The sequence below is a fragment of the Ornithodoros turicata genome, unplaced genomic scaffold, assembly GCF_037126465.1.
Source record: "Ornithodoros turicata isolate Travis unplaced genomic scaffold, ASM3712646v1 ctg00000783.1, whole genome shotgun sequence".
In the NCBI taxonomy this organism is placed as follows: domain Eukaryota; kingdom Metazoa; phylum Arthropoda; class Arachnida; order Ixodida; family Argasidae; genus Ornithodoros; species Ornithodoros turicata.
Window position 1 is genome coordinate 355,311 of NW_026999401.1, and position 72,089 is coordinate 427,399.

At 46.6% G+C, this 72,089-nt stretch overlaps 2 protein-coding genes and 1 long non-coding RNA gene across 3 annotated transcripts in view; 1 reads left to right on the plus strand and 2 right to left on the minus strand.

Moving 5' to 3' along the window:
• The first annotated feature begins 1,522 nt into the window (after positions 1–1,522).
• On the plus strand, positions 1,523–16,422 carry LOC135374870 (antimicrobial peptide microplusin-like). The gene is made up of 5 exons (XM_064607793.1): positions 1,523–1,907; positions 11,636–11,697; positions 12,435–12,524; positions 12,650–12,676; positions 16,336–16,422. The coding sequence occupies exons 1-5, from the start codon at positions 1,832–1,834 to the stop codon at positions 16,417–16,419; spliced, it is 339 nt and encodes a 112-aa protein (XP_064463863.1). The 5' UTR covers positions 1,523–1,831; the 3' UTR covers positions 16,420–16,422.
• Positions 16,423–32,900: 16,478 nt separating this feature from the next.
• On the minus strand, positions 32,901–38,326 carry LOC135374862 (uncharacterized). The gene is made up of 3 exons (XR_010417129.1): positions 38,155–38,326; positions 35,692–35,734; positions 32,901–33,043 (listed from the first exon to the last, which is right to left on the minus strand). It is a non-coding gene; the product is annotated as an uncharacterized LOC135374862 (long non-coding RNA).
• A 33,164-nt stretch (positions 38,327–71,490) lies between these two features.
• Positions 71,491–72,089, minus strand: part of LOC135374849 (zinc finger protein 271-like) — a 3,242-nt gene continuing 2,643 nt past the window's right edge. Inside the window, exon 1 of the mRNA XM_064607776.1 lies at positions 71,491–72,089. This exon is cut by the window's right edge and continues 2,643 nt beyond it. The gene's annotated coding sequence lies outside the window, so the exon portion shown is untranslated.

The following is a 72,089-nucleotide window of genomic DNA, read 5'->3' on the forward strand; positions in this document are numbered from 1 at the left end:
GAAAATATAATGGAAAGTAAGTATAGAAGAAAGGAAGCAATGGAAGAAATAAATTCACGCTTTCTGTATTACAATTTATTGACAAGAGCATGCCTTTAGAAACAAGGACTGCAAGGACTTCGCAATCATACCCATGCCACTATAAAGCTGACGAATTTCCGGTACTCGTGTTTGCCCCCTTTTTCCAGATCGAAGGAGTTTGTTTAATGTATCGATTTGTTTAGTCTGAAAGTAAACGAGACAGGAGGCGATGTGATCTTTTCTTCACAATACTTACGTGGGAGCAGACTTGTGCCCGTTACTCGAAAAATGTAATTGATTACCGTTACCGTTACTTCTGTGGAAAAAGTAATTGATTACCATTACCAATTACTCGACTTCAAATGTAATTGAGTAACGAGTAGAAAAGTAACGCGTTACTTCGGTCGTTACTCTGCATTCACGCAAATTATAACCGTCTTTGTGTGCCTCAGAAAAAAAAAGTTCAACAGCGGAACAGCTGAAATAACAAGATAAACAAAAACACGTAGGACAAGGAGATCTGACTGTACGCCCGGGAAGACGTTGACCCGAGTGTGGAAGAGCATTGCGTGGAACTTCCCCATGACTCACTAAGCCCCCAAGCCTCAGGTACCATCACACTGGTGTAGGAAGAGATTAGGGAGAGAGACTCTGAAATTCCAGAGCGTTATTACAATGGCAAATTAAAGTATATACAACCTCCGCTTGCTATAGTAGAACAGCCCAACAAAGGCTGATGGCACCAGGGGCTTGACTTGGGGCAGAACATCTGAAAGACAAGCTCATCTCTGCCGGAAAAGTAATCAATTACTGAGTAATCGATTACTCAGAAAAGTAATTGATTACTCGAAAAATTACTCAAAAAGGTAATTGATTACAAGAAACGCAATTACTAGTAACGCGTTACGCACAAGTCTGCGTGGGAGAAGCATGCAGACAAGGACAGAACGAACAAGCATTGGTGCGGAAAGCTGCACAGGTGCTAATAATTTTGGAAGGCGTGAGCAGTTTTAAAAGACGGTCGTACAATGATACGTTGAGATAGCACCTTTCCTTTTGACAATACAGTCAAACTCCTTTACAACGAAACTCAGGGGACAGCAAAAAAAAAAAAAAAAAAAAATTGCAGTAAAGGTATTTTCGTTAAAAAGGATGTCCATTATTGGACGTATAGGGCTCCAGCGGGACCGCAAAAAAAATTTGCTGTAGTGGTATTTTCGTTAAAAAGGTGTTCGCTATAAAGGAGTTTGACTGTATTAAAAAAAAAACGAAAAAAATGGAATGTTTGGTTCTAAGCCTAATCGTCGCAGCAGACACCTGTTAGCAGAAGACACGTTGCTCCCGGCTAGGACGTGATAGGGAAAGCATATAAAGTTTTTGGCAGACGCTTCGTTATTGCCTCTTAAACACACCTCTTTCTCATACGGTCACAACATTTGAAACTCTGGTGTACTTATCGGGAACGTTGCACAACAACAGGAGACCTTGCTGGCAACAACCGGTCCCAAAGCAACGATGAGCGCAATTATTCTACAAGCAGGCGCACGCGTATACTCTTTCAGCGTGCCGGTGCAATGTTTTGACACTGACAGACATTTAGGTCTTCCTCGTTTCCTGGATGTGCGATGTAGACGTCCCAACGTGCTGAAATAACCACGCGCTGTATAGCGAGGGCGAGACAAGAGATTACCCTTCGTCTGTTCAATCAGCAGCGATGACGCGGGACGTAGCCGATATATAAGCGGGGAGAGGTTGACTAGTGAGCACGCGGTTTCTGCGAGAGGGTAGAAAAGACGTCTACTGCTCAACCATGAAGGGTCTCTTCGGCGTTGCTGTTCTGGCCGCGGTTGTTCTGATGGCGTCGGCTCACCATCCGGAGTTGTGCAGTGAGTATATACTTTGAACCTTGTTTTCTGCGGAAATAAGTTGTGCTGGCCAGGAGGTCTGTTTTTGAACATTATGCTGCTACAGTGTGGTCGAGTGTTAGACGTGGAGACGTTCGAAGAGAGGCAGCCAGGGATTTGCGCAGGGTTTGGAAGGTTGCCCATTTTGGAGGTATTCCGGTCTTTTGGAAGGTATTTTAGGGGTGTTGCAAGATGTTTGTGGGGTATTTGGGTATGAGGGGGTGCTGAGAAAATCCATGGGGGCAACCTTCCCAAAGGGGAAGGACGGGAGGTGTGATTCTTTTCAACGTAGCTAGAGTAGGTTGTTTTACAGTTCAGTCGAGAACAAAAAGTGAAACGCGAAATAAATGAAGAATAAGGAAGCCCCCCAATAAAACTTACTCACCGAGACTAATCCTTGGTGCATTGTCCTGCTTCATTTATATTAAGTTTTTACTTTCGTTTTTTTCAAGGATAATATTTTTCTGAGAAGTGTACAACGTCTTTGCAGCAGAACAAATTCCCCGTTAATACATACGTGGCTAAGGATTAAATACAGTAAACTGAAGAGTACATACAGTGAACCCTCGATATAACGAAACTGTTTTTGTTTGTTTTTTCGAAATTTTCGATTTATTCCAAGTCTTACGCTGTCCCGACCGATTTCCACGAGTTTCGAATACGATAATAAACCTCTACCTGAGAAATGTCACCATGACGTTGGTAGACACACTGAAACCAAAACAGATCGGAAGGGGAGGGCTGGGTTTCACGAATGGGCATTTGTTCGCTGCCTCCCATTGAAAGAAAAGTAGGACAGAAGGTCGCGTCCTTTTCAGAAACCATCGTAAAACCCTCAAGACCGCGGCTTTCGGGCGCGACCTTGTTCGCCACTAGCTTTGAACGTAGTTCAACTCTACCAAATTGGTGGCGCTGTCGAACATTATGACGTCATTTGTTTACAAACAAGTAGATGTTTATTCGAAGCGTCTTGCCAACCGACTCCCGCTTAGCGCGAACGGCGAGCTAGCAGAAGCTCGTGATCTCGTTGTCGTTGATGTGTTATTTTTTTTTTTACGTCATTTTATTTCCCCTGTAAATGAAACGATTGTCAAGGTATTCACAACCAGGGCCGCGAAGCGACTATCGCTGTTACTGTGACACATTCGGTTATATAGATTTTTGTTTTCGGTTCCTGTTGCTCGCTTAGAACCAGGCTGTGTATATTCTACGTCTAAATTTCTTTCTGGCTATATTGTGCAGTCTTTAGACAATGCTTCTATAAGATGCGTGTGTGGGACTTCAAAGGGCTGCTAAATACTGGGAGCTGACGCGTTCGAAGAATAGTTTGGGCTGGTTGGTTGGTGTAAATTCATAGTTAAAGGGGCGCAAAAATGCGAAAAACAACGTGCTCTCAAATGAATGATCGTGTTTCAATTAGTATAATGCTAGCAAAATTAGTTCACACGGCGCTACCGTTTAGAAGAAAAACGCAATGAAAACAGAGCCATCTTTTGGCGAATTCGGGTGGTCATTTCGTAGCAACTTTTTTTGTCAGATCTCGAGCAGTCATGTTCGCTTGGTCAAAATGATGCAATCTCGCATGTTCGCGTGGCGCTTTCCGAGCGCTCGGAATTTGCCAGCTAGCACTTTTTTTTTGCCCGGTCTCAAAACGATCGAGCAGCAGATTGCTCAACTGTATCCGGTGTCGTCACATCCGCACTGCAACGGTGGCGAGCGCCCTCATTGGCCCGCATGTTGAAATCACGTGGTTTAGCAGACGACAGAACTCGAAGACTTGCTACCGCGACGCCCCTACACACTTAAAAATGAACTTCACCGCATAGCACGCTCCTAGCCAACCATCATCTCGAATGATATCGTTATCTGTTCTGATTTGTTGAAAACGGGAGGCGTACGCCTTTTCTATGACAATTATGAACAGCATAAGTGTCACAAAAAAGGCGTACGCCTCCCGTTTTTAACAAATCAGGGCAGATAACGATATCATTTGAGATGATGGTTGGCTAGGAGCGTGCTGTGTGGTGAAGTTCATTTTTAAGAGTGTAGCGTGATCCAAGTACCTAAAACCGCTAGATTCCCAGAAATCATGTTCGGGTGGCAACGGTCACGTGATCCAGCTCGGTCGCCGACCTAGCAATTTCCGAGCACTCGGCCATGTTGCTATGAAATGACCAGCCGAATTCGCTATTTGGCGGCAACGGATGGGATCACCAGGAGGCAAAGATTGGCGGCATCCAATCAGACAGCGGGAGAAGCGCGCGCAAACTTATCGTGGGTATGTGGATTTGGAACAGGTCCGATCGTAGTGTTCCGTATATGCGCCGTATGATGCGCACTGCTGCATTTTTCAATACCCGGATTCACTGAATTCTAGCCCACAACAGTTCTCGCGAATGTTCCACTGACAACATTTATCTTCACGTCGTTCGGACAGCGACGCCACTCCGCTTCGCAGCGCGCACTATGTTTTTCGCCGGGAGCGCTCCATTGGGCGTCACGCGCGTGCACGCGCAGTATATGGGCTAAAAACACCGATGCACGAGATGAAACGACGTTTACTGCTTAGCGCCGAAGCAAGAAAGGTTCCGGTATGATTTCGATTGTAGCTCCGTAACGGAATCGAAGTTTTGAATTATGATAGCACGTACGAAATTAACGTATTCAAACGTAACTTAACGCAATTTGAAGTCAACTTGTTTTTGCATTTTAGTGCCCCTGTAAGCTACCAAAGAACGAGACAAGTAAGCCGGACTTTCAACCACTGTACTACAAATGAAAGAGGAACAAGGAGTTCACCATTCATTGTTCCCTTTTCATTTGTAACGTGGTGTAACAGGGTTGAAAGTAGGACTTTGTGTGTTACTCGTCTTGAGTATGAATGTGTTCAAACACTAGTACAGCTTGGGACAAAAGTTTACGGAACACCGGGGTGTCGCATTTCTCCAATGGAGCGGCTATCTAGCAGCAAACCGGAGTCAGCACACATACTGAGAAATGGATGGAATTACCGGCCACCTGTTTCTTATTCGATCTCTTCCTGATAGCTAGCAGGTGGCCGCTCCGCTGAAGAAATACGCAGGTGCTGTGTTCAGTAAACTTTTGTCCCACGCTGTACCAACTGTGCTGGTCGAAGCTTCCTCTGGAGTTCCTGACAGACATTTCAGACGGATGTGGGCACAGTTCCCCCTAAAGTATAGAACCAGCGATTACTGCTAATGCGCATGTCCCTTACTCCTTCCTGGGGTTCCTCTCTCTGTCTCATCCGCCTCCCTGTCCAGGGGCGCGTTCCTCGCCATTTCGTAGCTTCGCAAGTTTGCTTTTGCTCCGCCCTATTGCCACATCGCAGATTCATAACTTCACGTTGACTCCATCCATCACCATAGCAACAGGTGGGCCACGTGGTACTCTTCGCGTGAGCGCTAATAAGCCGTTCCCTGCCAGCCCGTGCGCCTGCATGATCGTCGGCGTTGGGAGCGGTGATCGACACTAGCGTATAGCCAGAGGGGGGTTACGGGGTTCAAACCCCCCGAAATCGTACCTTTGGTAGTGCATTTCGGAGAGGGAAACGCGGGGGGAAATCCTCCTCTCCCATGTAGAGCCCCCTTAGAACCCCTCCCGAAATATATTTTTCTGGCTACGCCGCTATGCGATCGATATATGCGACGATCGCGTTGGAAATAAATTTTTATGTGCTCTTAAACCTGGAAGGCATCGCTGATAACGACCCAGTGCGCAAGTCCTGCACTCATGGGGATTCTTTCGCTACCATGTGGAGAAAGATTAACAAAGGGAGCATGAAAACAAATGTATTTCGTATGAATAAGCTTAGCTTTCATGTTAATAGTAAACTTGCTCCCATCCCCAAGTAGAGCCCTGCATGGGCCCGGGCCCCCGACCCGGCCCGCGGGCTGGGCCGGGCTTGTTATTGGCTGTGTGCTCCGGGCCGGGCCGACAAAATACGCCAACACCGCGGGCCGGGCCGGGGTCGACAAACTTGTTTCCGAGAGTGAGGCTCCACCGGGTCACGCAGCTAATTCCACGCAATGGAGGACTATTAGTTCATGTCATCACGTGCTTGCGTCATTCTTCTGCATAGTATTTGCAAAAACAAGCAAGGGACACTGCATTGTGCGTATGATTCGACCCTCTATAACATTCTCAAAGCCACTTTACATTGCTCCTGACTCCTCACGTATTTCACAAACACGTTCGCAAAGCTTGGTGAGAGGGGTAAGGATTGGGAAGAGTTTGTCGACGGCATCCTCTACATCTACAAAAACTTGATAGTATAACGGTAGCGCGCTTGCCCGCGTGCGTCCTGGATTTAATTTCGTCTCGCGCTGTTGTGGTGTCAAACCAACAGTTCTTGTACGTTTGCGGGACCTGTCTTCTCTTCTGATAAATTTCCTTATAAATTTTTGTGATAAGCGCTCGAAACGCTTATGTCACGTCTGGAAATACTAGGCCGGGATCCACGCGCTGAGTCGCCGGGCCGGGCCTGGCCCTGCTCTATTCGCTGAGTCATCGGGCCGGGTCGGGTCGCATAAAAGTGTAGCAGCCGCCTATCAGCATCGCCCATCGCCCATCGACAACGAGCGCAATAAATGGGACGCGAGCTCACGGGGCCGCTTCTGCGTGCCAGTGCGCTTTCGCATTCTTTCTGGCAACGACAGTCAGTCTAGTTGTCCTTGCTTGTCTCCCGAGGTACACGCCACAACTGGTGACCCGACAATGAACGTTTCTCCAGACGCTCCTTTGGAGCCGCCTCCTTCTGCACCGCCTGCTTTGACAGGGGCCACAGTAGGCGCCGTTGGCACAGAAGTCCACCTGCCGCCGTTCTGGACGAAAAACCCGTGTGCATGGTTCTCGCAGGTCGAAGCTCGCTTCGCCCTTCGCCGAATCACATCACCCCTTACGATGTATCTGAACGTCGTTTCGGCCTTACCTCCCGACGTTGCTGACCAGGTAGACGACCTTCTGGCCTCCCCACCTGCCGAAAATCCGTACCAACAGCTCAAGGAAGCGATTCTTTCGTGTGCTGAGTGCAATTGTCCTTGTCCTTATCGCCTTGTCCTTAACCCCGTTCCCTTGTTCTCGGTGACACATCAACTGATCCTTGAGTGGCTGGCCCTCTTTTTCTGAAATCGACAGACAATTGCTCGAATTACACATCATCCTCTAATTTAGGCGGTCGTGATGAAGTGCTGCTTTGGGAAGAGTTCCTCTCCAGTACTGGACTAACGGACGAACTCTAATAGGACACCTTTCCATCATCATCCCTTTCTCATCCCTTCCACAAGCGCAATGGGGCAGTGTACCGCCATAACGGCGGAGAATCGTCCGGCCTTGTCCTTAACCCCGCAAAATGCGTTTTCGGCCAGTCGTCCGTGCGGTTCCTGGGACACGAGGTAACCCCGGAGGGTATTCGGCCTCTCCCATCCAAAGTGCACGCGATCCAGCAGTTCCCCGCCCCCACTTCCTTTCGGAAACTGCGCGAATTCCTGGGACTCATCAACTTTCATCGCCGCTTCATCCCGCACTGTGCCGACATTCTTCGTCCTCTCACTGATACGCTGCGCAATTCTGGGAGTGCGGCAAAGCCTTTCCACCTCTCTCCCGAGGCTCTGGACGCATTCGTACGGGCCAAGACCGCCTTGCCGATGCCGCCCTACTGGTACACCCTGATCCTTCGGCCGACCTCCGCCTCATGGTCGACGCATCAACCCATGCCGTCGGAGCCGTGCTCCAACAATATTCCCCATCCGGTTGGTGCCCACTGGCCTTCTTTTCCCAGAGACTCAAGCCCTCTGAAGAAAACTACAGCACGTTCAGTCGAGAGCTCCTGGCCATCTATTACGCGCTTAAACACTTTCACCATTTCCTCGACGGGCAGACCTTCCACGTGCTCACAGACCACAAGCCTCTGACCTTTGCGTTCAAGTCTAACCGTGCTGCGTACTCCTCTGCCGACCTTCGTCACCTGTGCTACATCTCTGAGTACACCACGGACATTCGCTTTGTGCACGGTGCTGAAAACCAAGCAGCGGATGCCCTTTCCCGCATCGAGGCCGTCCGTGTCTCCGGCGTCACTCTCGACGACATCGCGGAAGCACAGGCAAATGATCGAGATCTCCGTGATTATACGCCCGCTAGCCCCTGCAGGATGTCCCTCCAACTCAAGTACATTCCTCTCCCCATGGCTCCTTGCGACATCGCCTGCGACGTTTCCGGTGATTCGCCGCGCCCGTATCTCCCTCCTTCGCTCCGTTTCCCAGCCTTCCAGAGCTTCCACAGCATTGCTCATCCCGGCATCCGGGCCACCCAGCGTCTGTTGTGTTCCCGTTTCGTCTGGCCGGGCATAAACGCCGACGTGAGACGCTGGGCACGATCCTGCATGGCCTGCCAGAGGGCCAAAATAACCCGTCACACCAAGTCGCCCGTCGGCCAATTTCCCCTGTCCGACGGCCGCTTCCGTCATCTCCATGTCGACATCGTCGGCCCCCTACCACCCTCCCGCGACTATCGGTACCTTCTTACCATGGTCGACAGGTATACCCGGTGGCCCGAAGCTCTGCCCATCCCAGACATGACCGCCGACACCGTAGCTCGTGCGATCGTCTCTACCTGGATCGCCCGCTACGGATGCCCCACTCGAATTACGACCGACCAGGGCAGGCAATTCCAAAGCGCCCTCTTCAAGGCTCTCATGACCCTGCTGGGAGTTCACCACATCAGAACGACTGCCTATCATCCCGCCGCTAACGGTGCTGTAGAGCGCTTCCATCGCCAGCTCAAGGCATCGCTTATTGCTCGCGAGGCCCAAGTCACCTGGGTAGATCATCTGCCGATTGTGCTGTTGGGCATTCGTTCTGCCCTCAAGCAGGACCTGTCCTGCTCCGCTGCAGAGCTCGTCTTTGGAACGACGCTGCACCTCCCCGGCGATTTCTGGCTCGACTCCCAAGCCGAAACTCGGCAGTCTGAATACGTCGAGTTACTTCGTCGCTTCTTCCGACGCCTTTCGCCGACCGCCACCAGGACCCCCAATTCCCCGGTCATCTTCGTCCACCCCGATCTCAAGACATGCACACACGTCTTTCTTCGGCATGACGCCCCCCGCAAGCCCCTTTCACCCCATTACGACGGTCCCTTCCGTGTCCTGTCTCGCACCGACAAGACCATGACTCTGGACATTCAAGCCCGGCCTCAGGTGGTCTCCCTCGACAGGGTAAAACCGGCATACCTGGAGGTCGACACCCCTGCCGCACCTGCCACAGAGTCCTCTGTCTTCGTCCCTCACCCACCTCGCGTCAAGCCTCGCCGCACCGTTACCTGGGCTACTCCCCTCTCTGTGTCTTATTCTCCTTCAACCCGTCTTCGGGGAGGGGGAGCCCTGTAGCAGCCGCCTATCAGCATCGCCCATCGCCCATCGACAACGAGCGCAATAAATGGGACGCGAGCTCACGGGGCCGCTTCTGCGTGCCAGTGCGCTTTCGCATTCTTTCTGGCAACGACAGTCAGTCTAGTTGTCCTTGCTTGTCTCCCGAGGTACACGCCACAAAAGCTTGAAGATCGGGGCCCGGGCCTGGCCCGGCCATTTTTCGATGCGCCTGGGCTGGGTCGGGCGCGGAAAAGTCGGCCCGTGCAGGGCTCTATCCCCAAGTGTGCTGGGTACTGTGCGGTATCCTGACAAATTGCCCGACTTGAACCTGAACCAGTATTAGATATTCCGTGCAATATATAATATACATAATATATAATAATACAATATAAACCAAGGTTGTTGTTTTCCACCCACCGCATAGGGCTATTTCCTGATCCGAATCTATTGTTATCGGTACAAGCACGATATCTTTTGTCAAGGAGGTGAAGTCACTGGGCGTCTGGTTCACTGATACGATGTCGTGGGATAAGGACGTCGGTTATATCACTAACAAAATATCGCGCGTGATCGGCATTTTAGGTCGACACAGAAACGTCCTTCCAACTAAGGCAAAAGTTATGACCTATAACGCACTGGTTTACCCTCACCTCACATACTGTCACCTAGTTTGGGGAACCACAACGCAAACAAATCTTGAAAGGTTAGTTTTGTGTCAGAAGAAGGTACTTCGTCACATAGCAAACGTTCCCTTTTTACATCCCAACAGGATCCCTCTTCGCGAAATTTAGCATAATCAGAATTATGGATCTCTATAAGTACCGTATGTCCATTACATATGCAAGTTCAGTAAAGCAAAATAATCACATCTTTCTAGCCCTAGCCAATTTAACCATGAGATTAACCTCTTATTCACTACGCTACAATGAGCCCTACATCACACCGTGTGCACGAACTAACTATGGCTCACAGTTGGTTTCATATAATCTTCCACGACATATTAATTCCCATATCCAAAACAACATTAACATCAGCTGTCTTTCAATTCGCTCAATAAAGGCCATGTATGTTCACTAGGATAGTCATATTATTTCGTGTGTTCTCATAGCTTTTTTGTTTTATGCATCTTAATGCATTGTGTTCATTACCATTGTCTAACTCCGTGATTTATCTGGTTTGCTGTTTGTCATTGCTTTACCTGTCGAGTGTACAAAGGGGGGTCAGGCCTCGTCAAGCTGCAGCTTTTGCAGCTTTTTGTCTGTATCCCCCCACCAAGTGTCATTGGTGAAATAAATTATTATTATTATTATTATTATTATTATTATTATTATTATTATTATTATTATTATTATTATTATTATTATATTTTCGTGAAGCTTCAGAGATCGCGAATACTCAATGCGCTGTCGTGCAGCACCGGCGACGGCGGTTGAGCCTCTACCAAGCAACGGTCTTTTCTTTCTTTTTGCTTGCCCCATGGCCATTGGACAGCCTCTGGCATAGCACTGACGAGGGCGGAGCAAACGCGAACAAAGTTAAAATCTGGGCAGGTTGGTGACTCATTTTAAAATTGATAAAACTCCAGAGCTGGGTAAAAAGGGACAAAAGGACATTTGCATCGCGGTGCTAGTCGAACGTCGAAATCCGCTTTTCCTCCACCCACATCGTAGAACCTAGAATTAACAGGTACTTCATTGGAAACGACTGTACTCGCGGTGCTTCCAATTCACACTCGATCGGACTCTATCCAGGAAGGCCCTGACTTCCTTGAACCTCCTTCCATATAGTATTTCAAGTTTTCCATCAAACAGTACAACAGTACACCAGGTCTCTGTTCGTAGTGCATAATTGAATCTTTCTGTCCCACTAAGATAAGCTACTTTAATACGACACAATAATATACAGAGTAGAAACTGGACTGTTAGGGTAAGCCCTGAGGTTATGTCTATTCTCTTCTCCCTCGCATGTATGTGACTTTATTAATGGTAATGGAAACGCAACTCAATGCTGAGTCAAGGGGGCCGTGATGATGATAATGGCGGTGGTGGTGGAGATAAGAAAACGACAACTCAGGACGCGCGATCACCCCCCCCCCCTTCCCAAAGCACGCATACACATACACACACACATAAATGGGATGATGTGGTGGGTACACTGCCCCATTGCGCTTGTGGAAGGGATGAGAAAGAGATGATGATGGAAAGGTGTCCTATTAGAGTTCGCCCATTAGTCCAGTGCTGGAGAGGAACTCTTCCCAAAGCAGCACTTCATCACGGCCGCCTAAATTAGAGGATGATGTGTAATTCGAGCAATTGTCTGTCGATTTCAGAAAAAGATGGCCAGCCACTCAAGGATCAGTTGAAGTGTCACCGAGACCATGCTACACCTGCAGTGAGTAAATTAATAGGTACCCCGCTATATAGCAAATAAAACGGAATTTAATTGAATTGTGCGAAACGTATATATTGGTGCTGAAAACGACAAGGATATGTGTAGTTTAATTATTAAACTTAATTGTTTGCAGTAGAAAGCGCTAAGTACTGTTCTTACGCTTTAGTGGAGTACATGGTTGAGAACTGTCTATTGATTCCTTTATCCAATTGCATCCGATTATCCGATTTCAAGCACAGACTTTTTGTGGCTGCCACTGCGGCTGATTACAGCTGGTCTCCATAGTAACGGTCGCTGAAAACACAGAGCTCTGTGACTGGCGGACTCGACATGACTACGTCACGTTTAGGCTTTGTTTACAGCATGCAGGTGGCGTTACTCGCGCGCCCCTTCATTAGAAGCGATTAGAAGGTGTGTTTCCATGGTAACGGGGTGCTGTTCCCTAGGAGAATTGCACGTTTCTGGTATAGCAGTGTTATTGGAAAATGTGGTACGCTCGCGGGGAAAAGCCTTGCTATTGAGATCAGTATATCGCGTACAGGCTACAGTACTTGTAACAAAAAATACGCTAAACACATGCGGTTCGGACGGTTTTCTCAACGCCTTGAACCGTCAAGCCCTATCGGGCAACGCGAGTGTACATTATATGTGAGGTGCAGTGATAGCACATTGCGGTCTCAAATTGCTATTGAAAAGTCTAATTTTGATTCTTTGCTGAACTATTTGTTACAACACAGTTGAACAGCAAGTTCGACAGTGTAAACAGACAACTCCAGTGCGACAGTGACTCCTGCACCGTCCGTAAGCTGTGTGCTGAAGCTGACTTCGTAAGTGACAAACAACATTAACATCGACAATGACTCATGTATATAGTTTCTGAAAATGAACTCGCTTTATTTTCTTGATGTGTGTCTCGCAAACCCTAATTGCATTTGCTTCTTGGTTCCGACAGAAGACTGCTCTGAAGAAGTTCTTCACTGTAAGTTTTCGTACTCTCCATTACTGTATAGTGACCGAGTATTCCAGGGTATGTAAAAAAGGACGAAGCAAATCAGAAAAAAATTAGATTGATTCAGTACGAATTAAAAAAGCACTGAATTGCACAAATTTATGCTCTCGGAATAAAAGATGCCGTTGCTGTTACATAAATACAAAAGTAACGGGATTTCATCCGTTGCGTCGTCCGTGAGCAGGGTTGCCAGGTCAAAATCTTGAAAAGACGCCATCGCGCCACGAGAAAGTACCAAAAGTAGCCAATTACGTAGCCAGTGCAGGCATCATATCATGAATGAAGGAAGAACTCTAAACGAGTGCGAAAACCTCAGCAGAGAAACAAAACAGTCCGAAGGACATCGTACCCATACAGGGTGTCCCACCGAAAAAGGGCCAGGGGCTAAAGAAAAAACGGAGTGCTTTACACAAATGGAACCAACTGTACGTGTTTGGCAGTTGTGTGGTCTATCCAAAAATATTTTTTCATCGCCCCCTTGTCAATTACCGTAATTTCACGCGTATAAGCCGCACCGCAGATAAGCCGCAGGACGCGTTTTTTGGGACGTTTTGAAAATTTTCTGGCAGATAAGCCGCAGATAAGCCGCGGGCAATACGAGACGACTGATTTGTGCGACAAAGGAGACCATAGAGAAGGCCATAAACCCTGTGGTCCATACTCCGGGATCGGCACAGTGTACAACAGAGGAGGTCAGTTCTGGAGTTCTACCAAGATCGGATTGTGCACTTGTCGGGTGTTTTTCGTGGGCTGATGGGTCAGTGATCTTCCAGAAGACGTGAATCACTGTCACCACTTTCCTTAAAGCTGCTTGGGGGAATGCACCAGGAAGATCAGTCTACTCGAATGTGGACCCGTCCCTGTTACGCACTGTTCGTGCATCGGCAGGGCAGTGCTGTTCCAGAGACACTGTCGGCCCTTTCGTTAAAATCGGCGTATGGGGAAAATACCAGGAAAAAATAGTCATCAGATAAGCCGCACCGGTGGATAAGCCGCAGGGCATCCGTGAGAAAAAAAAATCCCGCATAAGCCGCGGCTAATACGCGTGAAAATACGGTAATTAGCGGTAAGTAATTCTCCAACTTTTTAACTATCCGTTTAGCTCTCAGATGTCAATGAGGAAGTTGTAGTACATGTCGAAAAAGACGCACCTGAAGTGGTTCGAGGTTGCTATGGCTTGTGGTTTCGTTCTTTTCCCAGGTTCAAAAATTGGTTTCAGAAGCCGCGCGCACCACAGAGCGCTCCCCATAATTCGGCGCCCGCGCGCGATGATTGCAGTGCACTCTGATAGGTGTGCCGTGAAACAGGTGAAATATCTTCCTCTTGTGTGACGTCGCCCAAGGATGGTCTCCAAGCGCTAATCTCAAGGTCGATGTGACGCCGGAGGGCGCTGGAATCGTCGTGCGCGGGTGCCGGATTGTGGGCAGCGATCTGTGGTCCGCCCGGCATCTGAAACCCGGGAAAAAACGAAACCACAAGCCATAGCGACCTCGAACCACTTCAGTTGTGTCTTTTCCGACATGTACTACAACTTCCTGATTGACATCCGAGAGCTAAAACCGATAATTCAAAAGTTGGAACATTAATTACCGCTAATTAATTGACAAGGGGCGATTAATAAAAAGATATTTTGGGTAGACCACACAACTGCCAAGCACGTACAGTTGGTTCCATTTGTGTAGAGCACTCCGTTTTTTCTTTAGCCCCCGGCCCTTTTTCGGTGGGACACCCTGTATGCTGAGACAAGGCCGACCATCAAGGGAAGCATGCAGGCGACCCCACTGTACGTAATTCGGGATTATGTAGTACACGATGAGAACTACCCCAAGTTGGGTGCACAGGAATCTCAAATGTAGCGCGAAGAAGTATCCACAAAAGTAGACGAAGAAGTATCCAGAAAAGTAGACGAAGAAGTATCCAGAAAAGTAGACGAAGAAGTATCCACAAAAGTAGACGAAGAAGTATCCAGAAAAGTAGACGAAGAAGTATCCACAAAAGTAGACGAAGAAGTATCAAGAAAAGTAGACGAAGAAGTATCCACAAAAGTAGACGAAGAAGTATCAAGAAAAGTAGACGAAGAAGTATCCACAAAAGTAGACGAAGAAGTATCCACAAAAGTAGACAAAGACAAAAAACGAAGTCGCCATTGCCCAAATTTCGGTGCCACGACAGTCAGAAATGGCCAATTTGGTGCAAAGTAGCCAAATCTGGCAACCCAGTGACAGTGAGTTATCTTCGAAAAAAACTGCAACAGTGTTGCCAACCTATATTCGCACTTCTCCGGACTGGACGAAAAATTTCCCCAGATTTTCCTAGACAGCGAGTTTCTCCAGCGGTGGCTCGTATACTCATTAAACTACCGGCTACGGCGCGTCGAGAACAAATACGAGTAAACGATTCTCCTAAGCGCAACCTTGTCCTGTGGTGACAAGCCATCGGAGAATACAGATAAATGTGACGGAAAGTTGTATTTGCGTCGTGATTTTCTGGTACGCTCAACATTTTATAACAGTTTCTTTCCCATAAACAAACAAAAATGAAAGGCCAAGGACGACATGGTGAGAGACAGAAAGGAAAACAAAACCGTGGTTTCCCTGCGCTAAAGTGGATGTACGGAGCACATGGGTGCGCCGATTTGGAAGTACACACACACAAATAGAGATACGATGATGAGATGGGGCTGGTGCCGGCCAGCAGGCTGGGCGCTGCCCCAGTGCCACTTGTACGTGATGAGAGATGATGATGGATATGATAAGGGGTCCGGTAATCAAAGCAGGGTGGAGAGGCCTGTTGATGACAAGAAGTCCCAGAGGTGACGCAGACCTTGGCGTGTATGAGCTGGACTGGACCATGGGCCCAGCACCTTGCCTATGGTAAAGGGGCGATGATCGATCGCATGCAGTTCGTGCTGCAATATCGCACGCTCCCGCTGGTAGTCCGGGAAGTCCATAAGTAGGTGGTGCAGGTCTGCACGCACACTGCATGCTGCACAAAGGTGATTTGGAAGTACCTGCCGTCAGTGCTTGGGAAAATTACGGTACGGAGCAAGATCAGCGATCAGCCCAAAGTCCTTCTGTGGTTGCGTTTTTCCTTTGCTTGGGCCAGGGAAAATTGTACATAATGAAATTATCGGTACAAGTGTCACGACAGCAAAATTCCCTAGATTTCGAACGAATTCTTTTTTCCCAAGGCAGACTTCAGGTGCCCTTGCTCTAGGGAAAATTTCCCTAGAGCTGGCAACACTGAACCGCAAGTCGCGCTTTCCCTTCTTCACAAGAGGCACGTTGCGGAGAGGATGTCGGGGAAGGGGGATTGAGGGACATCGTTTGCGGAGAAGTAGAGCAAATGGAAAGCGCAAATCGCATTTCCTCCGCGCATAAATCACCAACGATGGGAGGCTAAATCCCGTTCCTTTTGTATTGCTGCGAAAGTAACGGCGTCGTTTATTCCTCGAACAGAAAGGTCTGCATTTTAGTGTCCCTTCAAAACCGAGATAAAATGAATCAAAAACTATCACGTATATACCGAAAGCAAAACAAGGTACATATGAAATATACGAGACGAAGTTTCTACAAGATTTGCTTCCCAGTGCCTCTCGTAAAAGAGGCCTCACTGCATGCTTTCTGCAGGAGAGTGAAATGGACGTATTGCACGAAATCACAATTCACTGCTACCCTGACCGCCACCACGGTCACGACCACCACGACCACTGAGTCGAGGGTGAGTCTCTTAATTAATTTATTGCCCAACGCGTTAAGCGTGAACCGCATGGCCCGAAAAGCGTCCGAATTCTTTCCGAACCGAATTCGAGACCGAACTTTTTTCGGAGAACAGAATTCCGTGCCGAATTCGGCCCGATCTGGTCAAGCAAGGCTTCTCCTCCGAAATGGGATGTGACGCCAACCGAAAAAGTAGAAGCATCCAATGGCTATCCAGCCGAAAGGAGAACCATAGCAACGATGACGTAGCAATGGGGTTGACTATTGCCGTGTGTGCGACCTCTACCCCTATGAACACAGGGATTATCTCATTGACCTGGATGGTTGAAAGGCGATGTTCCCCAAGGCCAGAAGTCTTCGGCCGAAATTCGGGGTGCATTTCGGTAGCATGCGGTGATGCACAGAAATAGTTCGGTCCCGATTTCGGTTCGGCCAGTTTTCGGCCAGTTTTTCGTGCCATGCGGTTCACCCTTTAGAAAATCTTCCAGCAAACTATGAATCCACGTGCATACATTGTCTGCTGAAATGGCTAACAGACGTACCCCATTTTGCCACGCCAATTACTCCACGTTTATAGGCATTCCATATCTAATACCCTTGTCACGTGTGTAGTGTTTAATGATCATTGAAACAAATGACCTTTGAACTAGGTAGTATTTAGGCTCCCTACATTGCAGGGTATAGCGCCACCCAGCGTGTGATGTGTCGACTTCTCAGCGTGCATTGGATCGAATGTTCACTGGCAGGTTCACACGATGAAAGATGGAAGTCACTGAAAAGGTTAGCCAGCTGTAGGACTCGAACACACATCTTCTGGATTGCCGGTCCAGAGCTCTACCAATTGAGCTAAGCTAACAACATGAGCTAAGCTAACAGAACATCAGTTCTCTCTGGTTCACACGTTATACACGCTTGATGGCGCTACAGGTTCAATGAGCGTCGTTTTCGATGGTAATCTAAAACTGTCCATGTGACAAAGGTACAAGACGAGGAATGCTTAAACGTGGAATATTTGAAATTTTATTGAATCTCTCGTCGGCCATAATTTAATATTTCTTCCTTGCCTACTGTAGGTTTCAAACGATGTACGCACGAAGGGAGGTCACACCAGCCTTCGAAGAATAACAAGAACACGAATACTTGAGTGTATGCTGGTCATTGAGTTCGATTCATTAATAAAGTGTCTTCGACGTGTGTCTGCATATCGGACTAAACCGGAAACTTGGGTAGTTGCAATCTGTCTCAGTATCGAGGATATCCAGATTGTGCACGTCTACAAGTGTAAGACTTGCACGAGAGATGTGGAAAGAGCTCCAGAAGGTATACGAGCGGGGGTAAACCTCAGCAACAAGCTCTACCTACTGAGCAAGTTGTATCAGTCCAGAGTTGCACGTATTTGGAGTATTGTATTTAAAGTACTGTATTTTAAATACAATTTGCGGTATTTTGGTACTCTACTCAATACTTTTTATTTTGTGTATTTGTACTCTATTTAAAATACATTTTATGGCATTTTCTACTCAATACTCTAATTACATATTTGGATCTCCCTCTCAAACTTTCTGTGTCTCGTCTTTCCATTATCTTTTTTGTTCAATGGAAATTTCTTGAGTCCCTCGGACTTGACCCGGATAGTGACTCTAGACCCGGACGTTGGCCCTACTTGGAAGTCTCCATTTAGAGATCATGCCCCGTTTGTACTAATCCTTGGCCAGTGAGGGTTCTATTTTGTGTGCCCTGACGCGGTGACGCCGGATTCTGACCTTGCCGAGCAGGGACATGCTAAAAGTTCGGTTTGTTCTGAGTCACATATACTCAGTGAAGTTATGTGGTATCTCTTTGTCATCTTTTTGGGACTTGTGTTTAGATAACTCCTATCACATAGCGGCGGCTAGCGCAGTGCGCGGGGTTTAGGTGATCCATGTGCCATAGCGGCGACTTGCTGCATTGACCAGTGACCGGTGACTTTTTGTGTTCAAGGATGAATAGTATCTTAATTGTATTTCAAATACCTTTTGAAGTATTTTGTACTCTATCTTAATTACTTTAATTTTCGTGTATTTATACTCTATCTTAATTACGTTCTAACGTTAGTATTTATTATCTTATCTTAAATACATTTTTGAGTATCTTGTACATGTCTGTATCAGTCGCATCTCGATACAGAGGAGGATAGGCATAGTTACGTCTTGCGCACCTTAGAACTTGCGGAACGTCTCACAGGGGTTGGACAGGAGACTGTAGATTTCGAGGTAGCTGCAGCTACCTCGAAATCTACAGTCTCCTCTGTTTTCCGCCAACAGTACCACCAGGGACTGTTGGCCTGCTCGAATACTTTTTAAAAGTCCCGCTGTGTTACACTGTCGCTGATATCGCACAACCGCGTACATAATTTTTTTTTCCGGTTCCTTTGGCTTCTTTATAACGAGGGTGTACAGTATGTACAGCTCCGGTCAACCTTAATAATAACACTGGTAAAAATTCTGTCTCATTTTCCAGCGCGATAACAGCCACCCTTGGAGCACTGGAGGAATGTTAAGTGAAAAAAATCCTGGTGTTAAACTGACAGAATAATGTTGTTCAATTAAGATTTCTTCATGGCCCCAAGGGTTGCTGTAATCGCGCTCGGGAACGAGACCACATTTTTTCCAGTGTTATTATTAAGGTTGACCGGAGCTGTACATTCTACGTCTAGATTTTTCCCCAGGCCACCGCGCAGTCTTTAGGCAGTGTTTATATGGTGCGTGTGTGGGGCCCCAAAGCGGTGCTAAATAGTGGGAGGTGATGTGTTCGAACCCCACTGCCAACTGGTGCTGTTCAAAGTTTCCTCTGAGATTCCCCACACGATTTTAAAACGGATGTCGGCACAGTCCTCGCTGAAGTAGGCCCAGGACTATACTGCTAATGCCCCCTGTCTCTTACTCCTTCCTGCATGCTGTTCCCGCTCTCCATCTGTCTAGGGGCGCGTTCCTCGCCATTTTGTAGCTTTGCAAGTTTGCTTTTGCTCCACCCTAGCCCGCGCGCAATATTTCCGTGAAGCTTTATGTGGTGATGGAACTGCTTGCCGTAGTCAGCGCTCATGCGGACAACGTCACGAATATCGCACGTGGGGATTGTGCGGGCCGACTTCACGGGGAACTCATGACCACAACTCAGGGACACCTCCTCTCATGTAGGTTTTGCCTGACAGCAGAAGAACACGTAAGAAAGCCAACTTGAAAGAAAAGCATCAGGTGAGGAGAAGGAAAGATGGAAAGAGACGTGGGCAGACGAGAAATGAACTTTGTACATCAAACGTCGCCCGCGGAGCCAGGCTATATCAGCAGAAATTGGCCAACGCAGAACGAAAAGGTGATGGATTAGCTCTGAGAAAATTTACTTTTCTTTACATAACTGCTGCTGAAAATTACGGGCTGCTACTCGTAGCGTGTGGAACGACGTGATTGGCACACGTAAAGCTGGCCCTACTCCAGATCATTCTTGATCTTCCAGACATTCTTGACATTCCAGATCTCCTCTGTGAGGAATGGGGATGCCGTCGATGATGAGAAAGAGTTGCCCGGTTGCATTAAACGTCCTCTAAACTTATAACTTGTCTCGCGAATTTCTGTAGCGACTTTTAGCGACGTTATGCGAGTTTAATAATGTTAGCTATAGCGTAGGCAAAGAAGAGTTGAGAAATGCGTCCAAAGACTTTTGGCGTCAGTTCAGATATCACTGTGCGTTAGTGAGACTGCACCAGCATTACGCTTTTGCAGAAGCGTAGCTGGGCTTCACTGTGTCAGAAATTTGTACGAGAAAAGACACAGAATAAGAACAGTGACGGAGGTCACACGCCTCCACAATTTTCGCCGCTAGGCGGTGTTTTACGCAAAACGGTGCCGACATTTGTCTTAAAGCCCCGTCTGAGGAAGACCCAGGGAAAACACCCAGGCAGCATAGCTGGCGCCCGGACTCGAACCCGCTCACCTCCCAGTCTTCGCGTGAAATGCCATCACGTGAAGCTTTAGAGATTGCAGACAGAACACAAGCAGCCAATGGACGATAAATGTAGCACATAATGTATTATACTCCAAGCGCTCTCGTGCAGCGCAACTGTTTGCACGACGGCGATTGAGCCACTACAAAGCAATGGCATTCTCTCTCTCTCTCTTTTTCACTTGCACCATGGCCATTGGACGGCCTGTGGCACAGCGCTGACGAGGGCGGAGCAAACGCGAACTTGCGAAGCTTAGTGGCGAAGGTGAAATTTGCTCACCCATGTACAAATTCGAATCAAGAGGTACTAGAGTGTACCTGGCGCTCTCCGGCTTCCAATCTACACTCAGACACAAAACGTCAAAGAAACGTAAGCTATAGAGCTAAGGCAAGGTGGCCGTGGTGGTGATGGTGATGACGATTATGATGGCGGCAGGGATGGTGGGGATAAAAAAAACTACACTGATCTAAGTCGCGACAGGGCCGGACCGGACGCTATCAAACTTTTTTTTTTGTTCATGCGCAACATCTATAGTATATTTATTGGTGGGTCTCGACAAATAGACTTGCAGTTCTGAAAGTACTAAAGCTGTAATAGTCGCAGTAGCGAAGCCGACCCAGGATGGGCCCTTCCAAAGCAGCACCCCAAGAGCGTCTAAATTAGAGGATGATGTGTAATTCGAGAAATTCTCTGTCGATTTCAGAAAAAGACGACCAAGAACTCAAGGACCAATTGAAGTGTGTGCGAGACCATGCCACAGCTGAAGTGAGTAAATTATTGCGTCGCCCGCTATATTGCAAATGAAACGGAATTTAAATTAATTATGCGAGAGGTATATATTGGTACTCAAAACTACAGAGACATGTGTTGTTTCCTTAGTTCGACCTCTGTATGCAATAAGGGGATAAGTCGAAAACTCCCAAACGGAGAAAACTTCAAGTGAATATTTGGTAAAGTAATTGCAGCTGGGTTTCCTCGAATAACGCAAATGCGAAATATGTAACATATATATGTTTGTGTCTACTCTACATGCATATCGTGTTAGCATCGTTTTCGGGAGGGTGACTTAGCAGAAACTGAACCAAATTCATGTGCATGACATATCCCCTTTTTTCAATTTAACACCGCACGCACAGGGTTTTCATGCAGGGAAAAACAGTTTTCAGTAGTCGGGCTGTAATTGTGATGTCAGGTAGGGCAAAGTCACCTTTGTGCGTGGAGCAACTCAATAAATAACTAACAGTGTTATAAAAAATGCGTTAAACATATGCGCTTCAGGCGGTCTTCCCAACGCCTTTGACCCTGTAACCCAATCGGGCAACGGGTAGCACACGTCACGTGGGGTGCAGCCATAGCACGTTGCGATCTCATATAGCTATTGAAAAGTCTATAGTTGTGATTCTGTGCTGAAATATTTGTTACAACACAGTTCAACAGCAAGTTCGACCGTGTGAACAGACAACTCCAGTGCCACAGTGACTTTTGCACCATCCGTAAGCTGTGTGCTGAACCTGATTTCGTAAGTGACAAACAACATTAACTTCGACATAGTTTCCGAAAATGAACTCTGTTTATTTTCTTGATATATGCTTCCCAAACCCTAATTGCATTTGCGTCTTTGTTCTTACTGGAGACCGCTCTGAAGAGATTCTTCACTGTAAGTCCTCGTACTTCCCATTACTCTATAGCAACTCAGCATTCTAGGGTTAACGATATCTTAAAAAAAAGAACAGTGCAAAAATTTCTGCTCGCGGAATAAAAGATGCCGTTACTTTGACAGCAATGCAAAAGGAACGAGATTCATCCAGTGCGTCGTCCGTGAGTTATGCGCGAAGGAAACCGCAAGTCGCGCTTTCCCTCTTTTCTCCTTCTCAAGAGGTGGCGCGGAGAGGGTGTCCAATCATTGAGCGACATCGTTTGCGGAGGCCAATTGGAAGTGTCCTCTCGGGAAGGGGAGGAAACGGAAACCGCTTATCGCGCTTTCCCTCTTCCCTCCTTCAAAAGAGGCGGCGCGGAGATGGTGTCCAACCATTAAGGGAGATCGTTTGCGGAGGCCAATTGGAAGTGGCCTCTCGAGAACAAGAGGAAAGGGAAACCGCAAATCGCGCTTTCCCTCTTCCTTTCCAATCATCCCTTCCCGTTCCTTGTGTGTTGGTGAGAAGACAACGGCATCTTTCATTCCGCGAGGAGAAATATCTCTCACATTAGTGTCCCTTGAAAACAGAGATAAAATCAATAAGAAACTATCGTGTATGGAAAGCAAAACACGGTACAGATGAAATATACGAGACGACGTTTCTACAACATTTCCTTCCCAGTGCTTCTCGTAAAAGAGGCTTCACTGCATGCTTTCTGCAGGAGAGTGAAAACCAAGAATTGCACGAACTCGCAAGTCACTGCGACGCTGACAGCCACCATGACCACGACCACCACCACTGAGCCGAGGGTGAGCCTCTTAAACAATTTATTGCCCGACGCGTTAAAAGATCCTCAAGCAAACTTGGATCTTCCGTATGGCTCTTTGGTTCTCGCAGTGTTAACCGCAGTTCCTCTCCATACATCCCATAGCTAATTAACTAACGAACTACTGGATGCTGATGACTGATGGACGTACACTGATTTTGCCACGCCAGACCTGTTCGCACGTGACACGCTTGATGGCGCTACATGCTCAATGGCCATTGGGTTCAATGATAATCGAAAACTGTCCACGTGACACGGGTACAAGAGATACGGAATGCCTAAACGTGGAACATTTGGAATTTTATTGAGTCTCATGTCGGCCATAATTTGATAATACTATTTCTTTCCTAATAATATTTTCTTCATGGCCTATACTATAGGTACTGAGAGGAAGTACACCCGGAAGAGAGGTCACACCAGCATTCGAAGAATAAGAAGCGTAGGAATACTTGAGTGTATGCTTGTCATTGAATTCGATTTATTAATAAAGTGTCATACACCTGTGTCAGCATACCGGCTTGATGAGCGTAAATGGGACACATGTTCTAGAGATACAAGCAATCATGCGTATTCTTAATTACGACACGGAACGTTGAGAAGCAATGCAAATCTCGCCATGAATTTGGTCTCGAGGCGAAAAAGGGACGGCCGCTCTGTGCTATCTGTATCAGAGAAATCGTGAACAGAAGTACAGTGAACCCTCGTTAATATGACCCCCGATAATCTGACATACGCGCTTTATGACCATACTCTTGGGGGACAATGCTGCGGAACCTCTGCAAATCTCCCCCGTTAATATGACAATTCCGCATTATGACAAAAATGTTCGGGAACGACCATGGTCATAATAACGAGGGTTCACTGTAGTGAATGGGAATACGTACTTATTATTGCATTATTCTGGTACAGCGTGCAGCAGTGTATTGAAGCAGGAAGCAACTGACAGATAGATGGCTCGAAACCCTGTTGCATTCATCCAGAACAGGCTCTATCGGGCAGTATAGTCTATCGGGAGCTACAATGTACAATATTTTTGCTGTACGGTCAACTACAACAACAACAACAACCACAGTGAACCTTCGTTAATATGACCCCCGATAATCTGACATACGCGTTTTACGACCATACTCCTGGGGAACAACGCAGTAAAAACCTCTACAAATCCCCCCGTTAATATGACAATTCCGCGTTATAACCAAAATTTTCGGGAACTACCATGGTCATAATAACGAAGGTTCACTGTACATGAATGAGGATGGGATATGTGGAATTTCACCTTGAGCATTTCACTTTACGACACGCTGTGTATACGGTGTCTTGTCAGCAAAGGGACTGTCTTATCCTGAACCCCATCTATAAAACAGATACCACTATGTTCGGCATCGCGGAGGCCCTGGCGACGACGAGATCAGCGCACGTCACTCCCTAACTGGATGAGGGAGAGGGCCCTCATCGCCGCTGGCCCTTTGGAAAATGTCATCAGCGTAAAACAAAACTCAACTAAAATGGAGTACAGTGAACCCTCGTTATTATGACCATGGTCGTTCCCGAACATTTTTGTCATAATGCGGAATTGTCATATTAACGGGGAAGATTTGCAGAGGTTCCACAGCATTGTCCCCCAAGAGTATGGTCATAAAGCGCGTATGTCAGATTATCGGGGGTCATATTAACGAGGGTTCACTGTATAGGCACTTGTCACCAAATACGGTGCTGTATACTTACCACGTTGAATTGTACGTGGCTGTGGTAACATTATAAACTCATAATGTGAAGAAAAAAAGAAAGAAAGAAAAACTTTTATTAAGCCATCTTCCGAAGGCTTAAAAGGGTTGAGAAACCACATGCAACGCACTGCATCGGCTCCATACGTTGTAGTCCATGGATTCGACACGCAAAGTCCCACACTCCTGATTTGGACAGTTCTTTTTTTTTTCTTTTTCTTTTTCTGTTGGGTTTTTAAAACGGCGATATTTTCGAGACACCGCTGCCGGTGATGCCGAACAGCGCTGACAGGCATCGGCAGACAGAGGGGAAGTGTCGTTTTAGCTGTGCACGGTTGCCCGAAGTACTTCCGGGGGTCCCCATAACGAAGGCCATTCCGCGGTGCCCGGCTCCTTTTACATCCGTCTGCGTCGTCATTGAAATGGAAAAGTGTACACCTTCTTTCTCCACGGTAAGACGTCACTCCAAAAAGGGGCGAGGAGGAGAAGAGTTGAGCGTTGTCTAGAGCAGATTCTTCTCCATTGCCCACACTACCAACCTCCCCGAACCGTATACTCTCCGGATCCCCTAACGAGCTGGACTTTCACCTCCTGCACTCTCTCACAAAAGAGCTTGGTCCCTGGCCACATGCAGCCCACCAACGCTCTGCCCTCGAAGCTCTCTTCACCATTCTGGATACCAGATATGTCTTCTCGACCCTTATTGTGAAGGGGCCCATTATTTCATTCCCCGCATCACCACCAGCAATGGCAGAGCCGTACATTAAAAGGGAGTCTGGCCATTAATGGGTCATGCCTATACCTAAAGGTCCACCCACTTTTTCAGCTTTCCGACCAATGAAGTCTTGAAATATGGGGCGCTATCAATCAACCTAACCTCCCTATTTGTCCCCATATCCAACATGGGCAGCGCCATTTTGGGTGGCAAGTGGATTGGATGGGATTGAAATGGATACCTCTCGCAATCTGCAAAAGTAGTGGAATGTTGGTGCAAATTTGACGAGCGCCACCTAGGGAGCGTAAGGCACGTCGGGAATTGTCGTCTGCTTCCGTCGTTGTACCGCTGCCGGCAGAACCACCTGCTGGGACACATTCTGCTGTCGGTATGATTTTTAAACAAATCTACATGAATCGTTGGAATATAAGAGGCAAGAATGTTTATATCCATGAAATCCAGCTATTAAATATAAGATTGTACAGCACACTGCCGTTTTTGTTATGATTTCATTATGATCGCCGTGTTCACTAGGCCTAACACCGGCGACAAAACGTATTATTTTCAGTTAGGTATCGGCGGATGAGCGTAAGTTGAAACTGATTTCCGAGAAACGTATATGAGGATGTAAATTTGCAGCGTGAAATCAGAGTAGTCTGTGAAATTTTTTTGTCACGAAATCCCCGCTACACTGCGTTTGTTTTCGTCGCCATTTTGGGTGGCAGTAAGGTGTCATGGCGACCCCCTTGATAAAAAGGAAACCAATCAGAGGACCGAAACTGTGATTGACAGGTCGAGCCTCTTTTTGTGACTCCTCCCAATGGCCAGACTCCCTTTTAATGTACGGCTCTGAGCAATGGCAGAGCCGTATATTAAAAGGGAGTCTGGCCATTAATGGGTCATGCCTATACCTGAAGCTCCACCCACTTTTTCAGCTTTCCGACCAATGAAGTCTTGAAATATGGGGCGCTATCAATCAGCCTATCCTCACTATTTGCCCCCTTATTCAACACGGGCAGCGCCATTTTGGGTGGCAAGTGGATTGGATGGGATTGAAATGGATACCTCTCGCAATCTGCAAAAGTAGTGGATTGTTAGCGTAAATTTCATGAGCGCCACCTAGGGAGCGTAACGCACGTCGGGATTTGTTTAAAAATCAAACCGACAACAGAATGTGTCCCAACAGGTGGTTCTGCCGGCAGCGGTACAACCACGGAAGCAGACGACAATTCCCGACGTGCCTTACGCTCCCTAGGTGGCGTTCATCAAATTTGCACCAACAATCCACTACTTTTGCAGATTGTGAGAGATATCCATTTCAATCCCATCCAATCCACTTGCCACCCAAAATGGCGCTGTCCCTGTTGGATAGGGGGGCAAATAGTTAGGATAGACTGATTGATAGCGCCCCATATTTCGAGACTTCATTGGTCGAAAGCTGAGAAAGTGGGTGGAGCTTCAGGTATAGGCATGACCCATTAATGGCCAGACTCCCTTTTAATATATGGATCTGGTTGCACCCAGAGCCGTATATTAAAAGGGAGTCTGGCCATTAATGGGTCATGCCTATACCTGAAGCTCCACCCACTTTTTCAGCTTTCCGACCAATGAAGTCTTGAAATATGGGGCGCTATCAATCAGCCTATCCTCACTATTTGTCCCTGTATCCAACATGGGCAGCGCCATTTTGGGTGGCAAGTGGATTGGATGGGATTGAAATCGATATATCTTGCAATCTGCAAAAGCAGTGGAATTTTGGTGCAAATTGAAGTGTGAATAATCTTTCATCGTGAATAAATTGGTTAGTTTGTTATGTTAAGTCGGTGTTATTGTTTCCATCTTGCAAATTTCATGAACGCCACCTAGGGAGCGTAAGGTACGTCGGGAACTGTCGTCTGCTTCCACCGTTGCACGGCTGCCGGCAGAACCACCTGCTGGGACACATTCTGTCGTCGGTATGATTTTAAAACACATCTATATGAATAGTTGGAATATAAAAGGCAATACTATTTATATCCATGAAATCCAGCAATTAAATATAAGATTGTACAGCACAGTGCCGTTTTTGTTATGATTTCGTTGTGATCGCCGCGACCGTCGTGTTCACTAGGCCTAACGCCGGCGACAAAACGTATTATTTTCGCTTAGATGTCGATGGATGAGCGTAAGTTGAAACTGATTTCTGAGAAAGGTATATGTGGATTTACATTTCCAGCGTAAAATCAGCGTAGTCTGTGAACATTTTTTGTCACGAAATCCCCGCTTCACCGCGTTTGTTTTTGTCGCCATTTTGGGTGGCAGTAAGGTGTCATGGCGACCCCCTTGGTAAAAAGCGAACCAATCAGAGGAGCGAAACTGTGATTGACAGGTCGAGCCTCTTTTTGTGACTCCTCCCAATGGCCAGACTCCCTTTTAATATACGGCTCTGAGCAATGGGGTAGAGTATCGCCCCCTGGCGATGAAACTCCCCATTCCTCATCTCACAATAAAGTTGTTGTTGTTCAGCGAGAGCGACCTTCGTAACGCGGGTTCGCAGAAACATAGCCTTTCGATGTGCGTGTTTAGCAGATATAAATCAATGTTTACAACCTTATTTATCTTCACAAGTTTGGTTTTACAACCCCTGTAAGTTCACTGAGTTGTAGGGTACGAACTGACTCGCGCCTCGCCTGTCAGATTCGCATATGCTGCCACCACGTAGCTACGGAGTCTCGTCCAGAAGTTGCACCACGTCTCGTCTTTGGTTTTGACTGATTTCGTGAAACGCTTCTCTCTACTCAGCTTCGAATAAAGATAGCATACACTCTAAGAAAAGAGGGCGTGAAAATGTGGTAAGTTCTGTAGTTACCTCCTAGGTGAACATAGCGTCTGATAAAGAGAGTAAGTGTAAATACACACTTTTTCCCACACAAAGGTGGTAAAAGCAACTATCATTATATACAAGTTGCTACAAAAAGGCGTACGAACCCGTCGCTCACCGAGTCAGAAGCTGTAACCCTATATCATTCGTCGCAAAGAGTGACATAGCAGGTAGAACTTTGCAACCTTTTAGGCACAACACATGCGAAAACTACTACCTCCTAAAAAGTGTAACTACTCCACCCCTTTTTCTAAGAGCGTATCCTCTTTAATATGAGAAGTAAAATTAGGTGGCTCTGCACATCCGGTTTCCAAACCACTAAGTTTGTAAGTAAAGGCGTAAGTAAGCTAAGTAAGTATAGGCGTACGTCCCCGTCGCTCACCGAATCAGAAGCTGTAACCCTATCATTCGTGGCAGAGGTATATGACTTTATATCTCTGCCACGGAGAACATGGATGCTTCTCGTAACCTCATTGAGGGACGTCGTTTGCGGAGGTCAATGGGAAGTGGCCTCTCGAGAAGGAGAGGAAACGGAAACCGCTCATCGCGCTTTCCCTCTCCCGTCCTTCAAAAGAGGCGGCGCCACTGATCTCTATAGTGCTATAGTATAGGCTGGATCGCGCATAGGGTGCTCCACAACGTGGTCACCGGCCGCCATATTGGTGGGCCCAACGCATTCTGTCGTCTGCATTTATTTCAAGCGGGGCTGCCCGTATTTTTTAAAATTTACTTTAAACTAAAGGGCATGTCATGCCAATTTGTTGCAGCTTTGAGTACACTTCACACGGACAGAGAAAGAGGGTTAATTTTTCACAGATAAGCTCTTTATTTTGAGGAAAAATCTGTTTATTCGTATCGCATGCATCTGTGTGGCATGCAAAGTATGTGTGGCTGTTCCTATAAATCTCAAAACAATGTATTTTCTATCAACGATGCGCTTGTGCTTGCAGGTTCCCGTCACAGTCGCTTAGCTGTGTCGAAGAAGCGGATGCAGAACCTGCGCCAATATGCCAATTTGTTCCACTGTTCTTTTAATTTGTGAGGTACGGTGGAAGTAAATAAACCGCTGTGTTGACCTCGTATGTGCAGTCGCTCCTACAGCGTGTGTGATAAGTCATGCATGCATGCATGCATGCTCTTCGTGCAGAGCGCTTCGAATTTCTGTAATGAAATACGCTGACAGCTGAACAACTGCAAAGCACTCCTGACGATAACGTTATTTTAAGATGAGGAATGGGGAGTTTCATCACCAGGGTCTATACTCTACCCCATTGCTGGTGGTGAGCCCCTTCAGAATAAGGATCGAGGTCTTATTGTAGAACACACACAGATACACTCGCAGAACATAATAGGATAACGGAAAAAGTCAAACGAGAACCATACAATACCAAACCACATAATAACGAACGAGAACCACGGAACACCACACGAAAACCGAATAACAAACGAAAACAAACAAAAAATATAAAAATGGAAGTACCTTACAATAACAAACAGTGTGAAACATTTTCAAGCAAAAAATACTTAATTTTATAAGTTGACATTCACCAAATTCACCTTCATGCGTGTGCGCCCCGTGCACGACAGTTGCGACGCCCTATTCGGAATACAGGCAGCGGAGAAGAAAAAGACGGCAATTGCCATTAAAAACTGGAGGAACACGGCTGAAGCACGTTTGGAATACATCAGCACACTGATTCCTAAGAAAAATGCGTGCTAATCAGCAATGAGGAGCGTTTAAAGCGCAATAAATACTCCAAATCAAATCACTTCCCATTGTTTCCTATAGGCACCGCACGCTAGCGTGAGGGCGCTCCGGTGGTTCAGAGCCGTATATTAAAAGGGAGTCTGGCCATTAGTGGGTCATGCCTATACCTGAAGCTCCACCCACTTTTTCAGCTTTCCGACCAATGAAGTCTTGAAATATGGGGCGCTATCAATCAGCCTATCCTCACTATTTGCCCCCCTATCCAACATGGGCAGCGCCATTTTGGGTGGCAAGTGGATTGGATGGGATTGAAATGGATACCTCTCGCAATCTGCACAAGTAGTGGATTGTTGGTGCAAATTTGATAAGCGCCACCTAGGGAGCGTAAGGCACGTTGGGAATTGTCGTCTGCTTCTGTCGTTGTACCGCTGCCGTCAGAACCACCTGCTGGGACACATTCTGTCGTCGATATGATTTTTAAACAAATCTACATGAATAGTTGGAATATAAGAGGCAATAATGTTTATATCCATGAAATCCAGCTGTTAAAAATAATATCGTACAGCACAGCGCCGTTTTTGTTATGATTTCCTTGTGATCGCCGTGTTCACTAGGCCTAACACCGGCGACAAAACGTATTATTTTCAGTTAGATATCGATGGATGAGCATAAGTTGAAACTGATTTCCGAGAAATTTATATTAGGATGTACATTTGCAGCATAAAATCAGGTTAGTCTGTGAAAATTTTTTGTCACGAAATCCCCGCTTCACTGTGTTTGTTTTCGTCGCCATTTTGGGTGGCAGTATGGTGTCATGGCGACCCCCTTGGTAAAAAGCAAACCAATCAGAGGAGCGAAACTGTGATTGACAGGTCGAGCCTCTTTTTGTGACTCCTCCCAATGGCCAGACTCCCTTTTAATATACGGCTCTGCGGTGGTTTGCCTGAGCGCGCCCTCTATGGTGACTCCGTACATTTTGACTCGGTACCACACGGAGCCGCTCATTGCTTTGGTACGTTTGGGACAGTATCACGGCGTACGTGCAGTCACGCGTGTTTTATTTGGTGGCTTTCCTCCCATTGACCTTCCCGACTACTTCTGTGGAGATACTGTCAAGAAAGGAAATCTGCTCGTATCGGAAAAGTCGGAATTTTAAATTTTTCGTGTCTTCGTAGAACAACTAACCATAGGAATTCTCAGGGGTCTAGAGCTTCTAACCTATAAACGCAGAACTGATTTAGGCGGTCTAAGATAACAGAACAAGTAGAAATTCAAAAATGCAGGTTGTCTCACCTTGCCCAACCCTCGGGGCAAGACGAGACATCGAGTGGGGAAATATGAGACACGCCGTGGTAATTAACTATACAAATTAGTTTTTGCAATATAATCAGACAATGTAAAGCCTACACAACCCCCTTGAGCCCATCGCTCACAGAACGTGCAATGAAACCACACATAACCCGGTACTATTATTCTCCGCCGTTCTTTGCAAATACGACACAGCCAGACTGACATGTGACTGGTCGCTTGTTTGCGTGCGCTTCTGCTTTGCTCGAAATATCCTAGGAAACAGGGAAATTTGCTGCCAAACCCTAGGCAATATATATATAAAAAAAAGAAAATATCTGAGGAACAAGCATAAGACCACCTAATAGTTGATTTACTAGTTTCTAAATTACATTAAAGGAAAAGTGAAAGCGTAAAACTTTATGGCAGGTTGCTTTCCCTTGACGGGAGCCCTGTTGTTGTGGCAGCTTACTACGCAGCAATAGCCGCCGTTCTTCCGTTTTCGCCCAGAACCCATTCACAAAACGTGAAGGTAAAAATCTCTCGAGCCGTCTGACTGTTGTTGTATCACGGTCTCGGTGTCGTATAATCAGCTTTAACTAACTTCAACCCTTCCGAGCGGCCGTCGAAATGGATGCAGTTGTACGGGACTGCGCAGCAGGTACCAGGAGGTTATACCCACATTTCGCCTAGTGGGGGCGCGGGTGTCGGCCGAAAACTTTAGCGTGCTGTCCGGCGCCAGTGGGCGCTCCAACATGGCGGCCGGTTGCCGCACATCTCTCCCACGAGCCCCTCTCCTATGCGCGATCCAGCCTTTATACATGGGAGACTCTTTTCGGCTGTAGTTCGAGTCAGAGTCACTAAATAAGCTACGCTTCAGAGTATCGACACTGAGCCGCCATGTTGTTTCGGATGACCTCCAGCGCCATCCATTTAGCGCTCTTCGAAGTGTTGTCTTCTTCCACTGCTGAACTTCATCTTCATCTATTTCTACTGCCAAAATAGAGGTAGGGCTGGAGGTCATCCGAAACAACATGGCGGCTGTTTTTGCCTCAGTGTCGTTACTCTGAAGCGTAGCTTATTTAGTGACTCTAGTTCGAGTCACACAGAGTCATATGTCACGTGAGGAGGGAAAGAGAGAGCAAGGGATGGGGGGAGCGGGAATGGCGGGAACACCAAAGACGGGGATGGGGAGGTATATGTGCCCGGCGGCAGAACTGTTTGGAGAGAGGACAGCAGGAAGGAGCGGGGGGTTAGTATGCGTCCTGGTCCGACTTCAGGGGGAAACTGTGTCCCCGTTCGTCTCGAAAGTCTTCGGAAAACCGAGAGAAGAAAACCTCAGACAGCACAGCCGGTGGTAGGGTTCGAACCCAGCATCTCCCAGTCTTCAACACGGCCTTGGCTATATAGCACCACCGCTGGTTTTCACGTGGTTTGTACCGCGTACGACGAGGAAATCGTGTAACACAAGGTTTTCATTTTTTATTTTTTTTTAGCTTTTCGCCAGATGCTTTATCGACAAAAAAGAAAAGAAAGGAAAGAAAACAAAAACTCCGGCAGATGTTTTCGCAACTTCATGAATCGTGACGGATGCACACGACACACATATTTGTGGGGAAGACTCATCGCATTCGCCGGCCCCGCGCGGGAAGTTGATTTGAATTGAACTTCCCGCGCGGGGCCGGCGATGGCGATGAGTCTTCCCCACAATATACTTGGTCATTTTATTTTATTTTCCCTTTTTGCTGTTAAGGAACTCCTCTCTGGTTCTTTGTTCTTCTTCCGTCAATTTCCGGCAGTACTGCTTTTTCCAAATACCACAGTCGAAACTACCGCATATACAACCCGGGCTGCAGCTGGTGACTCCTGCTACTTTGGCACACTGAAAAACAAAAGAGGGTAACCTTATGGTGGTGGCACACGAAGTCGGTAGCTCATGAGATGCCACACAAAACATAAATTCCGTACAAACTCTAGGCGAAAAAGCCTCAAAACAACAGTGTGTTGGTGCAGCGTACTCTAGCAACTGACTGACACCGCGCCAATGCGTCCACCAAGATAGATGCGTAACGACACAGATACAGTAAGGATCAACATGGACGGCGATGTGACATGTCCTTTTAGTGGGACAACTCGTTCTGGTTCACTGGTCGTCCCTGTCTCTTTGCCGCCATAAACCAGTTTTTGCCAGTTCCCCCGAAGAATATAGGCCTCTCCCTGTTTGTAAACAAATGACGTCATAGTGTACGGCAGCGCCACCGGTTTGGTAGAGTCACGTGGTAGAGTTGAACCAGGCTCGAAGCTATCTGGCGATTAAGGGGACGACGGTCCCAGAAAGGGATGTGCGGTTCTACTTTTCTTTCAATAGAAGACAGCGGAGAAGTGACCATTCGTGCCTTCGACACCGTAATGGGCGAGAACCCATTGCAGAGCGAGCCTATGTCCTGCTTCGTAGACAAGTCTAGTCTCGGACGCGTATTGCACTGCTGAGAGGCGATCGGCGGTCCATGCTTCGACGCCTCGTGACTTCTCTGGCCAACGGACCGCCGACATACTACCCCCCGCCATGCTGAGCAGGGTTGACCCAGCGCTCGCTTTCTGCATACCAGCCGTCAAGACGCCGCATTAATAGACCTCTACCTGTTTGTAAACAAATGACGTCATAATGTTCGACAGCGCCACGAGTTTGGTAGAGTTGAACTACGTTCAATGCTAGTGGCGAACAAGGTCGCGCCCGAAAGCCACGGTCTTGAGGGGATTACGATGGTCTCTGAAAAGGACGCGACCTTCGACTCTACTTTTCTTTCAACCCATTCGTGGAACCCAGCTCTCCCCTTCCGATCAGTTTTGGTTTCGGTGTGTCTACCAACGTCATGATGACGTTTCTCAGGTAGAGGTTTATTCGTCGAATGCGCCTTGACGTGGCCTTCACAGCTCAGTGGCGCTTGAGACAAGTTAATTCTCTCTAACATCCTTCGCTTGTGTGCTGTCGTTCGTTCGTCACTTTATTATCACGAAACTGGACAGATGCGACAGAGCATGGAACAGCGAATGATTTCGTTTTTGCATTTTCGGTTCCCGTTGGTTCGCAGAGCAGCACGAATATGACGGTTTACTGTGTGTATTCATCTTTGGATTATTGTTGTCTTCAGAAATACGTGCCTACGTTTGTTACGATGGATAATGATTTATGATTTCGCTCGCAAATCGTACAAACGCCACTTCAACACGTCATAGGCGGTAAACATGTTCATCTCTATTGCTGGAAAGCGAAGGGTTTGCGGTGTCGGAGGTAATCTCATAGATAAAATATCATTCACGTTTGATATGACAATCTTTATCTTGTGATTGCGATAGCACTACTCAATTCTGCACGTATCCCAAAGGTTCGTACAGGTCCCGACAAAAGTTTACGGAACACGCGAGCGGTGTATTTTCTCCTCGATACTACACCCTAGCGGCAAGCGGAAGCTGGCGAAATCAGGCCAGTTCACTGCCTCAGAGGGGTGGACGGCTGCGCTCTTAGCGACACACAGCGGGAGTTTCGGTATGATTACTGTTGCATATGCCCGCGAAGTGAGTTGGATTTAACTGTTGTGCTCGTCAAACACTCGTGACTCACGTCAGTTGTTTATCAATCAATCAATTATCAATGTCAGCGCCAAATGTTTATGAGCACGTCACGCGTCGTCCATAATAAAGCAACTGTTTACAAGATACCTTTCTTTCTCTTGTCTACATAGCATGGCTTTCCAATAAAAGCAATACACTGTAAAGTGTTGCCACTATGATTCATCCTTGTTATCACGATGATAGCGGCGAGCTCCCTGTCTCAACAATCGTTGAATCACGTGTTGTTGGCGAGCACAACACTAAAATCCAACTCACTTTGCGGGCACATACAACGGTGATCATACCGAAACTACCGCTGTGTGTCGCTAAGAGCGCAGTCGTCCACTCCTCTGAGGCAGTGAACTGGCCTAATTTCGCCAGCTTCCGCTTGCCGCTAGGCTGTCGTACCGAGGAGAAAATACACCGCTCGCGTGTTCCGTAAACTTTTGTCGGGACCTGTACGTACTCAAAGCAATTACTACGCGGCTTGCCTCGCTTCCTACGCTGGACGTCGTTCCTTCCATCGGCTCGTTTCCCCGCTTGTTATCCCACGTGACTGCACAGGGTGGGCAACAAACGGAGCAGCTCCGCTGTAGTTAGGGGGCAGAAATACGTCCACTAACACTGTTCATGACCAACGGATGGCTGTGCACGCGCGGTCACGCTCGGGGATAGGAGAATCCCATTGACGGCGTGCCAAGTACGTTCTCTAGAGTCTTCCTATATGAACTCTATGCGTGCGAATACACAGTTGGAAAAACATTCCGATACAGGGAGGAGAAGGCCTCCAATACAAAACGTCCGAACCCAGGTCACCTCTGAGCCCTTACGATTTTCCTCTGCGGCTGCTTCAGCGCAGCACCGTTGGAGCAATAAAGAAAAATGTGGGGTTACAACTGGTTCAAAATATTTACTTACCCCGTGATCTGTGCATCCCTCTTCCGGATCCGTGCTGCACCCACTGTATACATGTGAATGAAACGACCATCATTTAGTCTACCTACGGCGTCTACACACACAGAGGTGACACAAACCCGCCATTGTTGTAACTACCCTCAAGCGGGTGCTTTTGGCAAAACTGCCATCTTGTCCTGGTCGCACGTCATAGAAAACGTCATTTTCAGGTCATGTGACTTTGTTTACGTGTTGTTTTGCCGCTTACCGACATATTTTCACCGTCATAACACCAAGAGATGACCATATTTTGCCAGCGTAAACTATGCGGTGCTTGGTAGCCCATTTCACCTCAGTTTACGTACATAGCGTCGGCTCGGTAAGTCTTAACCCGCGGGCGTCATCACATCTTTGGAAGCTGTCAACAATACGAGGCTTTATGCGTAAAACTGCGCGTTTTACTGCGGGATTATTCGGATAAAAATAATTACCGTGATCGAAAAACATCCAAAACGTCGTCTATAAACAACAACCGCATTGTTTACAAACGGTTTGGCCGCCGATCACGGGCGCCGCCATCTTTAAGGTCACGTGCGCCTTGACGTTTGCTGTGACGTGCGACCAGGACCTGTCCAGGATGCATTGCGTTCGCCCAGCACGCTTTCGTCTACGGAGCAATACATTGGATGCCACCCCTGTGTCTACACAGCAGCTGCCAGAGGGAGGGGTTTTCGAAAGTTCTGTGCCTATAGCGAGCTTTCAGCTACGTTTGGTTGCCTCGGTTTTTGTTTTTCTCATTGTACCATGTCCATTTTTTTGTGTGCTGGATACCTCCAGTGGATTCCTAATGCGTAGTGTTTCGTTTATGCGCAACATGCGCAACATGCCGTCGCGCTCCGCATTGCGTTGTGTATCTCTTTCTCTGCGTGCAGCCATAGCACCCATCTTAATCTGTAATTTTTAATTTCAAACACGTCTAGTGCCTTTTACTTGTTTCTTTAATGGCTTTTTTTTATTCCTCATTATAATTAGGGAGTGACTTTTTCGGGTTGAATGCCTTTCTCAGATTCGGTGGGTAAAAATCGGGCGCTATTTTTTAAATCTGTAATTCGGGAAGAAATCGGGCGATAATTGTACATTCGGGTGTTATCGGATGTTTTTGTTTCTCCTCTTGTCTATTAAGTCTTTTCCTAATCTCTCTTTTTTGTTCTTTTGTTGTTATTTTTGCGAGATGGTGACCCTCCAGCGGTAATCTCCGAAGGCATAGACAGTGTTGACACACCGGGGTGTATTGCTTGGAAAGTAAGTGACCCATTCTTACATGTGTTACGCCTGACGACATTTGTTCGTCTTCAGTGGAAACGTCATTTGAGGATTTCACAGTGACTGGAATTCGGGGAGAAATCGGGTTTAACGCGAATTAGTCGGCGGTCAGTTCGGGGGGGGGGGGGGGGGGGAATAACCGGGCTGAATCGGGTTTAACCCGAAAAAGTCACTCCCTAATTATAATTCACTGGCTTGCACTGTAGCATTGATGAGTGCTCAGTCACCCTCCCAGGTATATATCGCTCGCTGAACGACCCCTGGTTTATTGGCAATTCCGAACGATGCGCAGCTACCCAGAGCTGACGAGTCTCAAACACGGCGAAACACGTGTCCTCTGGTGCTGTCGCATCGTTCCGTGAGTATACTATGGTTGCTTAGTATTTTGTTTTATGAGTTCTACTATTTTGCTGTTCGTTTTGTTGACGAGTAATTAATTTTTAGTATTTATTACCGATACTTTTTGGTGGGGAAGCCATTTCTTTAGCTCTGCTGCCGCCTCCCCCCCCCACCCCACCCTTTGTCAAGTGTGTGTGCAAGGTTTGGTTACGTAAGTATTTGGTTATGCAAGTTAGTGTTAACTGGTTCGATCCCTTCAGTGTAAGCGCATACAGATAGTGCGCACACTCCACCAGAGAAAAGTTGCTGTGTTGTCTTTAGCGAGCTGACCACTGTGAAAGAAGTGACGTTTCGAGTTCGTGCGTAGTTGCGCAGAATTTTATCGGAATGTTACCTTCACTGAAAAAAAAAACAGAGACATGCATTACATACAACATCGGCGAAGGTGATTTAACGAGGTGGTGGTGATAGGGCTTGCCGTTGTCGGCCTCATACGTGGGCAACGTCACGACTCACGCCCTGGGGGAATGTGCGTCCTGGGCCGACTTCTAAGGGAACTGTGCCGACATGTGTCTGAAAGCGTCTGAGGAAAACCCAGGAAAAACCCCAGACAGCACAGCCGGCACCGGGGTTCGAACCCGGCTACCTCCCAGTCTCGACGTGACATGGCCAGCACGCTAACCACTGAGCCACGGGAGCTGGTGATTTAAGGAGGACGTTTAGTACATCAGCATTCTTTAGCGTCCAATATGTAAGATCTCCGCATGGTATTCCGTCTGCATAAAAGTCCGGACATTTTTTGTAAAATAAATAATTCCTACTCACAGTGCAGGTCCCAGCGTAATGAGAACCACCACGGTGACAACGACCAAGTTCATTTTGTGAACGATTTCGTCTTGGGTTGCGTTTACCTCGGAGTCGCTGACTGTTTTCCGTGTTCAATGACGACGTATACCTCAGCCAGTGATATGACGTGGCTCCCTTCAGAAATCGATCTATATTAGAGCGGCAAAGACCCATGATGCACCACGATAATATCGCTCGAACTGCTATTAAGGAGCGGCGTTTTCTTTCTTTTTTTTTTTTTTCGTTAGTGGTGATCAGAACACGAGCGAAACCAATTATTGTTGGGTGGAGATATCTTATTTCCCCTCTTCTACGAAGAGTATAGTATACTGCATAGGTCAGGTATTTTGTGCGCTGTCATCTGACTTTGGCGACAGCTTGTGCGTAATGCTGGGTGAGATTTGAAAACGGGATAAGGTTTCCTAGGAATCCAGTCCGTGTCAATTTAACGCGTGACTTTTCCGTGTTCCGTCCAGACTTGTACACGTTACTAAAAAAAGGTAACTGATTACCGTTACCGTTGCCTTGTACGAAAAAGTAATTTTTTACCGTTACAAATTACTTGCCGGAAAAAGTAATGAAGTAACGCCTTGAAAAGTAACGCGTTACTTTACCAATTACTTTCGATATCTGAGAAAACGATATAAAAAAGATATAGAAAAAAAGATATCCACAAAAAAAAAAGGAAACTGAGGAAAAACGAAGTCAGCATTGAAGCAGAAAAGAGTCCGAACTGGAACTCCCACAAATGGCTCATCAGCTTCACGGTACAACCTACAGTCCAACTTACTGCATACAGGCCGGATTACGGATAGATAGTACACATGAATGGGGAGAGGACAGTGGACTCAAAAATACATTACACATGCGGAACACTGTGGCAATTGACCTCGGGGCCCTCGGGTAAGTAATTGTTGCGAGAAAAGTCCTAGGGATAAGACAGCTGCCTAGCACCGAACTTGCAGAGGCCAGTTGGTTTTGTTTTCTCGCGGCGGTGAATCATCCCATATATGTGTGTGTGCGTCGTCCCGAACAATGTGGATTCTTTAGTTTCCAAGTAATCGATTACTTGGTAATTGATTACTGAAAATTGTAATTGAATTACTCAAAAAATTACTGGGCCCCAAAAGTAATCGATTACGTTACAAATTACTCAAAAAGTAATTGATTACTAGTAACGCAATTACCCGTTACCCCTTACGTACAAGTCTGGTTCCGTCGCACTGTACGCGGAACATCTGTTCTCCACGGTCGACGCATGTACTTATATGTAGGGCTCCCCGTCTTCGGTTTTTATTTTTGGGCGGATTCGGCGTATCTTTTTTTCGTGTTTATTGATTTTCACAAAATCGGCATTTTTCGATGTTTTTCCTGGCGTGTACAGGTCCCGACAAAAGTTTTCGGAACACGTGAGCGATGTAATTTCCCCTCGAGAGAGATATAATCTTTAAAGGTACTGTCAAGCAGCAGAGGTCGAATTTAATTTAGTGTGGCTATTCGATAGTCCAAGCCACCAGTATGAATTTTTTTCTTTCTTTCAATCAATCAATCAATCATCATCAGTATGAAAACGGGGCAAATTTCACTCCAATCGGCGGTGCAGTCCGTAAGAAAATTAAAATTGAAGATTACGGGCAACACTGTCGTAGTATTCGGAAGGGATCCGTACTCTCTGCCGAGTACGGCGACAAGCACATTGAATGCGCATAACACTGGGCCCGACCTAACAATCCACCACAGAATCCGCCGCTGCAATCCACACAACGAGCCACATCTGCGGATAAACAAACTTCGTGTTTGTGTCTGTCCCTTCGTGTTTCCTGGTCTCGGGGGTTTTACAAATACTGAACAGTCGAAATGCAGAAGTCGTTAAATCGGGCAGACAGTGTCGCATTTTTGTGCACTGTGTGTGTCATCCTCAGAACCATCGCTTTCCGTTATGTCAATCATCCGGTGATTTCTCGCCGCTTGGTTCAGGTGGCGCTTCCGTCGAACAGCGCTGCGTTTCTTTTTCATCTTATTTCGCAAAAAACACACTAAACAGGAGTTTCTGCACCCCTGCGGTAATATATAGGATACGAAATAATATAGCCAGAAACAGAACAAAATCGTGACAAAATAATGCTGCATACATAATATACATATTGACAGTGTTGCCTGCTGCAAAGAGGGTTGTTCGACACCAGGCGTCGCTCCGCTGTACTGCACCGCAGAGCCGTATATTAAAAGGGAGTCTGGCCATTGGGAGGAGTCACAAAAAGAGGCTCGACCTGTCAATCACAATTTCGTTCCTCTGATTGGTTTGCTTTTTACCAAGGGGGTCGCCATGACACCATACTGCCACCCAAAATGGCGACGAAGACAAACGCAGTGAAGCGGGGATTTCGTGACAAAAAAATTTCACAGACTAACCTGATTTTACGCTGCAAATGTACATCCTAATATAAGTTTCTCGGAAATCAGTTTCAACTTATGCTCATCCATCGATATCTAACTGAAAATAATACGTTTTGTCGCCGGTGTTAGGCCTAGTGAACACGGCGACCACAACGAAATCATAACAAAAACGGCGCTGTGCTGTACAATCTTATATTTAATTGCTGGATTTCATGGATACAAACATTCTTGCCTCTTATATTCCAACTATTCATGGAGATTTGTTTAAAACTCATACCGACAACAGAATGTGTCCCAGCAGCTGGTTCTGCCGGCAGCGGTACAACGACGGAAGCAGACAACAATTCCCGACGTGCCTTACGCTCCCTAGGTGGCGCTCATCAAATCTGCACCAACAATCCACTACTTTTGCAGATTGCGAGAGGTACCCATTTCAATCCCATCCAATCCACTTGCCACCCAAAATGGCGCTGCCCATGTTGGATAAGGGGGCAAATAGTGAGGATAGGCTGATTGATAGCGCCCCATATTTCAAGACTTCATTGGTCGGAAAGCTGAAAAAGTGGGTGGAGCTTCAGGTATAGGCATGACCCATTAATGGCCAGACTCCCTTTTAATATACGGCTCTGCTGCACCGGATTTTTCGTGACAAATTAAAAATATTTAGAGAGAGTTGTTGGTCAAATGGTTCCGCATACGAGATTTACAGGCAACAGAATCTCAAGACACGTCGCAAGCAACTCTTGCTTCTCTACTGCTTTACAGTACCTTTAATTTCCGCTCGGAACTAGGGCAGTGAATGACTGCGGTATTCGACCACTTTGCCTGAGCTCCACAAAGCCTCCGCTTTCAGGGGACTATCTTCCTGCAGCCGGGGATTATAAAAGGAGGATAAATAGGTTGTCACAAATAGTTTCTCTTTGCTGATATTATGATTCACTTCTCCCGACGGTTTACCTAGAACGACAAGTTGAAGGACCGTAAAGATTTCGGGTAGATACCGTGTTTTACCCGAATTCTTGAAAATTTGCTCGGGAGGAAAGTATCGTGAAATATCGGGTTTAACCCGAAAACAAAGAACCCTGGGTATACACTGTAAGATAATAGAAGAGAAGCCACATTTCAGAAGATAGGCCCGTGTATAGAAGTCACGATTGCAAGTGAATTTTCATAGCAAACCTTAAAGTGACAGTCCGGTCGAAAACATAGGTCTGGGAAACACCGCCTTATGATTTCTAATACTCCTCACAACAACTGTGCAAAATATTTCAGAAGAAATCGTATCGCACGATTTATAATCGACTTTTTTCTATGCCGCAGTTGGTCCCGAGTAAAGGCCGCAGCGAGCTCTCGCGTGACGTGCATAAGAGCAATGCCGCACGTGACTTGCGCATGCCTGCTTGCGCGATAGTTGATTGTTGCGTGCTAGCATTTGTCCATTATGATGTTTTTGAGTAGCAATCACGCGTTATGTAAACTAAAATGCAGAGTAGCGTCAATGTAAACACAGGTATCACGACGTAGCCTTCTGTTCAGTACACTCATAGACAAAAACACCTCTCTGCATTCCCAGCAACGGCGCAGTCATCCGCTGCACTTTGTCCATTGGGGACTTCATGCTCACGTGACGGCTGACGTACATAGAGGATCCTTGGGGCAAGGAGTATGCGAGGGAGAAAAACGAAACCGGATGTCTGCAGAGGAGTATTTTTTATTCGATATCTCGAAAATCACGCCATTTTGTGAGCTGAAACTTTCCACCCAGCATGCAAGCTTACGTGGCAGTTGGAAAAAATCAACTTCCGATTTTCCCGGACTGTCCCTTTAAGGTGCCCCCAAGATGAATTTTCCGGAACACTGTACCCGCGAAGGAACGTGAACACGGGACCCCGAAGACTTACGATCTCCCGAGTAGCTTGAACTGCGTAAGAGAGAGAGAGAGAGACGTTCATTGGGTAGTGGTAAACTCGTGAGAGCAAATAAGGAAGGTTTACGGTGAATGCGTTCTCCTGAATTCTATTTGAGCGTAGTTCTTCGAGCGTAGTTCAACTCCACCAAACTGGTGGCGCTGCCGAACACTATGACGTCATTTGTTCACAAACAGGGAGAGGTCTATGCCCTCCGCCATCACTCGTCTACGTAGCATTATGCAGTCGGGGTCAAGAGGGTTGGAAATGTGTACTTGCTTGCTGGGAACTAGCATTGTTGGAAATTCGCTTCGGGCTGACGATATCCTCCGAAACACAGCCGGGCAGTGTCGAAACGCTCCGCAGTCGAGGACATCGAAGTTGACGCAGTAAAGTAAGGGAGGATTCTTGACACTTTACAGCGAGGTACCTCTACACTCTAAGTGAAAAAAAGTAGTGAAAGAGCTTCTAATCCCCTAGATTGCAATTACTCCCTATTTTAGTCCCTATTTTTAGAAATAAACTCCGAAAAACAAACTTTGAAGAATAAAACGCTTCGAAATATATCTTTCAAAATCCACTGACCCTGATTGGTGGACAGCTGACGACTTCACGTCCGCTCAATGCGCTTGGGGCTAGCCAGGGCTAGAACTGTGAATGAGGATTTCGCTACACCGGAAGTAGGTGTAGTGTGTGTGTTTCGTACACCGGAAGTAGGTCTGTCTGTATGTGATCCATGGCCAGTGTTGCCAACTTAGTGGAAGATGTTTTTTTTTTTAATTGACGGCTGACGATTTTTTTTAGTCGGGTGTCCTGGCCGGCTTTATCCCTCTCTGTTTGCCTCTCTCTCCTACTTTCTTCTTTTTTTTTTTTTTTGTGCGCGCTTTCTTGGCTTCTTGGCCTATCTCTTCTTGACATGGCTATTTGTTTGTTGAATCGAAATGGGCATTTCGGCAGGCACAGGAACGCGTATGATTTCACATGGCTGTGTATGGCTGCCACATCCCACTTCAGCTGAGACGACGATCGAGGTCAAGAATGCGGTCCGATCATGGTTGCTACGCGCCGGTAAGGATTTCTACGCTGCTGGCATCCAAGCCCTCGTGAAACGCTGCGGCAAGTGCATTAGTGCAGCCGGAGAATACGTTGAAAAATAAAACTAATTTCTCGCCTGTAAGTTCATTTTGCTTTTGCGAAAAATGAAAAGGCATGCATTTACCCATTTACCTCGTGCATTTACCCATTCCTTTTTCTTTTGCATTCTAAAAGATGCCACGTCCTCAGCCCGCACATAGAGAAATGGACGCGTGTTAGTTGTTTTGGCAAGCACGTTATCATATCTTGTGACCCTAGAATGGAAAGAGTTGAGGATTAGGGTAGTTGGTAATGAGACATCTGAACTGAGCGCGCAAGATACACGGACAAAGAACGGAGAAGTAGACAGGACGGGCGCTAACTTCCAACTAAGTTTATTGAAGAAAATGAGCAAGAAAGCATAAACCCCCTCACAGCACACGTGTCACTTTCTGGGCGCACCGGTTCTGAGGAAGATCAGTTCCTTTTCGGTTAGAGATACAGAAGGTGTGCTAACGCATACATCTTGATGGTTATTTATCTTTTCTGCTTCTATTATTTCCCTTGTTAGTTTAGTCTTGTTTCTTGCGATGATATCTATCGAGATTGCCATAGAGTCTTCATGGTTATGCTTTAGCATAACCATGCATAGTGTCGCGCCATACTAAATTTATACTTATACTTGTGTGGTATTTTTGAGCACCTTTTTAAAAGTACAATTCCAATAACCACATATTCAGACAATTCCACTATCATGACTTACTATATAACTGTTTGCCAATATTATTGCCTAACTCTTTGTTCAACTTTCGCCTTTCCCGCCAACGACTTTCTCCTCCTTTCGTAACTGTAACGCGAAACCACCTTCCGGCGCGCACTCACTCCCCAAGTGTTTGTTTTGTATATATTTAGTTGAATAAAGTGTAGCCTCCGCAGTGGTACCGGACCATGCTCTGGACCTATATAAGCAGCGTCCTGGGCCACTGCAGGGGGTCGTTGGTTGGATCTCTGGAAACTGTCTCGGCCTCTTGTCACTCTGCCTCTCTAGCACCGCTTCCCGCCTTGTGTGAGGACTTGTATCTTCCCTCGGCTGTGGAAGTCGCGAAAGAGGTAAACTCCCCTTCCGGCTGTGGAGGCTAAGTTTTTCCCGCCTGTGTTGTGTGGAGCTTCGGCTCCCATTCCGGCTGTGGATGCTTAGGATTTCCCGCCTGTGTCGTGTGGAGCCAGTAGGGTTCGGAGCAGACTAGTTCCCAATAGAGCATTCCTAACCGCGACAATAGCATAACCATTTAGCATAACCATTATGCTTTAGCATAACCATCGACACGAAGTACAATTATATATATATACTTGGGCGTCTAATGTGTATTTATTTATTTATTTATTTCAAGATAGCGCCGGCTCTTGTGGAGCTATTGCAGGAGTAGGTAAAGGCATTAACATTGGAAGTAAACTCACAAATGACAACAACTAAAAAGAAAAGAAAAGGGCAATATTTGATGAGCAACTGGTATCAAAGCCGTCTGCGATGCTACGACGACAATTTGAAATGGGAATCCAGCTTTTCTGTAACAGCTGCATATGATTGGGAGATACAAATATCGTAGTGCAGATTGTTCCATTGATCTCCAATTGTTAATGCATATGTAGCGCATCATCTAATCTTGTGAACCATATGTGAGGCGGCATACGAAATTATTTTTTATGCACACGCTGTATAGCTTTCTATAGTCATACACGTGCACACGGGCATGCCACGATATTCCACCGTTAAGAATCCCAGATGTTCAAAATCCCAGATTTCTAAATTAAAGCTTTAATATGAAGAATGGCGGAACGGATAGTGTTAAATAATGCATATTACTGACAAACCTCGGAGTTTTGCGTGATTTCGACGTCAGTCGAAATCATTGTCACGAATAAAAGCCAGGTTTTTGGCGACCGTCAGGCTTAGTATGGTGGTCACACCAGAGCAGCAAAAATATTAGATTTTGGTTAGATTAGGTTAGCTTTCTGTGGTTAGGTTAATTTATGTGTTCTTTGACAGCTCACCACGCCGTTGGGGAGGGGGGGGGGGGCTACCCATGGTTGGGCACGCAGGCAACGCGCGCCGCTTGAGATTTTGAGCATATATGGGATTCTAAACTGTGGATTCATAACGGCGGCATTTCGGGATACCCCTGTGCACACGTCTAAGAGTGAATATATGTGTAAAGTGGAAACCTGCTGTGCGACAGAATGGCTCGTTATTTTTGTTTTTACTTCTCGCCGTCCTTCGCGGAAAACAACTGGCCACCGTGAGGTTTTCGCCGTCGTTCCTCCCATACACACGTGGTCAGGAAGAAAGTCACCAGATTCTGACTCCAGGACACGCAGCATCGGGTTTCTGTGAGCCGCGCCCCTCGCACATGTCCGTATAGCCGAACGACAAAGGCAATAAATTTTGGGTTCGAGGACGTTGGGTCAGTCGAGCTAAACGGTTGTGCGAGGGCCGCTGTTTTCTTATATTTTTGCTGAGTGTTCCGTTTGAGTATAGCAGAGCCGTTTATAGGGAGAGTTTGGCCATTAGGAGGAGCCTAACTTGAAGCGCGTCATGTGACGTCACGGCTGAGCCACCTCCCTCGCCATGCTCTATTGTTGTCCCGTTGTCAGCCGGTCGCCGACGCCATATTGATGCTGATCGTTGTTTACAATGCAAGGAGGGAAGACACGTGCGTACAGTGTCCTTCGAAAGCCTTTCGTCCTTGAACTCCCTCAGTTTGGCAACAAAGCCCCCCCCCCCCCTTTATCACAGGCGGCTGTGGGTCATAAGCCGGTTATTCTTGTAGATTGCATTCTTTGCGACAACAAAGCTGACGGACAGCATCTATATGGCGCGCACGAGATGGCTGATAAGCGGATTCTGCTTGGATTCAGGCTTTTTGGGCGGTGCATCGACGACTCTGACGTCAAAATAGGCTCCACCCACGAGGCGGCAAAAGATCAGAGAATGGCCAAACTCTCCCTATAAATGGGGGGCAGGAAAAGGTAACGGAATATTTTTCGTTTCCGTTACCACCTCCGTTACTGACCCATATTTGTTTCTGTTTCAGTTTCGGTTACCACCATTGTTGCCTTCCGTTTCGGTTTTCGGTACACCTCCATCTCCAGCCCTTTTTGTTTTCCTTATTTCTTTCTTTCTTTCTTTCCTTCCTTCCTTTTTCTTTAAAAAAAGGCCATTGAGACCGTGACAAAACTTAATTCCTCTACGTTGTGAAGTCTATTTTGAGGACTCCAGGGATACATGCATACCAGAGACAACGTTTATTCAAAATACACGTATAGGTACGTGATTTCTGTGAACAGCTAATATGAAGATGGTTTCCAGGAATGTTACTTACTCACGCTTGCAACTTCCAGGTCACCATAAGCGTATAAGAACTGCGCTTCTTCAATTTACGGTATACTACTTTCTTATATGCTTCAGTTTGATAGTTCATTTTAGTTTTAGTTTTTCCGTTAATTTTAGTTTGCTTCATTGAGGTTTATTTAATAAATTTATCTATATGATATGGTGGAGAATTGCAATAATTCGGGTCCTGCGCTACACGAATTATTACCGTAAATTATTGTCGTTGCCGTTTCAGGTATTCTAAGTGTGCGATATCCGTTTCTGTTACCGTTACCTGCAGTGGCGTAGCCAGACTTCCAAGGTAGGGGGGCTCGATACGAAAACTCCCCCCCCCCCGCTGACCCTAGGTGCGACAACACACACATACTTGTGCACACGGCAAAATGCGGTTGGGAAAAAAAAGAACGAAAATATTTGATGTGGACTTTCACAATACGATTACTTAGGCTGTTATGTTTAATGACGTGGTGTCACGAGATTGTAAGCACTTTGACAAGCTCATACTTTGAAAATCATTCAAGAGTGCTGTTTAGATAGACGCCATGAACCGCAAGAACTTTCGCGATCGTCACACTCGTCCCCCCCTCCCCCCATATATTATTTTCTCCTCGGATTTGCACGATTTGCGTGGGTCAGGTCGTGGCAGGTAGGGGGGCCGGAGCCCCCCCCCCCCCCAGCTCCCCCGTGGCTACGCCACTTAGGGTTGCCACCTTTCGGAGTGAAAAATACTGGCTGGGGGAGAGGAGGTGGAATAGAGGGAAAGGAGGAAAGGCTCATGGGAAAGTGTGTGAGGAGAGTTCTAGGCGGCTCGACACAACCACCAACAGCTTTGCACAACCACTGCTCTTGTACCCTCCGAACACAAGACGTAATGAATAACAATGATAATAGTAATAACAATGAATAATAATAATAATGAATAACTAAGAAAACGACTGGTGACTGCGGAGTTTGGTCTGTGCTCCAGATTTATTCAAGCTGTAGTGGAATGTTGAAGGGAAAGCCCCGTAAAAGCCCTTATGAAAGGTCTTGAGCCACAAATACCGGCAAAAGGCTGCCGGTATCACCTTCTTACCGGCAACTGGCAGAGCGCGCAAATAACCGGCCGTGCCGGTACACTCTAAGAAAAAAAGGAGTAAAACGGGGAGTAATTGCAGCTTCTACTCCCCTAGTCTGCAATTACTCCCCATTTTAGTCCCCTAACACAACATTTAGTCCCGACATTTACTCCCCAGGACTGCAAATTGTCACTAAATTTCGCTTATGGTCTCCTGAATGCGACAGTCTACGTAATTATGTGCCCTTGGTCAATTTGAACGACATAAGGCTGTATAACTCAGACAACGTAGCAATTTCCCAGCCACACACAGAGTAAGAAACAGTTAGCGCATCTTTCTTCGAAATTGTGCCCTAGTATGGCGCAAGATTTTATATCACTCGATATATCACGGTTGACGGTTTGCTTCAAAGTATTTTCATGCATGCGCACCAATTATGTACCTGGGACTCTTACAACAGCGCGTGAAATGCGGTCTTCACTCTGTGACATTCATTTACTCCCGAAAGGGACTATTTTTTTGTGGCAAGGCAATTACTCCCCAAAAGGAGTAAAAGTACTCTCTTTTTTCTTAGAGTGTATAATACCGGCCTGGTGGCAACCCTAACGCCACTGCTTAAAACTGCAGCTAATATACTGAGGATACTCCTGTGTAGAATGTGTTGTACGTTTGAGTTCCAAAAAGGAACAAAGACAGAGTCGAACTGCTGCTATTAGAGATTTTATGTGTACCAAGTGCGGACTGCCCTCCGACGAAGCCCGCCAAGAAAGATAAACAAGGCAGTGAACATGAGAAGCGAAGGGAGAGCCTTGAACCGGCTGTGCGGAAGCGTGTGAAGATGAGTCACCCGGCTTGGGTCGAATACTAGATACTCCACACCGAGTCTACTTCCAGAATGCCTGTCAGACATATCCTCACAATTGCTCATTCTTTCGTAATTTGAGCGTACGGGTGGTCGGTAGATTCAGTGAACTGCGTGCAGCCGCGACAGTATTGAGATGGTCCGAAAGAGCTCTACCGAAATAGGGAAATTACCATTTCAATGTTGACTCACTCCTCTTGTAGAACAGCTTCCAGCATTCCTTTTGCTAAAATTTTAGTTTTACCTCAAGGTTTTTTTTGAGGCCAGCAGGATAAGCATGCGCTTATGACCGCGCTGCAAAGCCTACTTCGCGAGTATAGCGCCGAAAAAAAAAATTATTCCTTCAGTTTATCAGAAAAACCTTCCTGATTTTTTCTCCACGCATAAATGAGAAGTTCTTCTACAGTTCTATGTAAAGAGCATATTTGTAGCTTGTTATCGCCATTGAAAATTTTAACCCTGAAACCCTGTGGACTTTTTAAGGATTTGCGCGAATTTACGAATTTTTTACAACACCTAGATCGTTAAGAAAAGGGTTAATACTTTTTATCACAGACTACTCCCGAGGGGCTTCACACCTGCAAAATTTTGTTTTGGTAGATGCTGTAGCTATTTTTATAAAAAAAATGTCAAAATTGGGCAAATTTTGAAGTGTTTCCCAGAATCTCGCAAATCCCAAATTTTGCGGTAAACTATTCAAATTCGGTCAGTTGGTGATATTGGCCTTCTAGAAAACACGTTTAAATTTTGGGCTTCGTCGGTGCCGTAGAACGCTCACAACACGCTTCCAGAGGGGCCACGGTTTTTGCTCGAAGCGCGAACTTCAGAGCTCCGTAGCGTCGGAACGCGTCGCTATTTGAGGCTAATATTTTGGATTTAGGTTACGTCTACCACCACAATGAACTCTGATTTTTTTTTCGTAAAAATCGTGGTCGAGCACCATCGCCGGATCATTTGGCGTGGAATGACCCACCTTCACTGCTGGTTCTGTCTTGTGCTGCTCGTTTTGTGTTGTATTGTTTGTCCTTCCCCCAATCTGAGACACATGTTGCCCACGTCATTAAATATAGATATGACGTTACAAAAAAAAAAGAAAAACACTAAGCTGTAACTCTCAGCGGTCATTAAAGGCGCTACCCACTCCGTTGCCAGGGATGCGAAACTGCAGTGCACACTCCGAGATTACAACGAAATATGCAAAAACACAGAAAGAAAACAAAAAAGAAGAAGGAATACACCGTCACCGTCAGATGACTTACAGCTTGTGTACGCAAGCGGCGGTTCTAAGCAAACCCGAATTTATCTTCCATTCGTATTTTAGAAGGATGTCCATGCTGTCCACGTTTCCGTGAGAACAAAGTCAGCGCCAGCAAAGTCTTCTTCGGCGACGCCGGCAGCAGTGCCCAGATAGGCACAATTCCGGTGCAACGTTCAGCCAGTTCAGCGACGCACTCCTGTAGCTGTATAGCCAATAAATATCAGGAGCTATTTTCCTTCGCGTAGAGGTTAGCGCCGTGGCCCCGTGGCCTCGTCGCTTCGTTTCGCGCATGAACACTCTCTCTCCACGCAATAGGTTGTTCTGCGAAGACAAGGTTGCGTTCGCTGTATGTCTGTACATCTGCGTGTGGCTTGTACGAAAAGTGTTGGATGCCTAAGACGACGGTAAGTTGACTTACGTCCTCATACATTGAAATGGTGGATTGATAACGCTCTCACCGGTGGCATTCTCTTGGGTTCTGATTGAGGAAATAAATCTGTTTAATGTTCATCCACCACATTCTGTTTAGTTACTAATTTTGGGAGTGCCATGATGTAGGAGTTTGTTTAGCGGCATGTTAGGAAAGTGTTCCTAGCCATTCATTTTGTGCACCCGATTAATATATAAGAGAGAAGTTGAAAAAGGAGACATACACAGGAGTAATGGGAAGCTGCCTTGCAACAAAGGGTTTGCTGTTACGCGGTATGTTTTGCAGACAGTGACGTCCCATGTTACTGTTTTGTATTCGCAGAACTAACTACTCTTTCAGAAATACAGACACCGTGCCGTCTCGGTTCGCTTATCAATTCTGTGGAAGAGGAGACGCGATTCACAGAGAAGTGGAAAGCTAAATCACAGGCGCCGGGCGTTTTAGTAGTTAGTCTTTTGAAATATTCGAAGTCTGACTACATGTTGGGTGCCCTTCTTAAATTACCGCAATGCCGGGAGGTAAAGGATAGAGTGTCACCCGTGTTATTCGAATGCTTTGCGTGTTATTAAGTGAAATGCTTGCTACGTGTGAGGACAGCCACCCTTACTTGAATCCTGGTCACCTGTGCTGGTATCTTTCGATGCCAGGCATATTCTCTATGCATAAAAGGAGGGAGACTCGACAACCACGGATCACGAAATGGCTTGTCCAACTGAGCTCTTCAACTACTGGAACTCCGGAAAGCGCAGCTTTGCGGAGAAATCTCAATTTCTTTAAATTTTGCGGCGCATGTCTCCCTCGTCTTGTCGTCTGATTTACAAAACTCATCGCATTGTTATTTTGAATGCAAAAACTAATTAACGTGCTCCTTGCTAAAGATACAATAAAACGGAAATATAAAATCTGACTATGCCGTGACTTTACTGGCATTCGCTTCGTTAGAAAAAGTTACGTTTCAGGCTGCATATCAAAGGCACTCGTAATGCCTTGCCAACTGTGAAGGATGCAAAATGTACCTATACCGTAATATTTACTGCTGGGTAATACTGGCACGCCAGTTTTCAACTCCAGTATCGGTAATGTAGATCCCATATTGCCCAGGCAGCGGCTCAACATTCACTTTACATTGTTCCCATAATCTGTAAATAGGAGATCAATAGATGTCTAATCAAGGTATAGTGTGGGATAAAGGTTTACGGAACGCGTTCCGGCGCATTCCTTCCGCAGAGTTTCACGCCAGCAGCGAATGGGTCATTGCGGATATACACGTCTGCCTAGGTAACCCAATAGGCCATTTGCGAAAGTTCCAGGGAGAAGCGCGCATGCCGGGAAATGCTGTGCAAAACGACAGCGACGGCGCATGCGCCAGTCCGGCGACGACGACGATCGGAGACGATAGCAAATCGCTGTCGTTTTGCCCAGCATTTCCCGGCATGCCCTGTCAGAGCGCGCGCTGCTCCCTGGAACTTTTTCAAATGGCCTATTACCTGTTTGCAAGTCCGTACGGTACCGTTCGCCTCTAGTGTGTGTCTCCGAAGGAGGAGTGCGTTCCGTCAAGTTTTGTCCAGTACTGGACAACATTGGGGCGCCCACAACAACTTACATGTTTCTGAGCAGTTATCGTGTTTTTTCAATGGGGTTACCTGTGTTGTTCACACACCAATGGACTGAATTACGACGTTCCGAACCGAATATACCGTGCTGAAAACGGAAGGAAATAAAATGGGAGACAAGCCTGAACACCTCAACTCAGTTGGTGTTGCACACTCGGTATCACACCGTAGAATTGCTGTTATTCCTGCGCATTAAACTCACCAGGGTTCAGAGGTGGATATGTTTATTGAAAGGCCGTATTTGCTATTCATTAAAAAGAAGAAAGAAAAGGAAAAGGAGAAAAATAAAGAAACACACCCAAAAGGGGGCCTTAGAGGCTGGTCCAGAGGCCGGTGTCACCAATAAAGCTCAAGAGGGAGGTCGTAACCGGCCTCTGGTTGTGCAGAACCAGACCGAGCAGAGTGGCCAAAGCGATGTTGGGCTACCCAAGTCGTTGCAAGTGGGGTTGGAGGATGAACGTTTCAGAGAGATACCGGTTGCGGGATAGTAGGTACTGCTTAATGTCACCTTCCGCGCGACAAGCTGTGCGATTGCTTGTGGGTTTGGTTTTTGTTCGTCACCCCCATAGAATATATACAGAACACACAAACACACACAAAGCCCAGTGCAGGGGTGATCAGAACGAGGGAGTGAAGTGCACTCGTTAGGATTTTGATTGTGCTTTTACACGATAATCACAGAAAATCGTTGGCGCGAATACATCTGGCGTTCATTCGTACCCGGTATTCAGTTTCTTATTCGATACGTCACCCGTATTGCGACAACCTGTTACGTACAGAGGCACGCAGAAATGCTTTCCCTATCTTTTCAAAAGCCGCAGTGGCAATATGGTGTGTCAGTATTTGTCCCATTTAGTGAAAGGTTTCGTTTGATTCGTTCAGAGCAAGAATAAAATCACTTCTTGAATATCACGTCCGGGTCACCAAATGAAGGAAACAGGCGCGACAACCTTCATGTTGCGTGATATTCAAGAGGTGATTTTATTCCAGCGGAGATCGCGCCGGCAACGGCTCGGCACGAGAGGATAGCGATGGCGCTGGAACCGCTACAGTACTATTGGGCCGATGTTGCCAACATTGGGAAAGTGTGGGACCAGTATTTGCCTGGCTGAACAAATACTGGACAGACTGCATGCGTGTCAATGCTGGTTTAATTGATACAGTATGGAAAAGGCAGTGGGCCGTACCTGAGCCGAAAGCAGGCATGGTGATACTCGACCTCTCATGGACCATTGTGCCTTGCAGAATTATTTTGCCAGTAGTGGTGTTCCATCTATCCCATATAAGCCCATTCCCTTTTCTCACATGGACCAACTATCGTGGAATATTGTTTGGCTGGCGTCTACATGCGTCTTTAGACAATATTATTTAGACAACAGTTATGTCCAACCCACATTGCCCCCTTTCAGCCAATATTGTTTGGTTGCCGCCCATGTCCGGTCCCTATTGTCCGCTCGGACCAAATATTCTTTGCCCCTCGGCTTTCTGTAGACAACATCGTCTATCTCCTGCAAATATCACCCGTTTGCTGGCTGGATATGGAGACCATATTTCCAAGTACCACTTAATGCAGACCGGTTGATGGCACCCTTGGGCTAGTATTCGCATGCTACAAGAATTATGGGAGAATAATGGTAAGCGTGGACCTCTATAGCATCGGTAGTTCCAGGGCAACGGCAGTAATCGACCGCTTTAGCACGTCCTTACGTCCCTTTTAATATACGAATACGGCTCTGGGATGGTGAGTGGTTCTAAGCACCGCTGAACAGTGCTCGTACGGCAGATGTGTTACACATAGTCGGCTCTTTTATAAGGCGTCTGTAAAAGATTCATCTTTTTCCTTTCCAGTTTAACCTGCCGAGGCCGACTTCTGTGAAGGGGTGTACAAGATGGAAGAATTATTTTCCTTGCACAAGGAGTTAGACGTTTGGAAATGTTGCCGCCATGGAACAAGGGAAGAGTGCGTGTTGCCAAACAAGCTGCTCGTCTGGAACAAAGTGCTTTCGTGCTGCAGCGTCTACCTCACTGAGACTGAACAAGGAGTGCTGACGCTTTTCTTCACCGGTGATATCCCTATTACAAGTCGCAATGCTGGACATGTGGAAATACTCTTAAGGATCATAGGCGAACACGACAGCATCAAATATTTCAGTTTCCGTGTGGTAAATATTGATATTCTGCACTGCATCCTGGGATCCTTGACAGTACGATCGGATGTGCGCGGGATCATCTTGAATTATACAGGTTATAACGGAGATTTCTACCCTTTCTTGGGCTTGTATGACTGTGTAAAGACGTTTCCTTCAGCCTCTGAGCATTTTAAACTTGGGACACCAATGACGACAGCCACCATGATATTAAGCATTGTGCGCAAGGTAACATCACTCGAAGTGTTCCACATCGACAAGCTGGATATTGAGAACGACGCGGCAGTTGAGCTCGGCGTGGAGTTAGCGAAGAAACGTTCTCTTAAATCACTTTCCCTGGGTCCAAGTTGTACAGACGTTTCGTTTTCCTATATATCTACACTCCATACTATGCAGTCAGCCGATAAAGATCAAGCATGCAGCCTGAACTCTTTGGCTTTATGGGCATTGTGTGACCAGCGCAGAATGCTTTGGGATTTTTGGTTGTCAAATACCGCGATCGCTCACGTGAATCTATCTGGATGCCATAATGACACAGGAGTTACTGCTGATCAACGTATTCTTGACGATGAAGTAGTAATGCTCACTAACACTCTGTCTCGCAACAGCAACGTTGAGGTACTCGTTTTGCGAGATGTGCAATTTCGCCTGGAAGGGGCTGTTGCATTGGGCCAACTGATGGTCACAAACACGGCGTTACGTACAATCGACATAAGCGGGAGTCACCTCGGGACGGACGAGTGCATAGCATTGGCAGATGGACTACGACTGGCGAAGGTTCTTCAAGAATTAATCATGGAAGGTTGTTACTTCACACGCACGGGGGCAATGGGAATCTGTGAAGCCTTGCGAGAAAACGAATCGTGCATAACTGTCAGCTTCGGTGAAATTTGTTCTTCCAGAAATCAAATGACAACAAGTGATTTCGTCGAACTAGCTCTAGCCGATCTCCGAGGGAGAATTTGCTTTTCCTGGGATGCTCATGCGATACTAAGCGGCCACAGCCTTCTTATGCAGCCACGACACGTGAAGAGGATAATACTGAATTCCGACACGGGTCATGATATTCCAGCGGACGGGTTTTGCGCTTTTCTCGAACAGGAGGGGACACTGGTCGACGAAGTGGATCTCAATTTATCCTATCCGGCTTCTAACTTAGTGCGAAAGCTGGCTGAGTGTCTTCAGCGCCAAAATGGCCTTCAGGCTCTTCGGTTAACCCGTTACGAGGAATGCAATGAACCAGAGCGCAGAGTACTGCGGTTACTCGCTCGGAGCTTGGAGAAGAACACCACGCTCTGCGCTTTACACCTTGTTTCCCGAGTGAGTGACGTCATTCATTGTTTTGCGCGTGTGATACGCAAAAACAAGTCCTTGAATAAGATGACCATATGGTGTAATCTACAGACTGGTGTTTTACAGGAGCTAGAGGAGCATATGGAATGCAACTACGCTGTCACATCGTTTAATCTTTGTCAAGATATCTCACGCGATGAAAAACAGCGCATCGAGGCCCTAGCTGCGCGGAACACAGTTTTACAAGATCGATCCCTGCATTTCATGTCGGAGGATGTCGTTGTCAAGAAGTGCTGGGTGGAAGCGTTTGAACTGACACGTGACACGGGGACGCTCAGGAGAGCCATCATGTCCAAGTTGAAGAAATCGCAAGAAGAAGCGCAATTCCTGATCGACCGAAAACAGCGGTACATCCGCGACCACTACTTCACAATCACTGCAATCAGCAAAGGATGGATTGTGTGCAATCCATCTCTAACGGGTGCAACTCAACTAGAGGACCTTCCCGCGGAATGCCTATTCCATATCGCGGGCTATCTGAGTATAAGTGATGTTGTGTGATCCGTCCGATAAAACTACGATGAACCTCTATACTCAACAGTGTCTTTACGGCCTGCGCCACACCAACGCGATATGCATTTTTTTTTCATGTTCTACTTTACAGCTCGAGCGAGGCACTCTTGAAGACTGACTCTAATTATCAAAACCTTCGTAGCAGGTGTTGCTTTGTCTTCAATGGAAATACATTGAAAGCTTTTTGCATGTGTGAGCTGCACATAAACGCACATACAGGCATCGTTTGTGGAATCGCCGATAGCATTTCCACCTTTATTACCTTCTTGTTTCTGGAGTGTTAATCCTGTGCCTCTTGAACTGTGTACTATGGTAGCCCTACACGATGGTCAAAATATATACAGCAGGGTGTCCACGCTAAGTGTGAACAGATTTTTTAAAAATATATCAATCACTTTTTCCGAGATGAAATCAAATTGCAATATAGCATATGCTGAAGGGCACTCCCTAGGGGGGCATTAACACACTCCTAAGGCAATGTCTTAATTAACTTTCAATAATTAACTTTTTAATTATAAAAGCTACGAAGTTGCTCCAATGACAACATCTGATCTCTTCGGTCACCAGATACCAAAACCGTTTTCGGAACAAAAATCAGTTCGATAGATCGTCCGCAAAAAATTCGTGAAGGAACGCCATTTTTTTTCTTTATTTGGTTTATTGCGCATCTTTAAAGAAGCAGCATTCCTTTACCCCCAGTGTGAGAGAGTGAAAGAGCACAGTGCCGCCTCATGCGTCGAAGATTAGCTTTAACTTGCGCAAACAAAACAAAAACACAAATCTATCGGGTGACTCTATCGCCACTGCCCTTATCTTGGGCTGCATTTTCTGTTTTCTTTTAATCTTTTTCCAGGACGCAAGAGGCGATAGTGTGCTCTTTCATCCTCTCGTATTGGGGGCGAAGGAAAGAGGCGTCTCTAGAGATGCGCAATGAATAAAATAAAGAAAAAAATGGCGTTCCTTCACGAATTTTTTGCGGACGATCTATCGAACGGATTTTTGTTCTGAAAACGGCTTTGGTATCTGGTGACCGAAGAGATCAGATGTTCTCATTGGAGCAACTTCGTAGCTTTTATAATTAAAAAGTTAATTATTGAAAGTTAATTAAGACATTGCCTTAGGAGCCTGTTAATGCCCCCCTAGGGAGTGCCCTTCAGCATATGCTATATTGCAATTTGATTTCATCTCGGAAAAAGTGATTGATATATTTTTAAAAAATCTGTTCACACTTAGCGTGGACACCCTGTATATTGGGGCAACGGTGCTCTTTCACAGGACACTTCTGCTGTATGCTTCTTTCTTTTGGAAATGGTAATCAATAAATAAGGGAGAAACATGTGCTCTACTTGTTGCTATAGTTGCCAGTGATAGCTCTACCCGAGCGCCGATGAAATCGACCCAGGACCTGGTGATTGGAAACAGCGGAGAGGCGCGATATCTCTAACCCGGCGATATGGATAGTAAATGGGTTCTGCAGAGTCCGAAAAACACTGCTATACTGTTGCATGCATCTGATGAAGTCCCCCAAGGAGAACTATGACGAGAAGTATACCACCAAACTCTTATCTGCTTGCGTGAGCAGCAGGTAAAAGGTATACACTCTGAGGTATAATTTGCGACCCATCTCGCTAAAGCTGTATTGCAACCGCATTTCTACTCAAACAAATTTTGCCTGATGGAATAGTTAGTAAGCAATCGAGCTGGTGATGTAGATGCATACTTAAGAACTCCAAGACGAGGAACACTTCTGACTTTAAAAGATTGAAACTTTGTGTTGTTCGTGCACAGTGGCGTAGCCAGACCTCCAAAGTAGCGGGGGGGGGGGGGGGGCTCGATACGAAAACTTGCCCCTCCCCTCCACTGATCCTGGGTGCGACAGCACACACATACTTGTCCACACCGCAAAATGCGGTTGAAAAAAACAAACAAAAGAACAAAATTAATTGATTTGGACGTTCACAATACGATTCCATATATAGGCTGTCATGTCCAGTGAGGTGGTGTCACGAGATTGTAAGCACTTTGAAAAGCTCATACTTTGAAAACCATTCACGAGTGCTGCTTAGATAGCCGCCATGAACTGCAAGAACTTTCGCGATCGTCACACTGGTCCCCCCCCCCCATATTATTTTCTCCTCGGATTTGCACGATTTGCGTCGGTCGGGTCGTGGCAGCTAGGGGGGGCTTGAGCCCCCCCCCCCCCCTCCCCGTGGCTACGCCACTGGTTACCTGCCATATTTCCGGTATGATACCGTTTCCGTTTTTGTTACCGTTTCTGTTACCTTCCCCTGATCTGGGGGACGAAAAACAACCGAGAGAGCGGGAGAGTATTGGGGGAAATTAGAGGGACTTGACCTGCGGACTCCGTAGGAAAAACGGACCTGCTCGGAGGCTCGGACTGACTTTGCCATACGGTGTAAATCTTGTCCACTTCAAATCCGTTGCTGTAAATAAACCTGTAACCAAGCACTGAAGATTGTCCGCAGTCAAGTACCAGACTCAAAATTAGGGATGTGCCATTCGAATCCTTGAATCCTATAGGCAGTGATTCGAGATTCGGGAGTCCGGATCCCACTGTCCTTAAAAAGGCGAATCGCGTTTGTTTGTTTCTTTTCCAAATTGGCGCCTCAGGACAAGTCCACCGAAAGCCTCATTGACCGACGGGTGTTTTCTTGTTTGTTTGTTTACATTTGTTCTAGACTGAAAGAGTTCAGGCAGGAATTGTTTCATTACAAGTTTAAAAGTAACGTGGTTTTGTTGTTGTTAGTAGCTTAGTTTTATGGAAATAATCCAGACTCGAGAACTTATGGTCATTAAAAAGAAAAAAAAAATACATAGAAAGAGATTGGAGAGAGATGATTCAACGACGCCATCTCGAACTAAGCATACTATAGCAGGTAATGATGGTTGCAGAGATCTACGACAGGTGGCTTCAGAGTTGCAAATCGTGACACCAGGTGGCGCCACCGTTCTCCTTGTGATCACCAGTTCTGCACATCCTGGGATGCCGGGTGTGACGTCATGATGGCAGGTTAGGACAGCTCTGGACAGGCATGTAGGCAGAAGAATGCAAACTGCAGTGAAAGTGGAAACAAGATATGCTAACAACGGACACCATCAGTAGCTGTCACAACTAGGACTAGGCACACAACAAATCAGCCCAACGTCTACCACGGAAGCCTATCAAAAGACCGAAAATCGGCGTTTCGATAATTCGGTTTTTCTGACTTTTCGGCCTTGTGATTTTTCGGTGTTTTGATCTTTTGGCCTTACGATTGTTCGATGTTTCGATTTTTTTTCCCGGCCTTTTGAGTTTCGGCCTCATGGTTGCCACCCTTGCACCACAGCAACAGTCACGAGGAGCGCAGCGCGGAATGTCTGTTCTATCCAGGCAAGGAACTGAATCCGCGATGCTTTTTTCTCCTCTATAAATTCACGCATCTGTCCCACCTAAGGGTTACTTTGTGAAGCAATTTATTTGGTAAATTATTAACAATCGTGCCAGTGCTACTCTCATTCCCGAGACCAAAAAAGTGTGGCAGCCTTCATGGAAGACAGAAAATGGCAGGCATGCACTGACAAGAATTTACAACAACCAACGTCCGACATACACAGGCACGTCGCTGCCAGTCGCAAACGAAGTGGGGACAAACGTATGATGAGGAGGGCAGTGCGGTGCATCCATTCAACCCGGTTACTTTGTGAACTAATTTATTCGTAAAATTATTAAGAACTCTATCGACATAGTAGCGCTAATCCCGTGCAGATCGAGGGTGTGGCAGCACTATCGTCATCATCAAGAAAAGAATGAAACTGCTTCAACAAGAATGTCGCTTGTAAAAAAAAAAAAAAAAAAAACAGCAACCAGTTATTTATTTATTTAATTTATTTATTATTCAGAAACCCAAAGAACCGTGACGGTCATTACATCGGTGATACAAAATTGAAACATAACACAGTATACATGCTAATGCATCATTACGAACACGAATGGACCTTTTTCACAATCCAAGCCAATGCCTATACCAAGGCGTTTCACAATGGCCTATGCGCATGCGTATGACCTTGAGGCGCCGGAAAGGATTATCTCCGTCTTCACTAGATGGCGTACTATGGGGAAGACAGAAGTGGGGACCAGTGGGGAGACCGCATGTATGGTGCGTCCTTGTAACTCCACTCCGAACCGGTTTTGGTCCTTTGTGCTATCCACTTGGACTTGTTTTGACGCGCGCCGAGCATAGTTCATTGGAGAGCGGCTAGGATACCACGCGTATGTGAAAAAGGTCCATTACTACATAATTAAAGGGGTTGCGACAGGTCATCCCAGGTTATGCCAGATAAACAAAAAAAAAATGGTTCTTTACACCGATGGGAACCCGCATTGAAAGTTAACACCCGCGAAGATGATGTTATAGAAACGGAGAAAATGATCATCAGTGAATACCGAAACTCAGGCGGCTCTGACATCACAACGTTCGCCGCTACCAGTGCGGGAGCGCACGAGGAGTCACGTGCTTACGGCTGCCAATGGGAATGGACGCGCAGCTCTCATAGCTCTGTGACGTCTGCACTTTGCTCGGGAGATGTTTTCGAGGGCTTTTATCTCGCTAGGTACGACACGTAAAAGAATAATTCTTTTTTTTTCCCTCGGTATTCTGGTGTCTAGTACAACGCTTTCACGATGTAATGAACCCCATCTATGAAAGTGTCCCAACCCCTTTAACGACACAAAAACACAGTACTTGTTAATACATCATTAAGACCACTAAATAAATATTATAATATTCGTGCAAGTGAGAGTACATTAATAATATTAAGAAAACATGACGTTAATACATTATTAGGACCACCGAATAAATATTACTAATATTCGTACAAGTAGAGTACATTAATAATATTAAGAAAACATGACGTTAATACATTAAGACCACTGAATAAATATTACTAATATTCGTGCATGCGAGAGTACATCAATAATATTAAGAAAACATGCCGTTAATACATTATTAAGACCACTGAGTAAATATTACTAATATTCGTGCAAGTGAGGGTACATTAACAATATTAAGAAAACATGACGTTAACACATTATTAAGACCACTGAATAAATATTACTAATATTCGTGCAAGTGAGAGTACATTAATGATCGAGAAAACATGACGTTAATACATTATTAAGACCACTGAATAAATATTACTAATATTCGTGCAAGTGAGAGTACATTAATAATATTAAGAAAACGTGACGATCTAGCAGAAAGCTAGTTGGCTACTAGCAAAATAAATGAGTATGGTGATGTCCCCGAAAGACAGTGGGTTAACAGTATACACTACTGACTGGGGTGGGGCGTTCTACTTGACTTCGGCTGATGAAAAAAAAAAAAGACCTTCTGAAGAACTCACCTTCTGAGCGACAAACGTTACATTCTAGTTTCGAGGTGTGGTCGACGCGTTGAGATATGAAACTAGCCCTATAGGGATGTACAATGGCTGTAATGAAGTTGTGTGGAAGAATTTGTGTTAGAGGCACAACCGAAAAAAAGAACTTTCTTCTTTCACTATACTCTGGAAGACCCAGATGATGTTTCATCAGGGAAACACTTGATGCAATCGAGTAGTCTGACATTATAAAACGTACGCCTCTATATTCTGTACCGATTCCATGAGGGATGTTAGAAGGATGGCCGGATTTTCAGTTGGCACACGGTCGCTCTCTATTATTCTTACAGTCTGATCGACGGTGAGGCCCAGCGCATATGCCACACTTAGTAGCGCCTCTGCGATTCAATTTGTTGGCAGTTAAATAGCACTGTATGGACACAGCGGCCAGTTAGGACAGACACCTAAATTTAATACATTTCTTTTCCAGTTTGAGATTGTACCTGTTTTGATATTGAATAAAAGAGGACTCACATTCATCTAGTCCATTTCCCCAAGTGGAATAAAATCATACGTGGAATCCTTGACCGCTATTGGTGAGTTAAGTGCCACATCAAAGTAACGTCAAGTTAGAGCGCAGGGCGGAGCGAAAATGCGAAAGAGTGCAGCGAATATTTCATCCGCATGCGAGCATATTTGGTTTTGAGCGCTAGGACTTTCAATGAGCTTTCGCTGCCTAAGTTGCAGTCAGAGTTGTACAAGTCCTGCTAAGGTAACCGAGGATGCGACTGTAGAATATGTACCACTACGCCAATCTACAACGTTGCAAGCTCATTGGCCTAGACTGTGTGTGCGCTCCGATTGGTCGACAATGTTTTGAAATCGCATTTTCTACGCGCGCATGTGCGTGCAGCGTCCCGGCGGCCGTTTCAACAGTTTCAGCATAGTTTCGAAATAGCTCGCATCGGCCGGCACGGCGTCCGTCGCCTTGTGTTCCGTGTTTCGGTGATGTCAATCGGCAGAACAGTTTGTGATTCTACGCGTGTTGTGCTGTTGCTGGACACGACTATTATCCCACGCACAGTCTATCAAATACGGAACTGGAATGCTTCGTGGGTTGGAGCGGTTGGAGAGTGAAGAACGCGTTCGGGCGCCGTTGGATTTTGAGGGCTGACAACAAAGACATGATTACGATTACGTGCCACCACAGGGGTGGCATCCAGTGTATTGCTCCGTGGACGAAAGCGTGCTGGGCGAACGCAATGCATCCTGGACAGGTCCTGGTCGCACGTCACAGCAAACGTCAAGGCACACGTGACCTTAAAGATGGCGCCGCCCGTGATCGGCGGCCAAACCGTTTGTAAACAATGCTGTTGTTGTTTCTGGACGACGTTTTGGATGTTTTTCGATCACGGTAATTATTTTTATCCGATAATCTCGCAGTAAAACGCGCAATTTTACTCATAAAGCCTCGTATTGTTGACAACTTCCAAAGATGTGATGACGACCGCGCGTTAAGACTTACCGAGCCGATGCGATGTACCAATGGGCTACCATGTTGCGGAAGAAGCACCGCATAGTTTACGCTGGCAAAATACGGTCATCTCTTGGTGTTATGACGGCAAAAATATGTCGGTAAGCGGCAAAACGACATGTAAACAAAGTCACATGACCTCAAAATGACGTTTTCTATGACGTGCGACCAGGACAAGATGGCAGTTTTGCCAAAAGCACCCGCTTGAGGGTAGTTACAACAATGGCGGGTTTGTGTCACCCCTGTGGTGGCGATAGAGAAGCGTGTATGATTGTTGTGCGATAATCCTTGTATTGTCAACCAGAGCGTCCCGAGGATGTCAAGGTGAGCTCAAGGCCATCAACTGCTGCTTGCAAACGAAATTAACATTTCATCCGCGCACGATAGATGGCATCGTGCAGTGACGTGCGCAGTGTGCGTGCGCGTGGGTAGCGTGGCACGGAAACAAGATGGCGCATGCTCGCTCTTGGAACTCAGTGTCCACACTCTGAAGCGTAGCTTATTAAGTGACTCTAGTGTGCCTTCTGCTCTGCAATCAACAAAAGAAGATGCTCATCATAAGATCGGCCGGCACGGCGTCCTCTTGTGTTCCGTGTTTCAGTGATGTCAATCGGCAGAACAGGTGTTGTGCTGTTCCTGGACACGACTATTATCCCAGGAACAGTCTATCAACTCCGGAACTGGAATGCTTCGTGAGTTGGAGCGGTTGGAGAGTGAAGAACACGCTCGGGCCGTGTCGGATTTCGTGGTCTGTGTTCGTCTTGCTTCAAGTTCGAACTTGGTTACAGTGCGTCAACAACGCAGTGGACTTTGTATTCACAGTGCACCCATGTATCAGATCTTTTAATCAGTGCTTTGCGTCAAATAAATATTTCTTTTAGCAAAAAGCTTCAGTTATTTTGAATATCGGGTAACGACGGTAGGCGTGAAATCCGGTAGAAGTCGATGGTAGCCAGAACCGGCCCAAAGTTCAGCCAAAGTTAAGTCCCCTGATTGGCTGTCTGGCATTGCATAATTTCTACAACGTTGCACGCTCATTGGTCGTGTGCCCAGTGTTGTGTGAATTATCTCAAACTATGAACTCTATGGGGAGCTGTTGGAGCCTGGTTGTACACTTTACTCGAAAACAGTAATTAATTACAATTACTGTTACTACTTCGCGAAAAGTAATTCTTTACCGTTACAAATTAATTCATCCAAAATGTAATACGTTACAGATTAAAAATGTAACGCGTTACTTTTGCCGTTACTTTTAAATTGTGGGCCATAGCAAAGCCAACGAGCCTGCAGTGAACGCAACCATGCAGCTCTTGTTGCAAATTCTAATATGAGACACCAACATACATGATAAGTGAAATTCACAAATACATTTGAAAGCAACATACAAAACACATACACGTGTTTATTACAGATTTATATACACATCTAAAAGAACATCGAAACATCCGCTTCGTTTTGTTACTATTGTTATGTTCATCCCGCACAATTTATCAATACAGTTACCTATTTTACTGTTGCTCCAGTAGGTCGCGGTTTTAAGGGATTATCATATTACTGTGGTGTGCATGGAACACGTGTGGACTAGAGACGGTCGTCACAGTGACCTCTGCGTCATTGCTTCAGTCGAACTCGTGGTGGAACAGAAGAACAGATTGGCTCGCTGAAAATGGTTGCCATTGTTGACAGAAGGTTAAAAAAGTAATCGATTACTCAGTAATTGACTACCGAAAAGTGTAATCAGATTACTTGGAAAATTACTTGCTCACAAAATTAATTGATTACGTTAAATAATTACCGAAAGAAGTAAGTGATTACTAGTAACGCGTTGCAGTAATACTCTGGTTGCAGTAATATAACGCAGAGTAATGGGCACCATTTATACCAGTTTACGGCTCCTTTAATGTCTCTAAAGGCCTTTGTGAGCGACTCTCTGCACGATGCCCTTTATCGGCCTTGCCGGCCCTTTATCAGGGGTCACCTCACGACGAGCCTGTTGTCAGCCGAGAGTGCCCACTGCCGGCGTAACAAATCGAGCATGTAAGCTCAGGGCCGCTTACCTAAAATAACGCATTTGCGCCTGTCTCCTCAATGGCGAGCGGAAAAGTGCCCCGGCATTGACGACATCCCAGTTGAAAGATGAAAGTCACTGAAAAGGTTAGCCAGCTGTAGGACTCGAACCCACATCTTCTGGATTACCGGTCCAGGGCTCTACTCTATTGTCCCTTCTATGTTGTTCCAGCCTCAGAACATCAGTTCTTTCATGTTCAACATTTGCCGCTTGCGTCGATCCCTGTCGTATGAATGTGTGTATGAGTGTGCAAAAATGTAAGAGTGAAAGGAGGATGAGTGAGAGAGAGTGACTGGTTTGTCCCTTCAGATGACGCACCCTGGAAGTCGCTGAGAAGGCGTGCTAGAAGGCGTGGAAATCTGTTCCGGCCCGTCAAACTGGGGGGGTTGGGATTGTCCTGCCTTTTCGTTCGTCAGTTGGTTTGGCGCGTGTGCTTTGTACGCGACCAGCTACACCCTTTCCTCCAGCACTGCACTGCTGCCATCCTTCATGATGAGCTACCGGAACTGTTACTGTCGACAGTATATGACACGCCTATGGTTGTTTGGGGCTTCTACAAAGAGGTAGCAGCCTCGTTCAGATTCCTCCTGGCAAGGTTCTCTAGAGAGTTCATCTTTGAAACGCCTCGGAAACGCCTCTATCACGCTCTTCTGGATTCGCTTTTTCCGCCTCCAATGTACCGTACGATGTTTGCACCCCAGCCTGGTGGTGATGTTCTCTTGCGTGTATACGGCGCATGCCAGTGCGTCCAAAGGTGAAGACTTTCTTCTATCTGTTACACACTGGAACGCTACCGCTTCATGTGTGGCTGCGCGACAGAGGGTTTTTGGTGCCATGGAATAATTTGAACTGCCGTCGTTGTCCGGAAGAGGAAAACATGTAAAGATAAGTCTCGAAAACTGGACCCAGAATGCTTATCGTCCGATTACTTTAATGACGAGCGATTATAAGATCCTAGCTAAGACTCTTCTGTTGCGCGTTTCACCTCTGTTGGAGAACATATACATCCTTGCCAAGCATGTTCTGTCCCCGGCAGGTCCTTAGACATTCATATAATCATTCTTCGCCATACGATCCACAGGATTAAGAGGGGCCATGCCCCCTCTGTGCTGGCTTTCTTCGATCAAACCAAGGCATTTGTTGGTGTGCGACACGCATACCTGTTCTCTCAGTTGAGGGCATGAGAGTTCGCCAATGCTTGGGTAAGGTACGTGGAAACGTTGTATAGGGGCGCTAGAAGCGCTGCCTCTGTCGCTGGCGGCCTGTCGCTGCCCTTTGATGTAACTTGTGGGGTTCGTCAAGGATGTCATCTTTCTCCTGCCTTGTACTCCATCGCCATCAACACTCTCCTCGAGAGACTGTGTTCTATTCCTGTTACATTGGCTCTGCCCCAATGGATGCCCTGCACCTCTTTTTCCGTACGTGGATGACATATCTGTGAGTGTGATGACATATCACATCTAAGTGTTCCCTAGGGTACACTTAGAAGGCCTTTCTGTCTGTTTAGAAGGCCTTTGAAGATTACGGAGTGATTTCCGGGGCAAGGCCGAATAGATAAAAAAGTGCAGCACTGTGTTTGAACCTCCAGCCTTTCTGCAGGGCTCCTTTCCGTGTTCCAGACCAAACTTCAAATTTCTTGGTGTGACTTTTGATTGCACTGGCATATCAAGCGTAAACTGGCCACGTGTGTTTAATGGCTGCAGACCTGTCCTGCGGCAGCTTAACTTTTGGCTTGCCCATCAGTTTTCGCGCTCACTTGCTACTGCCCTTGTACTACAGTGGCTTCTGGTTCCTCGAAGTCGTTGCCACGCCGACACCACTATTCCACACTGCCATCACTATATGCCCACGTTCCGTTTTCTCTGGTTCGGTTCACTGGAGTGGGCCGCCAGGTCCCGCTTGCAGAGTACAGGAGACCAGGGTGGCTAAGCCTTGCCAGTGGTGCTCGACCAGTGCCTTGCACTTCAGTCGCGCATTTATTTCGAGGCGTCGCTCACACCCGGACACCCAGCGTTAGTATTAGTAGTAGTATTAGTAGCGTAGTAGTAGTAGTAGTATTAGTAGCGTTAGCATTAGTGCAGTACTCTCTGGGATGTGCCACAAGTTGGTTCGTTGAGAGCCCTAGGTTTCGGCCAAGGTCTGCCTCGGAAGTCCTGCCTCGTTCATATAGCACCTCTGTAGCGATGTTGTAAGACGTTTACGACTCCAGCTTCCGGAAGCTGACATCCAGTTATGGGCTGTCAGTGATTTTTATACAGCTATACGGGAGTTGGAGTGCGGTCACCCAGTTCCCCGGTGCCGGCGAAGGTGTCCTGGCGTCGGATCTCTGCGGGCAGGCTAGATGCACGCCGCGCCAGTCTTCAGTGGAAGTTGGCCCACGATATTCTTTTTTTTTTCTGGAAAGGTTTTATTCACAGCGATTACTTAAGTGTCACACATGAAAATCAATCGCCGACTATATACACGAGGGTAGCATGCCTATGCCTTGAAAACGACCTTTCTTCTTGTGTTCCGTTCCCTTTCTCGGTGCACTAAAGCTAGCACTGAAGTTATGCCATTCTTGCTAGAAAGTTGTTAACAGTTTCACCCGGGAGTTAACAACCTCGACTATGTTGACACAAATCCACGCAGACGAAAACGCTGTCTCTCCCGTCATCAGCAACTGTCTTTCGAGGAACTGTTTCACTTCACTTCCAAAACAGTCGACCGACATCATCACGGAGCACCACTGCCTGGACTGTATGGTGTCCCTGCATCGGGCCTTCCAAAGAGCTTGTTCTGCCATGGCTGTGAACAGAACCCGAAGCTTGCCTTCTGTTGCACCGTACGATCTTGTCTGGAGCCCAGCAGGGAGCCGCAAGCGATATTTTCGAGATAGTATTGACCATACTCTGCGGGCTACAGGGCATTCACGGAAAACATGCACTGCGGACTCTTCTTTTCGGCATCGCACGCAGGTGGATGTTCGAGAAACTCCCCAGCGGCTGAGCCGATCCCGCGTTGGCAGTGCATCCCAGGCAGTGCGCCATCGCAGATCTTGAACAGAACTTGGTAACCATCCTTCCTCTTCGTAAGCGTTTGGACCGTTTTCACGTTTTTCGTTCTGGCGGCTGGGCGTCTTGCGGGATGTGTCAAACGGCTGAGCACTGATTTTTGCGGTGTCACGTTCCCCTTTTGCTGTGGCATAGGTTAACGCAAGTATTTGAGCTCTCTGCTGTCCCCTGGGCCACTGTGCGGTTCCTAGAACCGTTGCCGGTTCGGCGCACTCAGCGCAAACAATTGGCTTCGTTAATTACGGAGGTAAACTTTCAAATTTGGATCCGTCGTTATAGGACTCTACTGTCCTCCGCAGCGACTCTCCCGTGTTTGATAGTTCTCCTGCTTGATGACAATGCACTTGCCATCCTGGAGATTGATGCGCCCAATCTTGATGTCAATATATTAATTGCGCACGGTTGGCCATACAATGCATTACGTGCCGGGCTCGTCGGCAGTATCGCGTGTGGTGCAGTTTTCTCTTTAGTGGAAATTTTCTGTTAAAAATTCCCTGGAAATTTTCTCTTAAAAATGTGGCTTTGCAGCGCTGTTTCCGGGAAGGTACGTTCTCAAAAATCTCCGAAATTTGTATTGGCAGCAAGCCTCAGGTATCAAATAGCCGCGTCATTATACAAAATCATTCTTATTGGTAATTTATGTTATTGGTGCGTTATCTTCCCAACAGTTTGATTAACATCTTTGGGGCAAAGGAAGCTCAGTGGTTAGCGTGCTGGCCATGTCACGTCGAGACTGGGAGGTACCCGGGTTCGAATCCCGGTGCCGGCTGTGCTGTCTGGGGTTTTTCCTGGGTTTTCCTCAGACGCTTTCAGACATATGTCGGCACAGTTCCCTTAGAAGTCGGCCCAGGACGCACATTCCCCCAGGGCGTGAGTCGTGACGTTGCCCACATACGTGAGGCCGACAACGGCAAGCCCTATCACCACCACCACCACCACCGGAAGCCTTTCTTGCTCGAAAGAATGTTTCACAGAATTGTGCCAGCACCACGACCAGTTAACTCGGGCTTCGTCGTCGTCATCGCGTTACGCTAGGGGAGCAACAGTGACGAACATTTTTATTCTAAACGCATCCGCCACACCAGCAAAGTTAGATGACTGGCGCTGATGATATGCAGCAGTCGCCAGAACCGAATTTCGCGTTTGCGGTGATCGCCGCGGTAACAGTCAGGAAAATCGCATCGCTTGTCCCATCCTATAGTTCGCAATACAAAATCCAAAGCACTCCATGACAAAAAACAGGTAATCATGTACGACGACGACGACGAAGCTGAGCTGCGGTGAGCGATTCTGTCCTTGTTCTGATTTTCTGTACTATCTATATACAGGGTGTTCAAAATTAAGCTTTCACTAGCACTATATAAATAGGCGAACAAAAGAAAACTGGTGCTACTTTTTCTGTTCCTTGAGTAAGAAACAGGTGCTACATCATTAGCAGCACCTGTTTCTTACACAAGTAGCGTAAAGTTATCATCCGGTTTCCTGTCATCGCTGTGTTTGCGTAGCGCTCGTGAAAGCTTAATTTTGAACACCCTGCATATGTGTGTGTTTCCCTTTGTGTAATTCTGTTGATGATGGGCTAGTGTTATTCTTTTGGCGTGTGTGTGCGTGTGCCATGGCCAGCCGTGGAATTCCTTCTCCCTCTGGTGAAGAAGGCACCTGGTGGCTGTATTCGATCTTTTCAGCACCAGGATGAGTTAGATTTTGAGCTCAAGGCTATGTCTCTCCAAGGGGCTGCAACCCTGAAAGGTTTGGCCTCTGTAGATGTAACTGGTGCTGCCATTCCTTTGGAAACCAACCTCACCGTAGTTACGGTGTCTAAGGCACCGGTTGGTATGACGCGCACATCGTTTCAGTGCAGGGCCAGTATGGCACAGTAAAGGACACTGTCCGCGGGACATACGACTAGAGCCCTGCGCGGATGATATTCTTGGCATCCGCATCCTACCCGCATCCGCGCACACGTTATCCACATCCGTTCCGCACCCGTAGCATGCACAACCGTTTACGTCCGCATCCGATGCGCTGAGCAAAACGCAACATCCGCATCCGATCCGATCCGCAAAATCCGCACGTTTCGAAAGATGCGTAAGGACCGTCGGAAGCATGTTGGTATAATTTCGGATGCCTCCATGCTGTCACGGAAGGACTCACGACAAGAAGCAAAGGTTCAACAAACGCGATATGGAGAGACTTTTGGAACGCGTGGAACGATACCTCGCTGGTGCTCCCGTGGTTCGAGACTCCAGAATGCCTCCTCTCCCGTCTTGGCCGTGCATGGTCAAAGGTGAACCTGAGCATGCGCTCGCTGACGGCGCGCAATACAAATAAATTGCTGGTAGAAAAATTACAGCATGCGTTATATCCGCATCCGATCCGCTGCCTTCGCATCGGCATCCGATCCGCATCTGACCTCGAGCCATTCGCATCCGATCCGCACACCGCGGAAAGTGCTAAACTTTCATCAGTGCTAAATTTTCATCAATTTTCAGTGCTAAATTTTCATCAATTTTCAGTGCTAAATTTTCATCAATTTTCAGTGCTAAATTTTCATCAATTTTCAGTGCTAAATTTTCAGCGGATACCCGCGGATGGTGCAGGGCTCTACATACGACCATCTGGACCATCCGGCTGAGGGCATATGGGTTCGCCGTTGCTTGGGTTACGAATGTGGAAACGTTGTATAGAGGTGCTAGAAGGCGTTGTCTCTGTCGCTGGTGGCCTGTCGCCGCCCTTTGATGAAACGTGTGCGTTTCCTCAAGGATGTCCTCTCTCTCCCGCCTCCGTCAACACTCTACTCGAGAGACTGTGTTCAATTCCTGTTACATTGGCACTGCCCAATGGATGGCCTCCACCTCTTTTTTCGCATATGACGGAATGAGGCCACTTCACCCCCCCCCCCCATGTTATTACTAAGGTTGACGGGAGCTGTACTTCAAGTCGTTGCAGTCTCCAGTCAACCCTTTCGGCACAAAAAAACAAATGTCCTCGAGACTGACGTCACAGCCTTTAATCTCTCATATCGAACACAATTGTCTCTTCGTGATTTCTCCTGAGATGTCATTCAGAAATTGTTACAAATTGTAGCGCATTCCACGACAGATGCTCCTAACACAGAAGGCTCACAAAGGGATTCATCTTACAAGTCGTGACGTCTTGTAGAAATATTCTTTTATCTCTTTGGGTTGATTTATTCGTTTATGCCATCAGGTGAGGAGATGCAAGAAGTAAAAGAAGCATTCATCATAAACAGAGGAAGAATGGAAGGAAAGAGGAATAAAGAATGTAACAGAGAGGCAAAAGGGAAACAATGCAATGCATATGTTGTTCATGGAAGTAAACCTTGGTTAACAGTTCAGAGCCACTGTATGGGTGTCTCTTCATTGTTTCTTTGTTTACTTTTCACGTGTGTCACCACCCAACCCAACTTTTTTACCATGGAGGAAGGAAACACAGGAGCGGCCCTTCCAAGTTTTTGCCATGGGGACGGGCGTGCCAGCCTCGCATTGCATTCTGGGATGCTCCTGTCTACCATGTGACCGCTCACCTGACCCCAAGAGCATGCGCAGGCCAGCTTCCAAAGCAGACGACGGGAGTCGTGATTGCAGCTCCAGACATCTGCCTTGTGATGAGCGCCGCGCCTCCAGTTTGTTTTGTGTGTGTTCGGAGGTTTACTCTTCGTTTACCCTTCTACCACAAGACCGGTCACGGTCTGCCGACTGCAGGACCACCACGCAGGACTAGAAACATCATTCGTGGCAGCGACGTTTGTGTGACGACGTGGCCACGTTTTGTGTTTGTTGCTGAAGTGGTAAAGCATGCCAGTAATCAAACTTGTACAACAATGATGGAAATCCGATGAATCTGCAGCTGTAGC

What these genes read in the sequence shown, in the direction of transcription:
- LOC135374870 (XM_064607793.1), top strand. Translation starts at nt 1,832, where the DNA reads ATGAAGGGTCTCTTCGGCGTTGCTGTTCTGGCCGCGGTTGTTCTGATG. An exon ending in TCACCATCCGGAGTTGTGCA is followed by an intron (nt 1,908 to 11,635) that starts GTGAGTATATAC and finishes TGTCGATTTCAG; the next exon opens with AAAAAGATGGCCAGCCACTC. An exon ending in CTCTGAAGAAGTTCTTCACT is followed by an intron (nt 12,677 to 16,335) that starts GTAAGTTTTCGT and finishes TGCTTTCTGCAG; the next exon opens with GAGAGTGAAATGGACGTATT.